This window comes from Bufo gargarizans, chromosome 10 (assembly GCF_014858855.1).
Source record: "Bufo gargarizans isolate SCDJY-AF-19 chromosome 10, ASM1485885v1, whole genome shotgun sequence".
Taxonomy (NCBI): Eukaryota; Metazoa; Chordata; class Amphibia; order Anura; family Bufonidae; genus Bufo; species Bufo gargarizans.
In genome coordinates this window covers 27,248,082-27,320,170 of record NC_058089.1, presented here as the reverse complement: position 1 = coordinate 27,320,170, position 72,089 = coordinate 27,248,082, and the positions used below count along the sequence as shown (strand labels likewise).

The 72,089-nt window shown below is 42.4% G+C and overlaps 1 protein-coding gene across 1 annotated transcript; it reads left to right on the top strand.

The window, feature by feature from the left end:
* Positions 1–15,718: 15,718 nt before the first annotated feature.
* On the top strand, positions 15,719–54,690 carry LOC122920018 (mucin-5AC-like). The gene is made up of 47 exons (XM_044269228.1): positions 15,719–15,794; positions 18,212–18,473; positions 18,559–18,673; positions 19,729–19,816; positions 20,758–20,864; positions 21,436–21,649; positions 21,752–21,877; positions 22,052–22,169; positions 22,330–22,468; positions 23,875–23,985; positions 24,724–24,793; positions 25,041–25,178; positions 26,412–26,576; positions 26,701–26,795; positions 27,174–27,300; positions 28,786–29,041; positions 29,279–29,331; positions 29,525–29,625; positions 31,175–31,326; positions 32,418–32,556; positions 32,736–32,846; positions 33,561–33,740; positions 34,059–34,298; positions 34,381–34,537; positions 34,667–34,795; positions 36,863–37,013; positions 37,096–37,139; positions 38,066–38,278; positions 39,130–44,622; positions 44,946–45,262; positions 47,629–47,803; positions 47,916–48,163; positions 48,268–48,451; positions 48,561–48,909; positions 49,076–49,254; positions 50,562–50,631; positions 50,719–50,831; positions 50,934–50,965; positions 51,047–51,224; positions 51,874–51,978; positions 52,072–52,112; positions 52,238–52,363; positions 52,470–52,568; positions 52,655–52,783; positions 53,052–53,091; positions 53,458–53,581; positions 54,135–54,690. Exons 1-47 carry the CDS (start codon positions 15,719–15,721, stop codon positions 54,688–54,690), a joined length of 12,435 nt encoding a protein of 4,144 aa, XP_044125163.1.
* The last annotated feature ends 17,399 nt before the right edge of the window (positions 54,691–72,089 follow it).

Sequence of the window (72,089 nt, the reverse complement as noted above, 5' to 3'; positions counted from 1 at the left end):
GTTAAAATGTGGGCAACTCTGCTGTCGTTGCGCAGGCACTGCAGCATGTAGTCGCTCATGTGTGCCAGGCTGCCCAGGGGTAAGGACAAGCTGTCCTCTGTGGGAGGCGTATCGTCATCGTCCTGCCTTTCCCCCCAGCCACGCACCAGTGATGGACCCGAGCTGCGTTGGGTGCCACCCCGCTGTGACCATGCTTCATCCTCATCCTCCTCCACCTCCTCCTCATCCTCGTCCTCCTCGTCCTCCAGTAGTGGGCCCTGTCTGGCCACATTTATACCTGGCCTCTGCTGTTGCCAAAAACCTCCCTCTGAGTCACTTTGAAGAGACTGGCCTGAAAGTGCTAAAAATGACCCCTCTTCCTCCTCCTCCTCCTCCTCCTCCTCCTCCTGGGCCACCTCCTCTTGCATCATCGCCCTAAGTGTTTTCTCAAGGAGACATAGAAGTGGTATTGTAACGCTGATAACGGCGTCATCGCCACTGGCCATGTTGGTGGAGTACTCGAAACAGCGCAACAGGGCACACAGGTCTCGCATGGAGGCCCAGTCATTGGTGGTGAAGTGGTGCTGTTCTGTAGTGCGACTGACCCGTGCGTGCTGCAGCTGAAACTCCACTATGGCCTGCTGCTGCTCGCACAGTCTGTTCAGCATGTGCAAGGTGGAGTTCCACCTGGTGGGCACGTCGCATATGAGGCGGTGAGCGGGAAGGCCGAAGTTACGCTGTAGCGCAGACAGGCGAGCAGCAGCAGGATGTGAACGCCGGAAGCGCGAACAGACGGCCCACACTTTATGCAGCAGCTCTGACATGTCGGGGTAGTTGTGTATGAACTTCTGCACCACCAAATTCAGCACATGCGCCAAGCAAGGGATGTGCGTCAAATTGGCTAGTCCCAGAGCTGCAACGAGATTTCGCCCATTATCACACACCACCAGGCCGGGCTTGAGGCTCACCGGCAGCAACCACTCGTCGGTCTGTTGTTCTATACCCCGCCACAACTCCTGTGCGGTGTGGGGCCTGTCCCCCAAACATATGAGTTTCAGAATGGCCTGCTGACGTTTACCCCGGGCTGTGCTGAAGTTGGTGGTGAAGGTGTGTGGCTGACTGGATGAGCAGGTGGAAGAAGAGGAGGAGGAAGCCGAGAAGGAGGAGGTGGCAACAGGAGGCAAAGAATGTTGCCCTGCGATCCTTGGCGGCGGAAGGACGTGCGCCAAACAGCTCTCCGCCTGGGGCCCAGCTGCCACTACATTTACCCAGTGTGCAGTTAGGGAGATATAGCGTCCCTGGCCGTGCTTACTGGTCCACGTATCTGTGGTTAGGTGGACCTTGCTACAGATGGCGTTGCGCAGTGCACACTTGATTTTATCGGATACTTGGTTGTGCAGGGAAGGCACGGCTCTCTTGGAGAAGTAGTGTCGGCTGGGAACAACATACTGTGGGACAGCAAGCGACATGAGCTGTTTGAAGCTGTCTGTGTCCACCAGCCTAAATGACAGCATTTCATAGGCCAGTAGTTTAGAAATGCTGGCATTCAGGGCCAGGGATCGAGGGTGGCTAGGTGGGAATTTACGCTTTCTCTCAAATGTTTGTGAGATGGAGAGCTGAACGCTGCCGTGTGACATGGTTGAGACGCTTGGTGACGGAGGTGGTGGTGGTGGTGTTGGTGGTACATCCCCTGTTTGCTGGGCGGCAGGTGCCAACGTTCCTCCAGAGGCGGAGGAAGAGGCCGAGGCGGCAGCAGCAGAAGAGGTAGCAGGGGGAGCCTGAGTGACTTCCTTGGTTTTAAGGTGTTTACTCCACTGCAGTTCATGCTTTGCATGCAGGTGCCTGGTCATGCAGGTTGTGCTCAGGTTCAGAACGTTAATGCCTCGCTTCAGGCTCTGATGGCACAGCGTGCAAACCACTCGGGTCTTGTCGTCAGCACATTGTTTGAAGAAGTGCCATGCCAGGGAACTCCTTGAAGCTGCCTTTGGGGTGCTCGGTCCCAGATGGCGGCGGTCAGTAGCAGGCGGAGTCTCTTGGCGGCGGGTGTTCTGCTTTTGCCCACTGCTCCCTCTTTTGCTACGCTGTTGGCTCGGTCTCACCACTGCCTCTTCCTCCGAACTGTGAAAGTCAGTGGCACGACCTTCATTCCATGTGGGGTCTAGGACCTCATCGTCCCCTGCATCGTCTTCCACCCAGTCTTGATCCCTGACCTCCTGTTCAGTCTGCACACTGCAGAAAGACGCAGCAGTTGGCACCTGTGTTTCGTCATCATCAGAGACATGCTGAGGTGGTATTCCCATGTCCTCATCATCAGGAAACATAAGTGGTTGTGCGTCAGTGCATTCTATGTCTTTCACCGCTGGGGAAGGGCTAGGTGGATGCCCTTGGGAAACCCTGCCAGCGGAGTCTTCAAACAGCATAAGAGACTGCTGCATAACTTGAGGCTGAGACAGTTTCCCTGGTATGCATGGGGGTGATGTGACAGACTGATGGGGTTGGTTTTCAGGCGCCATCTGTGCGCTTTCTGCAGAAGACTGGGTGGGAGATAATGTGAACGTGCTGGATCCACTGTCGGCCACCCAATTGACTAATGCCTGTACCTGCTCAGGCCTTACCATCCTTAGAACGGCATTGGGCCCCACCATATATCGCTGTAAATTCTGGCGGCTACTGGGACCTGAGGTAGTTGGTACACTAGGACGTGTGGATGTGGCAGAACGGCCACGTCCTCTCCCAGCACCAGAGGGTCCACTAACACCACCACGACCATGTCCATGTCCGCGTCCCTTACTAGATGTTTTCCTCATTGTTATGGTTCACCACAACAACAAAAATATTATTTGGCCCAATGTATTGTATTCAAATTCAGCGGGATATAAATTTGAGGCCTAGTATTTAGGCGCTGGGTGACCGGTATGGATTTACTGACAGAATTAGACTTGGAAATGCACAGTAGCGTGTGTGTGAAGTTATTCTGAATGACCCTATGTGCACCTTGAATATTATATACCCTTTTAGGGATAGATTTCAAATAGCTGTGATATAGCAGAAACCACTAAATTATGAAATTGCTAAATAGGGAATTGTATTTCAACCCAGAACAAAAAATGTGCTTTGACAGACACTAAATAACTTTCCCAGCCACAACAGGACAGCGGTAACGAGAGATTTAGCGGGATATAAATTTGAGGCCTAGTATTTAGGCGCTGGGTGACAGGTATGGATTTACTAACAGAATTGGACTTGGAAATGCACAGTAGCGTGTGTGTGAAGTTATTCTGAATGACCCTATGTGCACCTTGAATATTATATACCCTTTTAGGGATAGATTTCAAATAGCTCTGATATAGCAGAAACCACTAAATTATGAAATTGCTAAATTGGGAATTGTATTTCAACCCAGAACAAAAAATGTGCTTTGACGGACACTAAATAACTTTCCCAGCCACAACAGGACAGCGGTAACGAGAGATTTAGCGGGATATAAATTTGAGGCCTAGTATTTAGGCGCTGGGTGACAGGTATGGGTTTAGTGACAGAATTAGACTTGGAAATGCACAGTAGCGGGTGTGTGAAGTTATTCTGAATGACCCTATGTGCACCTTCAATATGATCTACCCTTTTAGGGATAGATTTCAAATAGCTCTGATACAGCAGAAACCACTAAATTTTTAAATTGCTAAATTGGGAATTGTATTTCAACCCAGAACAAAAAATGTGCTTTGACGGACACTAAATAACTTTCCCAGCCACAACAGGACAGCGGTAACGAGAGATTTAGCGGGATATAAATTTGAGGCCTAGTATTTAGGCGCTGGGTGACATGTATGGGTTTAGTGACAGAATTAGACTTGGAAATGCACAGTAGCGGGTGTGTGAAGTTATTCTGAATGACCCTATGTGCACCTTTATTATGATCTACCCTTTTAGGGATAGATTTCAAATAGCTCTGATACAGCAGAAACCACTAAATTTTTAAATTGCTAAATTGGGAATTGTATTTCAACCCAGAACAAAAAATGTGCTTTGACGGACACTAAATAACTTTCCCAGCCACAACAGGACAGCGGTAACGAGAGATTTAGCGGGATATAAATTTGAGGCCTAGTATTTAGGCGCTGGGTGACAGGTATGGGTTTAGTGACAGAATTAGACTTGGAAATGCACAGTAGCGGTGTGTGTGAAGTTATTCTGAATGACCCTATGTGCACCTTCAATATGATCTACCCTTTTAGGGATAGATTTCAAATAGCTCTGATATAGCAGAAACCACTAAATTATGAAATTGCTAATTTGGGAATTGTATTTCAACCCAGAACAAAAAATGTGCTTTGACGAACACTAAATAACTTTCCCAGCCACAACAGGACAGCGGTAACGAGAGATTTAGCGGGATATAAATGTGAGGCCTAGTATTTAGGCGCTGGGTGACAGGTATGGGTTTAGTGACAGAATTAGACTTGGAAATGCACAGTAGCGGGTGTGTGAAGTTATTCTGAATGACCCTATGTGCACCTTCAATATGATCTACCCTTTTAGGGATAGATTTCAAATAGCTCTGATACAGCAGAAACCACTAAATTTTTTAATTGCTAAATTGGGAATTGTATTTCAACCCAGAACAAAAAATGTGCTTTGACGGACACTAAATAACTTTCCCAGCCACAACAGGACAGCGGTAACGAGAGATTTAGCGGGATATAAATTTGAGGCCTAGTATTTAGGCGCTGGGTGACCGGTATGGATTTAGTGACAGAATTAGACTGGCATATGGCCAAAAAATAACCACACTATTGCTGGTTAAATGCACTTGGTGACGGGCGCAGCTTGCCCCTGATGTAGTATATGGCCAAAAAATGAACAGACTATTGCTGGTTAAATGCACTTGGTGTCACAGCTTGACCAACCACACTACTGAGGGTTAAATGCACTTGGTGACGGGCGCAGCTTGCCCCTGATGTAGTATATGGCCAAAAAATGAACAGACTATTGCTGGTTAAATGCACTTGGTGTCACAGCTTGACCAACCACACTACTGAGGGTTAAATGCACTTGGTGACGGGCGCAGCTTGCCCCTGATGTAGTATATGGCCAAAAAATGAACAGACTATTGCTGGTTAAATGCACTTGGTGACGGGCGCAGCTTGCCCCTGATGTAGTATATGGCCAAAAAATGAACAGACTATTGCTGGTTAAATGCACTTGGTGTCACAGCTTGACCAACCACACTACTGAGGGTTAAATGCACTTGGTGACGGGCGCAGCTTGCCCCTGATTTAGTATATGGCCAAAAAATGAACAGACTATTGCTGGTTAAATGCACTTGGTGTGATAGCTTGACCAACCACACTACTGAGGGTTAAATGCACTTGGTGACGGGCGCAGCTTGCCCCTGATGTAGTATATGGCCAAAAAATAAACAGACTATTGCTGGTTAAATGCACTTGGTGTGACAGCTTCACCCTGATGTAGGCTTTAGCCAAAAAACAAACGCACCATTGAGGGTTAAATGCACTTGGTGACAGGCGCAGCTTGCCCCTGATGTAGTATATGGCCAAAAAATAAACAGACTATTGCTGGTTAAATGCACTTGGTGTGACAGCTTCACCCTGATGTAGGCTTTAGCCAAAAAACAACCACACCATTGAGGGTTAAATGCACTTGGTCGCAGCTTGTGCTGGCGCACCACAAGACACAAAATGGCCGCCGATCACCCCAGAAAAATGTGACTGACAAACGGTCTGGGCAGCCTAAAAACAGTGAGCAATTGAGGATCAGCAGCTCAATGATCCACAGCTGCAGATCGATCAGTTAATTAAGTCCTTTGGAGGAGTTAATCTGCCTAATCTCGCCCTACTGTCGCAGCCGCAACCTCTCCCTACGCTAATCAGAGCAGAGTGACAGGCGGCGCTATGTGACTCCAGCTTAAATAGAGGCTGGGTCACATGGTGCTCTGGCCAATCACAGCCATGCCAATAGTAGGCATGGCTGTGATGGCCTCTTGGGGCAAGTAGTATGACGCTTGTTGATTGGCTGCTTTGCAGCCTTTCAAAAAGCGCCAAGAAAGCGTCACAAAAGCGCCAAGAAAGCGACGAACACCGAACCCGAACCCGGACTTTTACGAAAATGTCCGGGTCCGTGTCACGGACACCCCAAAATTCGGTACGAACCCGAACTATACAGTTCGAGTTCGCTCATCCCTAGTAACGAGTGACTATACCGTATCTCGCTGGGTCTACGTCCGGCGGCAGCGAGGTGCGGTATTTGTCACACCCTCTCACATTAGTAATGCAGTTTGTGCTCTTTAACAATAGTAATGACCACATTCTGCCCCCTCTCACAGTAGCAATACCTACATTGTGCTCCCCTCACAGTAGTTATGCCCACATTGTGGCCCGTCACAATAGTAATACCCTTATTGTGCCCCCTCACAGTTCTTACAATATGTCCACATTGTGCCCTGTCACAGTAGTTATACCCTCATTGTGCCCCTCACAGTAGTAATGTCAACATTGTGCCTCCTTCACAGTATTTTTGCCCACATTGTGCCCTCTCACAATATTTATGCCTACATTGTGCCCTCTCCCTGTAGTAATGTCCACATTGTGCCCCCTCACAGTAGTTGTGCACACGCTGTGTCCCCTCACAGTAGTCATGCCCACATTGTGTCCCACACGCAGTAGTTATACCCACATTGTGCCCCCTTCACAGTAGTAATGCCTACATTGTCCCCCCTCACAGTATTTGTGCTCACATTTTTCCCCCTTACAGAAGTAATATCCATATTGTGCCCCCTCACAGTATTTTTGTCCACATTGTGCCCTTTCACAGTAGTTATGCATTGCCCACATTATGCCCCAGTTGTAATGCCCACATTGTGCCCTGTCACAGTAGTAATACCCTCATTGTGCTCCCTCACAGTAGTAATGCCTAAATTGTGCCTCCTTTAAAGTAGTTTTGCCCACATTGTGCCTCCTTTACAGCAGTTCTGCCCACACTATGCCCCCTCACAGTAGTTATGCTCACATTGTTCCCCTCTTACAGTAGTTATGCCCACACTGTGCACTCTCACAGTAGTTATGCCCACACTGTGTCTCCCTCACAGTAGTTATGACCACATTGTGCTTCCTTCACAATAGTTCTGCCCACGTTGTGCCCCATCACAGTATTAATCCCCACATTGTGCCCCCTAACAGTATTAATGCCCACATTATGCCCCCTCAGAGTAGTAATATCCATATTGTGACCCCTACACAGTCGCCACCACTACTACCATACACATTTACTACTACACACATCTACTATCCCTTACCTGCTGTGCTGCTACTGCTGCCACTACTATTGCTGCCACATGCCATGATTACCCTACCCTTTCCACATCCACACTGTACTACTGCTGCTCCCAATTAAAGGGGACAATTTTTCCAGGCTCATTCAGGACATGTCACTGTTTCTTTTGACAATTAACACTTCTGTGCTTTTGCAAATAAATACAGGGTGGCATTCTGCCCCGTTACTGCATAATCCTTGGACACTTGTGCAGAGTAAGCCACTCTTTCTTCTTGGACACTTGTGCAGAGTAAGCCACTCTTTCTTCTGACAAAGTGTGTGTCTAAATATGGGTAGGCATTATGCCCCCGTTACTGCATAATATTTGGACACTTGGTCCCAACAAGCCTCTGATATTTTCCCATAAGTTTCCTAATATGAAAAAGCATAACATACAGTGCCTTGCAAAAGTATTCACCCCCTTGACTTTTTTTTGTATTTTGGTGCCTTACAACCTGGAATTAACATGGATTGTTTGAGGATTTGCATACTTAAATTTACAGAACATGCCCACAGCTTTGAAGATGTTTTTTATTTATTTTTTATTGTGAAGTAAACAACAAATAGGACAAAACAACAGAAAAAGTCAATGTGCATAACTATTCACACCCCTAAAGTCAATATTTTGTAGAGCCACCTTTTGCGGCAATCACAGCTCCAAGTCGCTTTGGATAAGTCTCTATGAGCTTGCCACATCTTACCACTGAGATTTTTGCCCATTCCTCCTTGCAAAACTGCTTCAGTTAATCGACTTGGCAAGATTTGCCCACTTTTCTTTGGAAAAACACTCCAAATCTGTCAGATTGTGAGGGTATCTCCTGTGCACAGCCCTCTTCAGATCACCCCACCGATTTTCAATGAGATTTAGGTCTGGGCTCTGGCTGGGCCATTCCAAAACTTTAATCTTCTTCTGGTGAAGCCATTCCTGTGTTGATTTGGATGTATGCTTTGGGTCGTTGTCATGCTAAAAGATGAAGTTCCTCTTGAAGGTTTTGTGCCAATATTGACTGGTATTTGGAACTGTTCATAATTCCCTCTAGCTTAACTAAAGCCCCAGTTCCAGCTGACGAAAAACAGCCCCAAAGCATGATGCTGCCACCACCATGCTTCACTGTGGGTATGTTTTTATTCATAAGAAAAGGCTTTCGTCTTGCCACTCTACCCCATAGCCCAGACATATGAAGAATACGGGAGATTGTTGTCACATGTACCACACAGCCAGTACTTGCCAGATATTCCTGCAGCTCCTTTAATGTTGCTGTAGGCCTCTTGCAGCCTCCCAGATCAGTTGTCTTCTCATCTTTTCATCCATTTTGGAGGGACATCCAGTTCTTGCTAATGTCACTGTTGTGCCATATTTTCGCCACTTGATGATGACTGTCTTCACTGTGTTCCATGGTATATCTAATGCCTTGGAAATTCTTTTTTTACCCTTCTCCTGACTAATACCTTTTAACAATGAGATCCCTCTGATGCTTTGGAAGCTCTCTGTGGACCATGGCTTTTGCTGTGGGATGGGACTAAGAAAATTTGAGGAAAGACCAACTAGAGCAGCTGAACTTTATTTATTTGGGGTTAATCAGAGGCGCTTTAAATGATAGCAGGTGTATGCTGACTCCTATTTAACAGGATTTTGAATGTTATTGTTTAATTCTGAACACAGCTACATCCCCAGTTATAAGAGGGTGCGCACATATTATTTAATTTTTTTTTTGTTTTCTTCTCTCCACCTAAAAGATTTTAGTTTGTTTTTCAATTGAGTGGTACAGTTTATAGGTCACATTAAAGGTGAAAAAAGTTCTGAAATGATTTATCTTTGTCTCACTATAAATGTAGGAAACAAATCTCAAGATATACATGAGGAATAGCATGTCCTCTGGAAACCAGTTGTTAGTTATGAAGAAAGCTGTCCGACTAGGTTTTCTGGATTGATTGTCATCCTCAGTTGCAGTAATGGAATGAGGATTTAAAACAATATTGAGCACTGACAACGTCACTAATTTGGGAAAAGGTTTCTTCATAATCTACTCTCTGAGTCTTGCACTAATACCACTCAATTAAGATGTTGTCTCAGACATAGATTATAGACTAGTAAATACACCTGTATCACTTAACTGTACAGTACGTGCTCTACCTAGGTTATGTACGTGTCAACACACTATGCTACTGTATTTACAGGATATATATATTTAATTATTGCTTAACAGTGTTATCATAATGTATGTAAGAACGTCACCACTGCATTCAGTGATTGCCTGCATCATTGACCTGACGTGTTGTCACCAAGAACATAAGAACATTACATTAGTAACAACAAATAATAAGCAATAACCCTGTGGGTTATAAATAAACTTAAAAAGTTGTTAAAGGAGTTGGCCATTTTCTGGTTACTTTTGAACAATGTGTAGGTAAGATCACTATATGGCTGTAACTAATACAGGCTTTGCTGATCAATGAAATAGAATTAAAATGCCCTAAAAATGAGAGCTTGGAGAAACTCCCAGTAAGATCATACAGTGGATAAGATATATATTAATGAGTTGTTATGTTCTCCCCATGTTCGGTTGGGTTTCCTCTGGGTTCTCCGGTTTCCTCCCACACTCCAAAGACATACTGATATGAACCTTAGATTGTGAGCCCCATTGGGGACAGTTGGATGCTAATGTCTGTAAAGCGCTGCGGAATATAGTAGCGCTATATAAGTGCATAAAATAAATAAATATTAATGCCAATTGGCATACATAGCAGTGGTGGAGTTTGTACGTGCCCTCAAAATTCAGTAACAATCTCGCTGAATCATGGGGAACCAGTAAAGAGTATCCTTATGTGGCCCAAGTACAAATAAATCTGATAAATATAATACCAATATAGATAAAAAAATTCTAAATATACCCATGGTGAAATATGTCCAGTCCAATTGGTACAGACACCGAGAACCTCGTTGCGCGTTTCGCCGCCGAGCTGGATTCGTCGGGAGGTAGTAACAGAGTAAAAAGTGGGGTATTAAATAGGCCAAACACACCTGAGACACATGAAGATGCAAACCCAATGTGATGAGGCACACGTCATCGCCACTGCGATACATTATCAACATGCCCACCTCAGCACGGATGCCACATGTTACCATGCGACCCGGCAACATTGAGTGCATAACGATGCAGGACCACAGAGCACATATAGGATGCGCCCTACCCAGAGTATGGCAAAGGAAAGGGGAGCTTCTTAATATATATATATATATATATATATATATATATATATAGCTGGAGCAAAATGAATTAAAAAAACATGGCCAAAAAAGACCACAAGACTAATAATAAGTATTACAGTGTCTTTACCAATTATAAATAACCACCGATACATGTGAAGTGCCAAGTGCAGACACACAACAAAAACAAAAAATTTTAATATACAATCATGATGTGAATATTAATTAAATCATGTAATCATAAAGGTAAAATGTATAACCATAAATACAATTAATGTAACTGCGGGATCAATACTTAACCACTTCCCGACCGACCATAGGATATAAATGTCCTATGGGTGGATGTTTATATCTGAATAGACGTTCTGGAGCGTCCATTCAGGGATGGCAGCTGCACGCTAATCTGTCAGTCATAGCAGGGCACCCCAGGGAGAAGGCAGGGACAGTTCCCAGGTGTCCCTGCCTTCTAGATTGCTATATACACAGCACTTAATGAGCGCTGTGTATACAGATTAGGAAGCGCTATGCGCTTCCTGTCCCAGACCAGTGGTCATGTGACCGCCGGTGCCGAGAGAGTGCAGGAGCTGTCAACCTCGATCAGCCCTGCACTGAGGCTGTGCAGCACTGTATTATGCTGTACAGCCTCTCTGGGGGGTGCATTTCCCCTGTAACTAGGGCTACTATGTCAGCCCCAGTTACATGAGAAATCAATAATGAAAAAAAAAAGTGCAGTTAAATGTCCCCCAGAGGTCTTGTATAACCTTATGGGGGACGCAAAGTGTAAAATAAAAAATAAAGTGTTTAAAATAAATAAATCAAATAGACAAACGGTATTTGGTATTGCCGCATCCATAACGATCGACTCTATAAATATATCACATGATCCACCCATTTTTGTCACCTTACATCACAAAAAGTGCAATTCCAAGTGATCAAAAAGCCGTATGTCCCACAAAATGGTACCAATAAAACCTCTACCTCATCCCGCGAAAAATGGGCCCCTACATAATAAAGTCACATTTTTTTTTTTTTTAAAGTATAGCTCTCAGAACATGGAGACATTAAAACATAATTTTTTTTGTTAAAAAAATCCTATTATTGTGTTAAAGTGAAATAAATGAATAAATAAAAAGTATACATATTAGGTATATTGCCGCGTCTGTAACAACCAGCTCAAACCGTCACCTCATCCCGCAAAAAATGAGGTCGTACCTAAGACAATCGGTCAAATAATAAAAAACTATGACTCTCAGACTATGGAGACAATAAAAATTATATTTTTTTTGCTTAGGTATCGCCGCATCTGTAACAACCAGCTCTATAAAAATATCACATGACCTAACCCCTCAGGTGAACACCGTCCCAAAAAAAAAAAAACCTGTGACAAGAAAGCCATTTTTTGTCACCTAACATCACATAAAGTGCAACACCAAGCAATCAAAAAGGCGTATGCCCCCCAAAATAGTACTAACCAAACCATCACTTGCAAAAAATGAGACCTAAGACAATCAGTCAAAAAATAAAAAAGCTATGGCTCTCAGACTATGGAGACACTAAAACATCATTTTTTTTGTTTAAAAAATGCTATTATTGTGAAAAATTAGCAGTGGGGCGGTGCTGGGCTCCAGGAGAAGGGACGCGTCTGGGCTCCAACGGCCGGAGGGACAGCCCCTTGGGCTCCTTCCTCAGATAATTGCCATATTAATAAAAGCAATTTTCTAAACAAATAACAACACTTAGGGTAGTAATGCTAGTATATTTTAATACAAAACAAGCAGACTGATGTGATGATGTTAAAAGCTGTCACTCAAATCCCTTTAAGTAATAAATATTTTATGAGGTATCACTTTTTAAAAGCAGAGAAATAGAAATTTTGAAAATTGCGAATTTTTCAAAATTTTTGCTGCATTTTGGATTATTTTATAAATAAAGGTGAAATATATCGACTCAAATTTACCACTGTCATGAAGTACAATGTCTCACGAGGAAACAATCTCAGAATGGCCTGGATAAGTAAAAGCATTCCAAAGTTATTGCCACATAAAGTGGCACATGTCAGATTTGCAAAATTAGCCTCTGTCAGGAAGGGGGTAAATGGCCTGGATGTGAAGTGGTTAACTTATAAAAATTGTGAATAGAGCAGAAGACACATTTCTTCTTATTGTATAAAAACTGTGATAAACATAACTCATGTGCATAATTCATAACATAGTGCAAAATACAAATAAAACAATTCATATTACATGATTACATGACAAATATAAAGCGAAAAAAAAAAAAATCTCCATGACCAGCTTCTGCAAAGCCTTCCCAAAAATCTTGATGTTCAAGACAATACATCATAGTAGAAATAAACCACATCAGTGGGTGTATAACATCAAGTGTGCTAGGAGCCCAACTGAAAAGAAAAATATAATTAAAACCAGAATAAAAATATAAATATCCCACTCAATTAAAAGAACGCAAGATATAATTTCAAAAAGGACTTGTCCCAGTATTGATTATTATTTATATAGTCATATGTCCAGTTTATTTTTTGTATCCTAAGCTAATATATAAAGCTGAGTGTATGTGTGTATGTATGTATGTCCACTAAAGGAATCCGCACCGGCGCATTTACAATCACGAAATTTGGCACACAGGTACATCAGGTGTCCGGGAAGGTTTTAGACCAGGTCTCAGCTCTCTACCACGTACCGTTCCTGAGATATCCCTAAAAAGGCATTAGCCAATAGAAGCCTGGTCACATGACCCTTATTAGCCAAAAGAAGCTTGCAGGCCCTTAGTCTCCACATACACACAGTTTTACACAAGGTTTCCATAACAACCCAGCCATTTTTATTCACTGCTGTAGGTCAGATTTAAAGGGGCAGGGTGCTGTGGATGACACTGTTAAGGGAGCGGAGTGCTGTGGAGATCACAATTAAGGGGGCAGGTAGGGTGGCCATTTAGGCCACCCTCAAAAGACAGACTTAAAAAACCCGCCCCAGGTCCCCCTAAGCCATGCCACGATCCAGTTAGATTAGGCCCCCTCCCACTCCGCAGCCGGCAGGGATTGCAAAATGAAGGTAAAAACCAACTTCTGTCAGCTGCAGGGATGGGAGGGAGGGTGACTTTCTCCCTGCAGCTCACGTAAGGACAGCACAGTGCTGCTGTCTGAGAGTAAGCTGATCAAAAGGACATCCTTGTGTCCGTCCAGGTCCTGCGTCGGATGGAGGACAGGGAGTCTGAAAGCCGGACTGTCCGGCCTAGAACCGAACCTCTGGCCACCCTAGGGGCAGGCTACTGTGGAGATCACAGTTAAGGGGACAGTCCGCTATGGAGGTCAGTGTTAAGGGGCAGATTGCCGTAGAGGCCACTGTTACTGGGGTGGGGTGTTGTTAAAATCACTGTTAAGGAGATGGGGTACTCTGGAGGTCACTAATAAAAGAGCAGCCGCTGTAGAGGCCACTGTTAAAGGAGTGAGCTACTGTGGAGGCCACTGTTAAGGTGGTGGGATACTGTGAAGGTCACTGTTAAAGAGGTGGGCGCTGTGGAGGTCTCTGTTAAGGGGGCAGGGAAGGGTGTAAGCCACAGTTAAGGGGATGGTCCGCTATGGTGGTCAGTGATAAGGGGCAGGGTTCTGTAGAGGTCACTGTTGAGGGGGTGGGGTGTTGTGGAAGTCACATTTTAAGGGAATGGAGCTCTGTGGAGGTCACTGTTAAAGGGGTGAGTTATTGTGGAAATCACTGTTAATGAGACGGGGTACTGTGGAGGTCACTAATAAAGGGGCGTCCACTGTGGAGGTCACTGTTATAGTGGATACTGTCGATATCTTTTAACAACACTCACACAACTATTAAATGAAATATATGAAATATACCCGTGCAAAGCCGGGTCCTTCTGCTAGTGTTTAATAAAATATTGATCTTTTATACTATTCTTGTATTTTTCATTGGGGACCATTGGTGGTTGTTGTAGGTTTATTATTTGTTGATCGTCTGTCCCACTTTCTATATTTCATGAGATATACCCCCTTGTGGGCCAAGTATTATGCTGTCCACACTGAGGTCCAGTCCATAAGATGTCTGCTGATGGAGGGTCATATGACCAGACAAATTCTCAGTATCCTCCAATCAAATACTCTCCACCTGCCATCTGCACTTACACTGTTGGGGGTTTAGTTCAGGTACAGTGCATGTCAATGGATGAGACTGAGTGACGTGTTTGGTCACATGACCCTCTATCAGCAGCCATCTTATGGACAGGACATCTGTGGGAAAAGCCCAGAAGATTTGCCCAACAAGAGGACATGACTTATGAAATATAGCAGATGGCACAGAATATCACCAAAGACTGTGTTAATAAGTGCCATATAGTCATCTTACCTACACATTGGTCACAAGTAGCTAGACAGAGGCCAACCCCTTTAATATAATGATATACATTTTTTTACTTTTGAAAATGTTTTGGGAAACTCAGTGACCCTTAATGAAGATAATTCCTAAAATAATGAACTAATCCACACCTAAAGATGTGCAAAATTTATCAAAGTGGCTCCTGCTGAATGATAAAGTTGGTGCATCTGTAGACACTTTTTTCAAACTTTACGAGTACAACACCCATTGCATATATTATCCCAATATGCTCAATACTTTGATAAGATGTTCAATTCCTACAGGTTATTCCTACAGGGGGATCATCTAAGAGTCTATCCTACACTATTGATGCCCCTCACATAATAGGAAGGCAGCAAAACAAAAACAACACTCCATGGTCAATGCATTTGTCCCCCAAAAATGCATTCATGGTGGGATTGTATGTATAGTATAGAAATGTTTAGCTCTTGCCTAAGATGCAGTTTTTTCAAACCATGGTTCTACAGGAATATACCCCGATAAATAGAATCATTTTCCTGTATACAGTTTTCTCTGCTTTAATAGATAAGTACAATTTCGAAATCCTATAATGGATGTAAAACAGGAGAAGCAGAAGATACAAGGGATCAGTGTAATCCCAACTAATAACTGAACTAACTGATCTATCAAGAAAGTCAGGGTTTGACATTTTTCTAATGGTGTAATTATGAGGATAAGTAGTAAGACCCCTACTGACCACTCCTCCTAAGGAGGTGAAAGTTACTGCCCTATATATAGTGCTAAGCCAGGCACCAAAGGCCAGAACCATCTGCTCAGTAAACTGTACCTACAGTCACTGAGCACCATGGGCACTGTGGGTCCAGTTCTCTGGATCCTTTCTACTTTGACACTTAATCATGCCTTAGAACTGTCATCTCGAGGTGAGTAATAACTTAAACTTTTGAAGAAATTTGCACGGAAGGATAAATCTGTAGGTATTGGATATTCAGTCATAGATGCCTTTCATCAACTAAAAACCACATACTTTGACCAGATTTAGATCTTTTCATACAATGTCTTCTTTTTTGTTAGTTTTTTATGTTAAATTTAACTACTTTAACTTGTAGGTGGTTTTTTGGTTTCATAAATGTTAAGTTCATATTATGTACCTTATATGTGCAGTAAATGTTTGACCTGAAACCAAATTATACAGAAGTAATGTGTGTACAAGAACAAGGAATGGAGTGCTTGCCTGGGGTTGAGCTCTATCAAACTCAACAAAATCCAATATGAAACAAGTTCAAGGTTAAAGTGAAGTGGTTTAGAATTTTATTTCAGAACACAGAAGTATAAAACATTACCTGTGCTCTGAATTAAAGCGTGTTGGTGGTGCCTTGGACTTCTTGCATATTGATACAAAACCAAAGGCATATAAGTATGAAAGGCATGGCTATTGAGCCTGTGAACATGAAAGTTTAGCCTTCTTTTCATCATAAATGATGTACTGTACATTGCCCTCCATAGGTAGCACAATGTTAGCAAACAAGAGAGGGAGACATGGCCAAAGGGTCACACCACTTTTCACTTCTAGGAAGAATAAGCAAAAAATAGTTTGATGTTCTTTTGTCCCCCGGTGGACTTCTCTGCCAGAATACTCAAGACACTTGTCTCTAGGGAAAACATAGAATCAGGCAGACAATTAGACACTTATTGGATTTACTTTCCATTTTGCAAAACAGAAGATACCCAACTATGTATGATAATACTCATAGACTCAAAGTATTTTTTTTACAGAGGGCCATAGAAATTTAGGGGTATATTTATGAAGACCGGCGATTTAGACACCGGTCTTCGTCCCTCCTACACTGGCGGTTCAACCTCCCAAGAAATGGCAGCCTCTACATAACTTAGGCGGACTCTACACTTCTCTAAATCTATGTCAGATGTAAAAAATGATAAATGAGAAGGGCCTACCGGCCCACCTCCTCCCCACTCATGTCATGCCCCCTTTTTTGACCTGGCGTGAGTTGCAAAAAGTGGTGTATATCTGTTCGTAAATGACCCACTTAATCTTTTTTTATTTTATTCACTTCCATAGTATAAGTGAGTATATTAGATCTACATATGTCTCACAACTTTCCCTCGATGGTTAATAAGGATCAAACCCCTTCCTTTTGTTCTCAGGCAAAGCCACGCTTGCATATGTTTGAGAGATTCTGGAGAGATGTCTGCTGGCTGAATGATTGTTCGGTTGATACTTATCTCTATTATGCCCACATTAATACTGGATGAGGATTTATATTTATGAATATTAACATGGAAGCAAGTGCTTGCTTATCATTGTTTGCATCTTTTAGCACAGGGATGCCCAACCTGCGGCCCTCCAGCTGTTGCAAAACTACAACTCCCAGCATGCCTGGACAGCCTACAGCTATTAGGGAGGGGTGAAACAGATTGATATATAGATTCAATAAAACGTATAAGTTTATATATTTACATCTCTGCTCTTTCTGAGTTCACTTGTACACAGGGCTGTATTATCAGTGACTAACAACTATCTCTGTATACACATTTACACAGAGCGTGCTACCCAGTACTGATAATAGCAGAATAGGCCCTCTTGAGCTCAGAAAGAGCAGAGATAAATTAAGTTTCATTGACTCTTTTCCCACAAAACTATCTATCAATCTGCTCAGCTCCGCCTGCTCCATAACATGCTGCCTGTAGATTCCACTGCATTTATTGGTAACAGGTTCTTTTTAACCCCTTCATGATAAGCCTGTTTTGGGCCTTACTGACCAAGCGTTTTTCTTCCCTTTTTCATCATTGCCCTCCAAGAGCTAGAACTTATTTTTATTTTTCCGTTTTTGATGGGACAAGTTGTAGTTTTTAATGGTGTCATTTTGGGATACACTTAACTTTCTGATTAACTTTTTTTCTGGGAAGGAGATGGGAAAAACAATACTGCCGCTTAGTTTTTATGTTCTAAATGTCGATATAAATAACACAATATCTTTATTCTCTGGGTCAGTATGATTATAGTGATACCAAATACATATTATCTTTTTTGCGTTTCACTACTTTTGTGCAGGGACCCGTGCAGAGCTTAGACTAGGTCGCTGTGACAAAAGCGGTGGCCCATCCTAAGGCCTCTTAGTGACCGTAGTAAAAAGGCATATAGGTGGTCACTAAGGGGTTAAAGTAAAATATAACCATCAAAATCACTAGTTTACTTGTACCAGAAAAAAACAACTTCTTATGGTCAAAGCATCTTTTTTATTTCATGTATCCAAAACGCGTGTCTCTGATATTTTATTTGTATCTGATAATATTTTACTTGACAAATCTATCATTACAGTGTCAAATCCGGCGCACAATGATCGAGTCTGCAGCACCTGGGGAAATTTCCACTATAAGACATTCGATGGAGACATTTACCAGTTTCCTGGACCCTGCAACTACCTCTTTTCTTCCAACTGCAAAAACACCTTTGAAGATTTTAATATCCAGATAAGGCGCTCTGCTGACTCACAGAAGCCAGTTCTGTCCTATGTGGTTATAAAGATTGAAGGGCTCGTCATTGAGATGAAGAAGGGAGACATCATTGTGGGAGGAGAACAGTAAGTCTGAGCTTACAGAATACCACATATTAGTCATACGGTCCTACAGAGAAAATGCAGAGACTGACATGTCTTCTTGTTTTAGGGTTTCGCTTCCATTCAGCCAGTTTGGAGTTCAGATACAGCAGACCAGTGTCTATGTGAAGGTGTCGGCCAAGCTGGGGTTAACTCTTTTTTGGAATAAGGAAGATTCTCTGATGGTAAGTTCTGAATATTTTTGTCTTTGTTAAATATATGAGTTTTCGTATTGGTCATAATTTGCCATTGCTGATGGGCTTAGACCAGGGATGGCCAACCTGCGGCTCTCCAGCTGTTGTAAAACTACAACTCCCACTATGCCCTGCTGTAGGCTGATAGCTGTAGGCCGTGTGGGCATGCTGGGAGTTTTTGCAACAGCTAGAGAGCCGTAGGTTGGCCATCCCTGGCTTAGACCAGTGTTTCCCAACCAGTGTGCCTCCAGCTGTTGCAAAACTACAACTCCCAGCATGCCCACACAGTCCAAGGCTGTCCAGGCATGCTGGGAGTTGAAGTTTTGCAACAGCTGGAGGCACACTGGTTGGGAAACACTGGCTTAGACGATCATTTCTCACCAATATCAAATTTATAACCCCCGGAATAACTGGAAGACTCGTCTTCAAAACTGTACATGTGAAATTAGATTTAATTTAGTGTTGAGCAAAGTTATAAAAACTTTGATTCAGCTGCTTCACAAAATTTCATAAATAAATTTGCTTCATGGCAAATTACTGTGTCACGAAGCACATTTCTCTGTATGCAGGGGGCACAATGACGGGGAACGCCCCCCCCCCCCCCCCCCCCATCATTGAGCCCCTCAGATTCCGCATTCATCGCTGATCCTGGCATCTGAGATTAACATTGCGGGCTTTCAGGGATTAATCTGGTGAAAAAATTAAGAATACTCACCTTATCCATTTGATCACGTAGAGGCCCCTTGATTGAAGACACTATGTGAAATGCTGTGCAGTGCCGTGATGGCGTCATCACGCTGGCCGGCCTGGTGACGTCATACTTCACTGCGCATGAGATTTCATATGGTATCTTCAATCAAGATGGCTGCGGCAGCCTCTTCACGCACAAAAGGATGAGGTGAGTATGTATTTTTTTTTGCCTACCATCTCAGGCAAAATCGGCTTCACAGCAAATCAATTTTTTCCTGAAATTTGGATCGAAGTCAATTAGTTTAACTTTGATTTTCTCAACACTAGTAACAGTACGTTATTCATTTCATTTTCAGCTTGAATTGTCCTCAAAATACATGAACACCACATGTGGATTGTGTGGAAATATGAACGGGCTCAGTCAGGATGAATTCCAAATTAACAGTAAGTCAGATGACCCTATACCATGTACATCAGTGTCAGATTGTGGTTCCTAGGGTCCAACAGTAAAAATCATTCTGGAGGTCCAACATACAATTACATAAAAATACTGCCTGCCCATATAGTGGCTGGAAGCAGCAAGGCGCTCAAGATGATTGAGTTTCGAGGTCCGTGCGGCGACTTTGAAAAGGCAGGACCCTGGGGAAAGAGTATACTGACTGTTGTGCCTCTGTGCCTAGAAGTCATCTTAGCCACCCGATGTATCTATAATAATATACCGAATAGTCTCTTCAATGATCTACCTAGTTTTGTATATGAAATTCTGTAAGCTGCATATTTGTATGTTGTACCACTTCCGCCACTTGGTGGTGGACTGGAGGCCCACCATTCCTCAGGGGCTTCACAGTTCCCCTGTGGGCCAGTCTGAGCCTGATGTTCATACATTGACATAAAACATCATTTCAGAATCATCTAATAAAAATAAGCCATTGGCTAAGAAAACAAATACTTGGAACCGATCTCAACTGCATCCAGAGGGTACAACCATACGCCACAGTCGTGTTGGGTACAGGACGTTTAAAGTGATGAGGACCGCTTTGTTTGCTCGGTCTAATGGACATGTAGTATTGCGGGTACCACATGGGCATTAAAAGTACAGACAACAGTTGGCATGTTCCCAAGAGTGAACATTAGATTTTTCAAGAAAATAAAGTAACTACTGCGGTTGACATTTGGCATGTAGTATGGTAATAAAATACATAAGTGAAATAACATAACATAAAAATGTGTTTAGTGAGGGATCATAGAGCAATATGTGCTTCTGAATCTGATAACAGTAACTATAGATTGATAGAATGATTTGAAACTGGAGGTGTGTTTTTATGGTTTTACTGTGATTTCATGGGAAGAATGAAATAAACCACTTAACTTGTCGTTCTGCACAGATGTACTACTGTCTCCTGTACAGTTTGGAAACTTGCAAAAGTTTGACGGGCCCACGGAACATTGTGAAGATGTTATTTCATCTGTTCAAAAAAACTGCAGTGACTTGGTAAATCTAAACACAAGCTGTATATTTTCTATTTTTTCTGCTTTGATAGCGAGTTCAGGTTCCTCTATCAATCATGCAGGAGAGTAGATATAATGGACATTTGTCTCTCTGAGGAGAACCTGACACATCTGTGCATTAAATTGATATCTCATTGATGTCTATGAGCACCATGTAATGCATAATTCCTCCTGCAGTGGCCGTACGCTTAACGCCTTGTTCTCCTACAGATAGCTGTAAGGGGCAACCTGTGACTGAATCATTTTGGAGGTTCAAGCTAAACCAATACAACTTCTATAGCTGTTGGTCAAAGGCTTGTTTAGCTGACACTTATCTCTCCCAAGTTCCTGGTGCACATACTCTCTCAGTTTAACCGAGCATGCATGGGTTTTCAATGAGCAAAGAGGGAGCACAAAAGGATCAGGCATTGAATATGTCAGGGGAAAGTTGGGAGCTCCTCAAATACTTTAGATTGACGGCTGGCCCAACTAAAAGCAGTCAGTTTGGCCAACAATGTTCTAATGTGTATGGAGACCATAATACCAAGTGACTTTTTCTAATTTTGCCCCCACAGAAGGACACCTGTGACAGCATGCTCTCCAGCCCAGCATTTGATGACTGTAACATACATCTCCCCAAGAAGTCCTACATAGAAGCTTGTATGTCAGATCTTTGCAGCTGTCAGTCTTCAAATGATACGTCGTGTTTCTGTAACACTTTAGCCGAGTACTCCCGACAGTGTGCCCATGCTGGTGGACGACCAAGTAACTGGAGAAATAATATTTGTGGTAAATATAAACAGAGTTTTATTTTTTTTAAAGAAATTAGATTTTTTTTTTTTTTTAAAGAAGTTGCTATCCTGAATTAATTGGGTACATTTTGATTTCCAGCAATCACCTGCCCAATGAATCTGCAGTATGATGAGTGTGGTTCTCCTTGTGCTGACACCTGTTCCAATTTTGAGCAAACCCAAGTTTGTGAAGAACATTGTATAGATGGCTGCTTCTGTCCACCAGGTAAGCTATCTTCTAGGATGTTGCTTATTTTAATTACATTATGCCCTATATGTCTCTTGCTGATTCTTATAATTCCCCTACCAATTAAATAGATTGTCCTTGGACCATGGATGTTGCAATGATTGAACCTAAGCATGAGGTTTTACTCCATGTACATGATTGCCTTTCTTCCAGGAACTGTATTTGATGATGTTCACCAGAAAGGCTGTATCCCACTCAGCGAGTGCTCCTGTACTTACAACAATACGATATATGCACCTGGAGAATCCTACAGCACGAACTGCCGTAACTGGTACAAAATACAGATCTTTTCAACTTACAGCAGTGCCTCAGTGTCAACCCTAATGTTACCTTCATGTCTTTCTATTTTACTATTAGTAGATCTAAAGCTACAGTATAGCTACAGTATGTTAGTATCAATCGTTGTTGTTACTACCTCTTCCCCATTTTAGCATCTGTCAAGGAGGTAAATGGAGCTGCCAGGACCTTCCATGTCCCGGATACTGTTCTTTGGAGGGAGGATCTCATATCTACACCTATGATGGTAGTCACTATAACTTACATGGACAATGTGATTACATCTTTACAAAGGTATCTATTTCTCATACCCTTACAATGTATAGGTTTGTTTGGTACAGTAAGGGGTACATGATATTTCCATATGTGATCACCCACATATTTTTAGCAAGAATATTTTTTTATTTTAGTTATACATCAAGGGGTCTACCAATATGCCCAGTATACCCACATCTTGTATAGAAGACTGTTAGAAATAGTTAGAGCACCCTTGTACATGAGTTTTATTTCATAGTGGTCTTCTAGAATGACCATCTCTTAAACTATAACATAAACTATTATATAACTATTAATAGGGACGTGTCACATTGAATTTGATGTCTGATGTGCAGACATGCTTAAGAGCCGGAAAAGCTAATATTTCGACAGCGAACAAAAAAAACTCCCTTCAGACCTGTTCCCCACCTCTTCTGTGGTGTAGGTCAGAGGCCTCTTCTGCCATCCCAGCACAGGCAGCAAGTCGTAACAATGTCATTGTGCTGTGTCTGGGCATAGGAGGGCACAATGCCATTATTGCAATGCATGGGACCCGATAGAGGCAGTCGCAATGGTGCCATCATGAGGCCTATGAGGATGAATGGCAGGGCAAGGAATCATCAGCTCCAGTGCCCCATCACAGTATTCAATTGCTTTCCTGTCCTGAGGATGACCATACAGTGGAGCCAAGGAGGGCAGCCGCCGGGCAGATGCAAAAGTACCTGGTGCTCCCAGCGCTACTTAATGCTTTGAGCACCAGATCATTATGAACCCAGCCAACAGCCATGTGGAGGGGTTCAGGAATCATCCTGGTAGGATCTATAGACAGTAGGCCCCAAACAGATGGATACAGTATATAATGTTATGGGAAAATATTCAGTATATCTTGAATTTTCTTATTTTGACTCTCTACTCTTTCTAGGCAGAGTTTAGGAAACAGCTGTCAATCATAGGACTGCACACTGTACTCCTGGACATGCTGAGTTCACACTTCAGTTATTTGGTCAGTTATTTCCATCAGTGATTGTGAGCCAAAACCAGCAGTGAAGCCCACTCTGAGGTACGGTATAATGGACAGGCTTCATCCTATTCTGTGTTTTTGGTTTGGGCTTACAATAACTGATGGAAATAACTGACCACATAACTGAAGTGTGAACTCAACCTTATACTGAATCTTTTCCTACAAAACTATACATCATTCTGCCCAGCATCTCCCTCTCTATTATATGCTTCCCAGTAGAGAGGACTGTACAGTATGTTCAACATGACAGGCTTTCTTGAAAAATAGCAGCTCTTGTAACTTCTATGGGAACCTGAATAATATACTGCTGTGACAGTCACCGGCCAATATTGCTAGTAAGAATGGAGGCCATAAAGCTCTCACAGCATTCCTATAGGATTAATATCGTTCTTATCGGTGACTAAATGGAAATTTGCCTTCTCAGGACTGTGTACAGAACATGTTTACTGTACTTGTTGAGCTGACGCAGTGCGGTGTCACCAAAACAGAGAGCTGCCTAAAAAGTGTTACCCTATCCTTGGAGAAAGGATTAACTGTGAGTATTGGCCTTTGTTTCATTCATTTACTTTTTGCTTGTAAGTAAAAGTTCCTAGTCTCCAATACAAATTATACCATTTATAACACTGGTGTCTTCTTATGTGGCAGAGAGACCATTAGGCCCCATTGAGCACCAGAACCTCTGCACACACACTATTGCTACGCCCCTGCTTTTACCATTTTAGTTCATTTAATCAACTTTTCCAACACAGAAATTACCACAAGCTTTACTTGTCATGCTTACTTTTACTATTTCCTTCACTTTTAGTTTACATGTTCAGACATCATGATGCTTTCTTTAAATTGCTTTCTTTTATTTATCATTCCACCCACCCCACTTTTCTGGCGTTAAAAAGTCACAAAACCCTGCTATTGCAATTTTTCTTTAGTCTCATTTGGCATTTTACGCTGCCCTTGCCAGGGGACATATCAATGGTGGGGTCTAAGTGGGGTAATTATTTACACCACAAAATTAAATAACGACTAAAATCTATGGGAACTCCGAGCTGCGGTAGATTTCAGTCTGGCACAAGGAGGAGGCACCTAATGATGAGTCCTCCACCTCATCATAAATGAAATACTTCCTCTGGCAGAGCAGGCCTTCCTCTCCTTTCTTTTTATCCACTCCTGCCTTCAACTTCCAAAACTGCCTCAAGAAACCTGAACTTGTAAACCCAGCCTTAATATTTCACTCCAGCTTTAATCACTGTATACACTGACATGACTCTTTTTACAGGTCGTATCAGTCAAATCTTCTGGCACTGTCCTCTTGAATGGAATCTACTCCAGTTTACCTCTCTTTACAGGTACAGTACACCTTCTGTAATCTGCAGGTTAATCTTAGTCTTCTTTCCTAAACTAATTAGTGTGGATTAGTCTCTCCAGAAAATTGGATGATGAAGACAAACAGGTTCTTGACTTGTGTTACAATTCTTCCAGGCCTAATGAAATTGATAAGAACTTCCTGACTACAACATCCCAATAGTCTCCTTTTATTGTATATTATTTATCCACGTTCCCCACTTATTGTACATTATATATTTTCTTTTCCAGACAATCTCGCTGTGCTCCAGCCTTCCTCCTTTTACTTGATCATTAAGAGTTTCATTGGGATCCAGATCCAAATCCAGCTTAACCCTGTTATGCAGATCTCTGTGAGCTTGGACGCCGAATATAAAGGAGATGCATGCGGTAAGTTACTGATTGATATTTGTGCAGAGTTGCTACTCCTTTTAACCACTTTGGTAGTGCATATGCCACTACAACATTTGAAAGACTTCTACTAGGCTTTCCTTCAACAGCATGCAGTGTCAATTAGCTGCTCTGAAGAACAACAGAATACTTTTTTGCATTAAAAGGGACATGGACTCACAGGACAGGAATGTGATATTTCAACTTCACAAAGAATTAGTTTGGCTTTATCTAATATATGCAGTTCAGTTCCGGACACCAGTTCACAGAAAGGATGTCCTGGTGCTGGAAAATTACAAAGAAGAGTGACTAAACTGATACAGAGTATAAAGAGTCTTAGTTATGAGGAAAGAATGAATTTTTTTTATTCTTGAGAAGAGACTCCTAATGGGTGACATGATTTATATTGATAAATAGTCCATCCAAAAAATATGGCGAAAGCCGTTCCATGTAAAATCTCCTCAAAAGACAAAGGGCACAAACTTTATCTGGAGAAAAAAAAGTTAAAAAGGGTTTTCCAAAATTTTTACACTGATGAACTATCCTTTGGATAGCTCATCAGTATCTAATTGTTGGAGGTCCAACAGGTCGTCACTGGCCTAGGAAAAGCAAAGAGAAGGCCATGGCACTCAAACCGCTGATTGGCGTGGGTCCTAGATGTGGAACCCAGACAGATTAGATACTGATGACTAAGATGCTAAGGATAGGTCATCAGTAAAAAAAAAAGCTTATTTACCATAAGATCTGTGTAATAGTCACAGAGGGAACAGTTGATGGCTTTAAAGAAAGTTTAGATTAATTTCTAGAACTAAATCTTCTGGATTACCAACTTCATTAGGACCTTCGATCAACGATTTCATCACATTTGATGGAAACAACACGCAATACTAATTTTCCAGTAAAATGAGAGATTCCATTATAAGTCAACCGGGTTCATCATGTGCGTTGTTGTACATTGTGAGACAGATCTTCCGTTATAAATGAAAGCCACAATGCAGATATGAAGAGAGCCTGCCATACACTGACCATGTATCTAAATATTCTAACCACGGCAGTGTATTTGGAGCCATCGATACATCATTTGAACGAAAAGCATTCTGCTTCCTGCTGGGAGATTTCTCTCAAGGTGGCAGATGTCCTAGATATAGCTGGTTGCAGATTCATTTTCAGCATTTGTTGCTTGTGCAAATTCCTAGAAGTAGCTTCCTGACAATCCTATTCTCTGATCAACAGGACTGTGTGGGGATTTCAACAATATCCAAACAGATGATTTCCGAGCTGGCAGTGGACTTGTGGAAGGAACAGCTTCTGGTTTTGCCAACACTTGGAAGGCCCAGGCAGACTGTCCAAATGTGAAGGAGAGTTATGATAATCCATGTTCTCTCAGTGTGGAGAATGGTATGTTGACCGGGAAACTAGGAGGGAATCTACATAGTAACATGCTAAAAATTATAGTTCTTATACATGTTTGTAACTTTGAAATCCATATGAAATGCATAAAATGTCATTTTGGTTACTACAGAGAGATATGCCCAGTACTGGTGTTCTCAGCTATCGGACAGCAATGGAATTTTTGCACCTTGTCATGCCGCTGTGCATCCAGAAATATATCAAAAGGTAATTGATATATATATTTATTTATTTTTTATTTTAGATCCTTCATGCCATAGAATTTTGCATTGTGCTTTCCGTATATGGTCTTATACTTCAAATTGGGTGTCCATAGACAAAAAAAAAAATAAAAATAGTTAAAGCCTTGTCAATTATATGCAAAATAGTCACACACATAGTCCAAACACGCAATGTTAAACTGGACCAGCAGAGTACCAGAGCCCTATCTCTAAAGCCATAGTAGGCCCCAAAAGTCCAGGAATAAATCCCATTGGGAGATACATTTGGAACAAATCACTTGCCACTAGGGTCTATTAAATACTTATTAAATTGTGATGATACAGAGTTTGGGCCCCGAAAATAATTTCCTCTTACTTCCTACAGAATTGTATGTATGACAGCTGTAACTATGAAAACAGTGAGAACAGTGTATGTGCAGCATTATCAGCCTACGTACGGGCCTGTGCCGCTGAGGGAGTGATCCTGACGGGGTGGAGAGGTGTCGTCTGTGGTAAGTATAGGATCTTACTATCTCTACACATATGCAGTTATCAGCTTTACATAAAGAATGCAAACCACTATAATGGGAGGGTTATATACATCCAGTCTTAAGGTGTAATGCGCTATGTCTGTCTACCCTGGCCTTTAAGAAAACAGCCAGAGAATGGAAATCTTATCTTATCATATTTGTAAGATAAATGCAGTGATCACCTGAAGAGCCAGTGCAGAGGATGGGAGTGGTAGTGGCCCTGATGAAGTGTAGTGTCAAGGTGTATTCCCTTAAGGCTGTTGCTTCCTGGATATTGGTGCAGTGGAAAGGTGATCTGAAGAATCAGGTCAGAAGTAAAAGTATAAAAGTCTCTCTTTACTTTCTCTTTAACTTGTGGTACATCCAGCAGTAGTAGGTACAAAGTAGCGATGAGCGAATCGGGTTTGTCATCTGAATTTCCTTAAAATCACTATCTCCATACATGCTGATAAGGCTGTATAAAGATGGCCGTTGTTATCACAAGACTTTCTCAGATGCTACTGTGAGTAACGGCGAGTGCATAAATGTATTTCATAATGAATTTGAACCCTGTTTCGTTAATAATTCTAGCGTGTGGCATGAATCCAGAATCCAGAAATACATTTATGCATGCGTCACTATTCACAATAACAGTGTATACATGAGACTGGAAAAGTAATAACGGCGGCCATCTTTATACAGCCTCATCTGAGCCAATGAGTTTTACAGCACGTATGGAGATAGGAATTTTAATAAAATTAAGTGATAGAGAAAAACGTATTCGCTCAGCACTAGTACAAAGTGCAGATTCGGTCACCAGGTGATGAGTTATGATGGATGGTTAGGTGGCAATTAAATAGCACTTGCAGGCATTTGTGTATATAGGTGTCCATGGTCCTATTCAGGCCTGTTGTTTGACTGGCCTGGAATATTTGTAGGTGATGGGTGTCTGAGTCGTAGTCCCTCACTTGCAGCAGGGTCTGTAAAGTGGTAATTTTGCTGTTAACTCACTTTGGAAACAGTATTCTTGGTTCTGACAATCTCCCTGGAATTTAAGTCTCACAAGAGCACCAATTAAAGTGTCCTGAAGAAGGAGCTTCCTTCCTCATTGTTATCTGTCTGGAACTCCCCCCTCCCGGCAGGAAGCAGGACCAGCCCACTCCTGCTAACCTTTAGCCCTGTTCCTGATGACCATTGACAAGCCTGCCTCATTGCAGAAATAAAGCATAACTTATTGAATAAAAATAATGCATAATAAGCAATTGCACATACCCCCAGGTCCGGGGTACTGCATAAAGTAGTGATCATGAAGGAAAGGGGGTAGACATTTTTCCTAGCCTTCAACAAAACGCCTGATTAGACTGCTATCCCTATCATGTTTCAAGACCCATGTTTCATTACGAGTTGATTGCATTTAATTACCTGTGGATCAATATAACACGTAGGTATTGCAATTATTAACAATGCCATCTGTATTTTACATTCAAGATAAATATACAAAGAACTGCCCAAAGAACAGCACCTATCAGTATGCCATTAGCACTTGCCAGAAAACCTGCCGTTCTCTGAGCGATCCCGACCCCAGCTGCAGCTTCGAGCTCCCTACTGTTGATGGCTGTGCTTGCCCAAATGGGACCTACCTTCATGACAGCGGAGCCTGTGTTCTTGACAAACAGTGTCCCTGTTACTACAAGGGATCGATAATGCCACCAGGAGAGGTCGTTTATGACAAGGGGGCTATGTGGTAAGTAAAAGCATCAAGTCAGATGATTACTATAAGGTGTTACTGTGTGGTCTTATGGCATTTTGAAAAGATAGTTGTTACTTTGAAGTTTTATTGTTTCCAGGGCATCCTTGCTTTTCACCCCTCCCTAGTATGTTTGTACATTTTTGTAAATGTCCTATTGCTTTCATTGGTATGTTCTATTTTTACAAATAAAATAACAAAAAAAATCCTAAAAAATTATATTCTTCATTTTAGCACGTGCCAGAGTGGCAGACTACACTGCGTTGGCAATACACCAAGCATTGCAGGTAACCCAATATCACATTTTGTCAGTTTCTTGTGGGTCACTTCTGAAAAGCATGGGGCAAAAGTTGGCTGTATTGGAAATTAGGATCATTGTGTGAACCACAAAGGCCACAAATGATGCCGTGACGTCTTCCAGTACCTAAAACACCAATGTTTTTACAGGACTGTAGTCTCACATCTCCCTTATTTTTTCAGTGTGCCCTGACAATATGGTTTATTTTGACTGCGCCAATGCTTCAAACGGAGGAAAAGGAGCTGAGTGTCAGAAAACGTGCCAAACCCTGGACATGGAATGTGTAAGTAACTGACATAGACAGGGGAGCAGCCATGTAGCCTTACAGCAAAATTGAGAACTGAGTTCCAAACCGTAAGTAAAAAGGAGAAATCCTGCTCCGACTCTTCGAACCCAATTCAGACAATCTTGGATGTAAAAAGGTTTCTTTATTCCATAAAAAATGCACTCATGTAAAAATAAGGCGTTTCGGTGAGTTCAGATCCCCTTCATCAGGTTCACCTGATGAAGGGGAACTGAACTCCCCAAAACACTTTATTTTTTCTTGAGTGCATTTTTTATGGACTAAAGAAACCTTTTTACATCCAAGATTGTCTGAATTGGGTTCGAAGAGTCGGAGCAGGATTTCTCCTTTTTACCTAAAGCACCTTTCCGGAGAGACTGGACATCCCTTCTGAAGGAACCACGACCTGCGGCAGCACACCCAAGGACCAACTCTTGTGTGACAAGCCCTCATTAGGGTTGTGCCTATACTAGGCCAACCCCATAAAATGAGCCTTTAGTGTACACCTTTGTTGCCATTTAATCGAACGTACTACCCTATTGTGCGCTTCCTTGAGCCTTAGGCACGTCCACCTCTCTAAAGATATATTGCTCTAACACTTTGCTAATTTTGGACTTAGCAGCCCAGTGGGTGGTCTCACTCAATGATTGACAAAATGCCTTGCATAAGTGTGCATAAAGAGATAACTGCCAATCACTTTTTTGGACCCCCCTCTAGACTCCTATGCATAGAATGAGTCAACTTTGAAATGAATAAAATGCAAGTTATACCAGTACTTTATATATGAATCCCCTCAACTCCTCCTGCTGTATAACATGCTGCTTGTGGATGGAATTACATGTACAACATATCAGGTTCCCCTTAAAGCAGTTGTCCGATTGATTAATACTGATGACCTATGCTCAGGACAGGTCATCAGTATGTGATTGGCGGGAGGCTGACTCCCACCGATCAGCTGTTTGAAGAGGCCGGGGCACTCCTGTGAGCAATGTTGTCTGCTTGCAGCTTATCAAGTACGGCGATGTCTATGGGATTGTGGCTGTACTTGGTTTTGCAGCCCGTTCCCTTAAATACCATGTGACCGATGAACGTGACATCACAGGCTCCGGTGCGCACCGCAGCCTCTTCCAACAGCTGATCACCTCCAGGCATGTTTCCTACATAGTCTCCTTTGCAGCTGTGCCACATAGTAGCTTCCATCCCTGGTATCTGGCTACCCTGTACCCAGGATTATAGTATGTCATAATTTAAGTAAATAATCTGTGCGTTCCTCCGATATCACGATACTACAGTTGAGGTGTTTATACAAATGAAAAATGCTGATAAAAATGGCAATTTACATGCAGAGGATTGCATATGTTAGATACATCCCCCCAATGTCTAAATGGCTTTAGCTTATATTGACTGAGAGACAAACAATCTTTGTCCAAAACAGGCAAGAATCAGATTTATTTGCAAACCGCAAAAAAATTTTTTTTATGAGAAGTGCGGTGCCACCTTAACAACTAAGCTACTGTACACTCTATAAACTGTCTTTTTGTGCCCACAGTTCAGCATTCAGTGTGCTGCGGGTTGCGTCTGTCCGGACGGCCTTGTGCTTAGCAATAATGGCAGCTGTATTCTTGAGGAAGAGTGTCCATGTGTCCACAATGGAGAAATTCACCAAAGTGGAGAAACCATCCAGCAAGACTGTAATACATGGTAAGAAACATGCAACTTAAAGGACTACAGCCATCAGGAACATGGTTATTAAACTGGCTGACTTCACAGACATGCTAATGTCCGCCGAAGCCAACAGTCTTTGTCTCTTCTTTCTATGTGCCTCTGTTTTTGTGAAAAATGAAGGAGCCTCTAGGAGCAATCGAGGTGTTGTCCCTACTCCTAGAAGATCTGTCCTCCTTTCTCTGGCCACTCCTTCATCATGTTGATTGACAGGACCAGGCAGGATGATTTAAACACTCAACCGGCATGTTGAGGGCACGTTCAGAGGAAAGAGAATGGAAATTTTTTACAAAAAACAGAGGCAAATAGAATAAAGAGACTGTGGGCCAGATTTATCATGACTCTGACAGCTCACCCCACTTTCACATATGGCTAAAGCCAGTTTTAGCCCAGTCAGATTTATGATCGGCCCTTTAAGACGGTAATAAATGTGGTTTGACGGTAGCAGTTTATCCGTCAGTAAGCAGCTTTACAAAAGTCGCACGTCTTTACGACCAAGTCGCACGTCTTTACAAAAAAGTTGCATGTTCTATTAAAAAGTCTCATAAAATAAGCATGGTCCTCACTGGAGTGAAATTGCGCTTTTTTTGCGACCTTTTTGCGACTTTTTAAATAGTCGCAATAGTAAATCTGTCTAGAGATTAATTTACATAAGAAAACACGCCCACTTTCAGAAAACTGGCGAGCATAGTGCAGAGCAGAAAAAAGTTGCAAATTTTTTGCGCAGTTTAAGCGATTGCGCAATTTTTTTTTTACTTTTTCACTACATTATTCTGACTTGAGCTAATGATAAATCTGGCCCAAAGACTGTTAGCTTCAGCTGACATTAGCACATGTCTAAGGCAAGCCACTTTAACATTTCCAAATTCCACATAATTGTATATAATAGGGCAATTCAATACACAAAGCAACCACAGGGAGGCAGTAGAGACTTATTTATTAGCATACAACAGATTTTTTTCCCCCCAGAATCCTTGCAATATTAAAAAAAATAAACTTTAAAGCATTGTCTTTGTGTATGAAAGACTTTACAATTTGGTCATGTTAAATATTGTCCTTATTTCTTTTAGCACCTGCAAAGACAGAAAGTGGCAGTGCACACAGAATGAGTGTCATAGGACGTGTGTTGTATATGGAGAAGGACACTACGTCACCTTTGATGGCAAGCGTTTCGATTTTAGCGGTGACTGTGAATACACGCTGACTCAGGTACTGGTGAAGCATATTGTACGATCTAATGAGTCTCAATGTACTTGCTAAAGAGAGTCTGTATAACAGAATATATGATTGCAAAAAATCTGTATCAAAGTTGGATATAGTATAGTAGTAGTAGTAATGTAGTTTTGTACCCGTCTCTTATATTAACACTACTCTGTGCTCTCCTATAGGATTATTGCCTATCTAACACTGGAAATGGTACTTTCCGAGTCATCACGGAGAACATCCCATGTGGGACAACGGGAGCCACCTGTTCTAAAGCTATAAAGGTTTTCCTTGGGGTAAGTTTTAGAAATTTAGCTTTTTGATTTGTATCTCACTTCACAGATCCATAGTTAGTATGGTAGAATACAGATATATATATATATATATATATATATATATATACCCATCAAGTTTAACCAAGGAATGCGAGAATATGTGGATGAGGTGAAGGGTGTGGGTAAACTTAAAAAATGTATTTCCCCTTATTATTATATACATACAGATGTGCCCACCATTACCTTAGCTCCAATTGGGCCAAGGACTCTAATTATTCTTTACGGTAAGAGCAGTGAGACTATAAAAGAGTTCAAGAGGGGCCTAGATGTATTGCAGTGGTATTTTGCTTACTATTGGATTTGGGACTACACTCACTCCACTTTGCACCTCATAAACTGACATAGAGTACAGCCCAACGACACTATTGGACTATTTATCTGCAAAAATAGAAACAGAGCTATTAACATCTCCATCCTTCATGAATAAATTGAATAATAGCGGACCCCGCACCGAGCCTTGGTGTACATCACTTGCTATCTGGGACCTTTCAGAGCTGTTATCAGTTCTGTGTTCCAATTTTCTGTTTCTACATCCTAGTGGCAAGACCCCCCAGCATCTTACAGAAGACCACTGTACTTAGCATATGAGAATTTAAACATTAACAACTTGTTTTGTATTGTTTTTAACTTCATTGTTTTAGAAGTGTTCTAAATGTAATACTTTAACGTCTCCAGAACTTTGAACTGAAACTGAGTGAAGGATCATATGAAGTTTTGGAACGAGACATTGGCAGTGAAGTCCCCTACCAGGTTAGGCAGATGGGTATTTACCTTGTGATCGAGGCCACAAATGGATTAATTCTCATGTGGGACAAGAAGACCAGTATCTTAATCAAGCTAAGCCCTGAGTTTAAGGTGAGTAGGCTCTCATAGTGCTTAGACATCTAATGTATTATTGTTTTGTAAAATGTAAAGAAGATTTAAAGAATGTATGGTCAAGAATGTCCATACTCTACCATGTGGTTGCTTTGGAGATCTTGGAAAGAAACGGTCCAGTTTGATCTTTGCTATTAGGTGAAGAGAGTCTGTGCAAAACTCCCCTCTCCAGAAATGGGGTCATGGAAAAGGAGTCAGGCAGACAGACAATTCCATGAAATGCATGTTTTACAGTAAATAGTCAATGTTTGTACGTATTACATAGGCATTAAAAGGAAATCGTTTTATTCCCATCAGGGACGGGTTTGCGGTCTTTGTGGTAACTATGATGGCAGTGTATCCAATGATTTTATTACAAGAAGTCAATCAGTGGTGGTCAATATTCAAGAATTTGGGAACAGTTGGAAAGCTGCCCCCACATGTCCTGATGCTCTGCCCCTAAAGGACCCTTGTGTTACCAACCCATACCGTCAGACTTGGTCCCAGAAGCACTGCAGCTTTATCATGGGCTCAACCTTCTCCAAGTGTCATTCCAAGGTAAGACATATTTCAGTTATTATGTGACATTTCTCCATGCAGTATCAAAGAACTACAATCTTCTAATTATATTTAATTTTAGGTTGATCCTACTCCTTATCATGACACTTGTGTCCAAGACACATGTGCTTGTGATTCTGGTGGGGACTGTGAATGCTATTGTACCGCTGTTGCTGCTTATGCTGCTGCCTGTAGTCAAGCAGGAATTTGTGTCTCATGGAGAACCCCTGAGATTTGCCGTAAGTATTTTCAACAAATATACTAGAAATCAAAGTTTTCTAGTAAAAAAATACATGTTTAGCATATACTGTAATGATGCTTTCTAGTTTTTAATGACTTTCTAATTGATGCAATGTTGTTATTTCCAGCTCTATTTTGTGATTACTATAACCCTGAAGGAGAATGTGAGTGGCATTATAAGCCTTGTGGCGCTCCCTGCATGAAGACCTGTAGGAACCCCAGTGGCCACTGCATGAACACACTACCTGGATTAGAAGGTAAGTTTATCTGAAAAATACCCTATCTTGTATTGGACTAGTTTCTTTCATTATTCCACTTTCTATGTGCAGTAACCCCGAGTGGAGGATGAGAGAAGTAGTAGCTATAATATTGATTGCTAAAATAACAGTTAAAAGTGGTGGTCTCCACCTTGGTGTTCTCTAGGCCATGCAGTAAATGAGGTAGAAGAGTCAATAACCAGGCCCATTAGTTGCAATAAATAAAGTCCTTCTGTACTGAATTTAAAATTAGAGTACAGTAACAGCAGCAAAAGGCACAATTCTGAGTTATATCATCGAAGGGTAGGCTCCGAATGGCTGTTATGGGTCACAGCAAATATGGTGGTGGTAGTACTCTCTATCTCTCTCTCCCTCTCTCTTTCTCTCTCTTTTTCACTTTCTAAGAACACTTTTCCGTATCTCGAAGTTGACAACAGGCTTGTTATACTGTTCTAGTTAACCCTCTCTGCAATTCAGATTTAAGGTTATGCTGTGCAGAATTTGGGTGCAATTTTGTATGATTGCATTTCAATTGTTTTTTATTAACAATATTCAGCATTATTAAATTACTCAGTGGATAAGCTAAAATTTTTATTACATGCAATTACAAACGTATTCAGATCCAGGTGCAGGTTTGAAACCTGTTGAATATTCTTTGTGGGACAACCCCCTAAGTCACAGTCTTATTGGTACGAATTGAGCTAAAATTAGTGTTTATGCACTGGCTGGGTTTGCAGTGGCTCCCTATATACAATTTCTAGCTAGACTGGAATTTTCTAGTGGGAGGGGTGGAGTGGAGAAACTCAGCACAAACACTTACAAAGTTACCACTCCCGTCTGGCATAGATTTACATTACAGCTTCAATGATACTCAATGGCAATGACACAGCAGTTTTTCCAGACAAAAACAAATTTACAGACATAACAACATAGCTAAAACCAGACATTGAAAAGGTCAGTCTGTCTGGGTTTGGTAGTAAACAAGTCTGTCTGTTTCCCTCCAAAACATTCTCTTCTTTAAACCCTATGGCAGCTGTGGAAAATTATCAGTTTATTATGTAAAGTCCCAAAAGTCTCTCAGTACTCAAATACAGAGCAAATGACCAGGAGATATATAACAACATACATATAAAATGCAGTAACGCAGCAATAAACAGTATAAATTAACCCTTTCAAGAGAAATAAAGTAAGACATTTTAACTTTGCGAAGGGGAAACAGGGGAAAATGGCCACAAATGTCCAGACATCACAGTACCCCTGCTCCAGATCACTACATTTATAAAGTCAAAGATCAGAAATAAGGAAGCATGAGCATGCTTCTTGAGAATCTCAAGGCTGTACTGAGAAAGGGACTCAAAATGTTTAATAAAGACCAATTGAAAAAATATTTTTAGCTCAAAATGAGTATGGTGTAAAGAAAAAATTGCCCCCAAATGTGTCCATAACTTTTAAAATCTGGATGGCCTTTACATCTCAAAGTGTAGCAAGTGTTGGAACAATATTCCCTTTCCACAGCAGTGAAGTCTATTTTGCAATAAACGAGAGCTACCTTACTACCATTACCTTGCATGGCCCGGATTTTTTCTAGACCTTCTGAGATGGATGGTCTCTTTCTCTCAGAGGTGTTCTGGTTACAAAGTGGCATCTTTGGTAGCTATAGTCTGAGAGAGAATGGATCTCGGGACTTGGGCCTAGTGTGCAGAAGCTGACACACGCACACACGCACCTCTTCTCAACTCAAACTATTGTAACTAGGGCGTGGGAAGGTCCATCACCCCTAAACAAGTCTGCTAATTATCCATATATTACCCACATATTAAGATTAGATGTCCAGGGTGCATATAGACCTAAGTGCTTTAATATGAAATTGCAACATTTAACTTAGTAATAATAGATTGACCCTTTTCAGTTAGCTTTCACAGTTAGTTGCTATCTCTGAGGGAAGCTGTGGATTGCCACACAATGTCGTATTACATATTGTCCATTCAAACTACTCAAATATGCTTTAATTTTAATGTAATCTCAGTATATGTGGTTCTAAATAATTCTTATTATATTCTATGATAGGATGTTATCCAAAATGCCCAAAGGAACGACCTTTCTTTGATGAAGACATTATGAAGTGTGTGGCTCAAGCAAATTGTGGGTGTTATGATGACGATGGAAAACGTTACAGTGTTGGAGATATGGTCCCCTCTTACAAAAACTGTGAATCATGGTACTTACTGGCTATATTTGTGAGTACATCATTTTTTCTTGTTGAGTGGTTACCATCTTAAAAATATTTATTTATTTTTCAGTATTTGCACAAAGAAAGGACGCCGCTGTCAGATAGATGAGAGGGGTAAGTGCTCCATTGTCAACATTCTTAACATTACTATATCGTTATCATAAACAAGGAAGCCGCCTTTCCATTAGTATAGCCAGGGATACAGCTATAAGGGGTACAGAGTTAGCAGCCATGCAAAAACAGGAGCCCTGGAGCTTAAAGGGAATGTGTCATCAGAAAATTATCTATTGTTTATTGTAAGAGTGTTTTCATAGAATTTTTGGTAATATTATTTTTCATTTTCCATGACAATATCTATATTTAAACAAACACCATAAAATCCTGCAGTTTTCGCATTGGGCACTAAGGCTACTTTCACACTAGCGTTAAAGTTTTCCGGTATTGAGTTCCATCACAGGGGCTCAATACCGGGAAAAAAAACCACTTCATTTTTATCCTAATGCATTCTGAATGAAAATCATTCCGTTCAGGATGCATCAGGATGTCTTCAGTTCAGTCACTCTTACGGTATTTGGCCAGAGAAAATACTTCACCTTTTTTTCGGTCTGTGCACGCTCAGACCGGAAGGACAGATACGGCATTCCGGTATTTTGAATGCACTAATACATTCCTATGGAAAAAAATAACGGATCCGGCATTCAGGCAAGTCTTCAGTTTTTTGGGCCGGAGATAAAACCATAGCATGCTGCGGTTTTATCTTTTGCCTAATCAGTCAAAATGACTGAACTGAAGACATCCTGATGCATCCTGAACGGAACGCTCTCCATTCAGAATGCATGGGGATATACCTGATCAGTTCTTTTCCGACATTGAGCCCTTTTGACGGAACTTAGGGCTCAATGCTAGTGTGAAAGTACCCTTACTGATAAGGTACATGTTTATGTATGATGAAAAGTCTATATTGTAAGGGCTGCCATGTTAAATAACAAATGTACCTAATCTATGTCTTAAGAATTTAAATTTTCTTTTTAAATTCACAGCATGTTTCTGTTACTATGGAAATATGAAGTACAACTATGGAGATGTCATTTACAACACTACTGATGGAATTGGAGGATGCATTACAGCCACATGCTCATTCAATGGAACCATCGCAAGAAATGTCTACCCTTGTGTGCCCACCACCAAGGCGCCCACCACAACTTTCCATTTTGATACAACCAGTAAAATTCCATTGAATATCTCTACACCAGGTATTACTGGACAAAGGTTGTTTTCTATATTTCCGATGTCTGTTATTATTATATCACCGAATAGTGCTGTAATCTGAAAGTGTTGGCTTGTAACGATGCAGGTATACAGTATAGTGTTAAAGAATAGCTTTTTTCAAAACAGAGGCCTAGATTTACTAATTTGTCTGCTCCAGAAATCTGTCTAAAAAGTGGCACTATCATGACACATCTAGGGTTTCTGCACTCTTTTTTCCGACATTCTCAAAAAGGGGTGGACTTAGTTTAAGGGGTAAGTGCTTTGTGGGGAAGGGAAGGGCCTGTGACACCCATTTTTTGGCCCAAACTGCACCACAGTTCTGGCAAAAAAATTGTCACAAAGTAAGTCAACCAGTAGGCAGAATAGACTATCTTTCCGTGCACTAGATTTATCATCCAGCCTGAGTCACTGTGATAAATCTGGTGCAGATCTAGACAGCCTGGCTAAGTTTAGGCTACCTTTAGGATTAGTCAATCTGAGCCACAGTTTTTACTATTGAACACTATTGATTGAGACCCTAAATTTCAACTGTACAGAATATGTACAAAGTTATTAAAGGATAATTCACCCCATCCCTTTCTCTTAATTTTCTTTTTATTTGGGTAGACCCACAATTGCTTTTTACCCATGTCAGGGAAGTATATATTGGTGAGTAATCCTTGACTCAGGTTTCACTGCGCCTCTAACAGGGTAGATACAGGCTTAGGGCAGTGAACTGAACCTTTGCCCTAAGTAAATAAAAAACCTAGCTATCGATTTGACATGTAATTTATTGGCTATAAAATGTTTGTATATTATACTGTTAATTTACCTAATTATACTTTTTCATGTGCAGAGCAAATGTCATCGACTTCTGTTTCCTGCCTCGAAGAAGTGTGCAAGTGGTCACCATGGTATGATGTCACCTATCCCAAATATGGAATAAAAGAAGGAGATTTTGAAACCTTCGATAATATCAGAAATAATGGATATTCTGTATGTAAAGTCCCTTCTCAAGTGGAATGTCGAGCAAAAAGATTTCCCAAAATCTCAGTTACAGACTTGGGCCAGAAAATACAATGCAATACATCAGTGGGACTTGTATGTTACAATCAAGACCAATTCTCTCAACTATGTTATAATTACGAGATCAGTATTCTTTGCTGCACCTTTGTTCCATGTGGCGAATCTTCTGCCTCCCCAACACCATTTGTGACTTCTTCTCCAGACACCACATTGACAACAAAATCCCTGAAGACTACAGTCACAACATCTATACCACCAACAGGGACATTAAATCCAATATCATCTGAAAAAACTACACCTAGAACATCTACTATAAAGTCAGTCACAGAAACTGTAAAGCCTTCTACAACCAAACCTCAAGCAACAACTCTCAACACTCCATGTCAGAAAGAAATGTGCACTTGGACAGAGTGGATTGATGTACATTTTCCTAGCATTATAAATTCTGATGGAGACTTTGAAACAATAGAAAACATTAGAGCTGCTGGAAACAATGTATGCTCAAAACCAGAGGACATTGAGTGCAGAGCTGAAAAATTTCCAGAAAAAAGTATTGAAGAAGTTGGCCAAATAGTTACATGTAATGTCACTCATGGTCTAATTTGCAATAACAAAGATCAGAAAAACATTTTTCCTCTTTGTTTCAACTACCAAATAAGAATTCGTTGTTGCTCTATGGAGGATTGTGAAGCATCTACCACCCTTGCTGCTTCAACGGCAAAAATTCACTCAACCGAACATCCTACAACTCCAGAATTCACAAGAACAACTCAACAATTCACAAAAACCACTGTTTTGCCGACAACTAAAATACCTTTAACAGTTCAGCAATCAACAAAATATAGCACACATATAACTGGTTTACCAACAACTTCAAGTAAGGTAAATTGTGTGCCAGTCTGTGAGTGGTCTCAGTGGTTTGACGTAAGCTTTCCTAATTCTGATACAAATGGAGATTTTGAAACTTATGAAGACATTAGAAATTCTGGATTTAAAGTCTGCCAAGAGCCTTCCAATATTCAATGTAGATCTACTGTTAATTTAGATGTACCCCTTGAAGAACTTCAACAAAACGTGCAGTGCAACATTAGTAATGGATTGGTTTGCCGGAATGAGGAACAAACTGGCCCATTTCCTTATTGTTACAATTATGAAATCCGTGTGTACTGCTGTTCAGGATGTGCATCAACAGAGGGCATACCTACTTCTACGAAACACTCACTGAGCACTACATATTTAACAACAACATTAAAAGCTGCTACTAGTGTTCCTCAGACAACAAAGAACAGGGTCACACTGCTACCTACCTCACCATATGAGTCAACTACAGATTTTGGAAAGTTAACAACTGATGAAGACATCTATATAAACACACCAAAGAAAACACAAGCAACTCTTCCATTTACTGAACCAGTTATAAAAATTACTGAAATTACAACAGCTGTTAATACACAAAGACCAATTTCAACTACAGTTGAAAAAGTATCTACTACTTCAAACAAACATGATTCAATAAAAACCACTAAAATGTCTGATTCAGGAGAAGAGACATCTGCATATAAAACTACACCTGGAAAACCAATAACATCTGAAACAGTCCATCCAAAAGAAACTACTGCATTCAGAAAGTCAACCACAAAAGCCGAGCATGAAGTAGAAACAACTTCACAAAAGCTTGTCTCCATGAAAACAACAAAAATGTCTACTGATTCTGGAGAAGTAACATCTGCCTTCAAAACGACACCTGAAAAACCAATAACATCTGAAACATTGTCTCCAAAAGAGACTACTTTATATAGGAAGTCTACCACAGGAGGCGAGTATGAAAAATCCACTTCACAGAAGCTTGTCTCCATGATAACCACAAAAATGTCTACTGAGTCTGGAGAAGTAACATCTGCCTTTAAAACCACTAGTAAGATAACATCTGCCAAGGCGAACACTGATTTGCATAAATCAACTACTGAGTCATCACATGAAGATATGACATCTAGAAAACCTGTCACAACTGCAAAAGTGTCTACAGAATCTCATGAAGTCACTTCTGCGCACAAAACAACACCTGAAAAACCAATAACATCTGAGACAATGTATCCAAAAGAAACTACTGCATCTACCACCCTTGCTGCTTCAACGGCAAAAATTCACTCAACCGAACATCCTACAACTCCAGAATTCACAAGAACAACTCAACAATTCACAAAAACTACTGTTTTGCCGACAACTAAAATACCTTTAACAGTTCAGCAATCAACAAAATATAGCACACATATAACTGGTTTACCAACAACTTCAAGTAAAGTAAATTGTGTGCCAGTCTGTGAGTGGTCTCAGTGGTTTGATGTAAGCTTTCCTAATTCTGATACAAATGGAGATTTTGAAACTTATGAAGACATTAGAAATTCTGGATTTAAAGTCTGCCAAGAGCCTTCCAATATTCAATGTAGATCTACTGTTAATTTAGATGTACCCCTTGAAGAACTTCAACAAAACGTGCAGTGCAACATTAGTAATGGATTGGTTTGCCGGAATGAGGAACAAACTGGCCCATTTCCTTATTGTTACAATTATGAAATCCGTGTGTACTGCTGTTCAGGATGTGCATCAACAGAGGGCATACCTACTTCTACGAAACACTCACTGAGCACTACATATTTAACAACAACATTAAAAGCTGCTACTAGTGTTCCTCAGACAACAACACCTGGAAAACCAATAACATCTGAGACAATGTATCCAAAAGAAACTACTGCATACAGGAGGTCAACCACAGTAGCTGAGCATGAAAAAACCACTTCCCAGAAGCTTTTCTCTGTGAAAACCACTCAAATGTCTACCGAATCTGGAGAATTAACATCTGCCTTCAAAACTACTGGCAAAATTACTTCTTCCAAGGCAAATACTGATTTGCATGAGTCAACCACTGAGTCTAAGCATGAAGATATGACATCTAGAAAACCTGTCACAACTGCAAAAGTGTCTACAGAATCTCATGAAGTCACTTCTGCCTACAAAACAACACCTGGAATACCAATGACATCTGAAACATTATCTCCAAAAGAAACTACTGAATATATGAGGTCAACCACAGGAGGTGAGCATGAAGAAACCACTTCCCAGAAGCTTGTCTCCATGAAAACCACAAAAATGTCTACCGAGTCTCGAGAAGTAACATCTGCCTTCAAAACTTCTGGCAAAATGACTTCTGCCAAGGCAAGCACTTCTTTCAGTAAGCCAACCACTGAGTCTGAACATGTGACATCTGGAAACCCTATTCAAACTACTAAAGTGTCTACAGAATCTCATGAAGTAACATCTGCCTACAAAACAACACCTGGAAAACCAATAACATCTGAGACAATGTATCCAAAAGAAACTACTGCATACAGGAGGTCAACCACAGTAGCTGAGCATGCAGAAACCACTTCCCAGAAGCTTTTCTCTGTGAAAACCACTCAAATGTCTACCGAATCTGGAGAATTAACATCTGCCTTCAAAACTACTGGCAAAATTACTTCTTCCAAGGCAAATACTGATTTGCATAAGTCAACCACTGAGTCATCACATGAAGATATGACATCTAGAAAACCTGTCACAACTGCAAAAGTGTCTACAGAATCTTATGAAGTCACTTCTGCCTACAAAACAACACCTGGAAAACCAATGACATCTGAAACATTATCTCCAAAAGAAACTACTGTATATATGAGGTCAACCACAGGAGGTGAGCATGAAGAAGCCACTTCACAGAAGCTTGCCTCCATGAAAACCACAGAAATGTCTACCAAATCTGGAGAAGTAACATCTGCCTTCAAAACTACTGGCAAAATGACTTCTGCCAAGGCAAGCACTTCTTTCAGTAAGCCAAACACTGAGTCTGAACATGTGACATCTGGAAAACCCATTCAAAGTACAAAAGTGTCTACAGAATCTCATGAAGTCACTTCTGCACACAAAACAACACCTGGAAAACCAATGACATCTGAAACAATGTATCCAAAAGAAACTACTACATACAGGAGTTTAACCACAGAAGCTGAGCATGAAGAAACCACTACCGAATCTGGAGAAGTAACTACTGGTAAAATAACTTCTGCCAAGGCAAGCACTTCTTTCAGTAAGCCAACCACTGAGTCTGAACATGTGACATCTGGAAAACCTATTCAAACTACTAAAGTGTCTACAGAATCTCATGAAGTCACTTCTGCGCACAAAACAACACCTGGAAAACCAATGACATCTGAAACAATGTATCCAAAAGAAACTACTGCATACAGGAGGTCAACCACAGTAGCTGAGCATGAAAAAACCACTTCCCAGAAGCTTTTCTCTGTGAAAACCACTCAAATGTCTACCGAATCTGGAGAATTAACATCTGCCTTCAAAACTACTGGCAAAATTACTTCTTCCAAGGCAAATACTGATTTGCATAAGTCAACCACTGAGTCTAAGCATGAAGATATGACATCTAGAAAACCTGTCACAACTGAAAAAGTGTCTACAGAATCTCATGAAGTCACTTCTGCCTACAAAACAACACCTGGAAAACCAATGACATCTGAAACATTATCTCCAAAAGAAACTACTGTATATATGAGGTCAACCACAGGAGGTGAGCATGAAGAAGCCACTTCACAGAAGCTTGCCTCCATGAAAACCACAAAAATGTTTACCGAGTCTCGAGAAGTAACATCTGCCTTCAAAACTTCTGGCAAAATGACTTCTGCCAAGGCAAGCACTTCTTTCAGTAAGCCAACCACTGAGTCTGAACATGTGACATCTGGAAAACCCATTCAAAGTACAAAAGTGTCTACAGAATCTCATGAAGTCACTTCTGCGCACAAAACAACACCTGGAAAACCAATGACATCTGAAACAATGTATCCAAAAGAAACTACTACATACAGGAGGTCAACCACAGAAGCTGAGCATGAAGAAACCACTACCGAATCTGGAGAAGTAACTACTGGTAAAATAACTTCTGCCAAGGCAAGCACTTCTTTCAGTAAGCCAACCACTGAGTCTGAACACGTGACATCTGGAAAACCTATTCAAACTACTAAAGTGTCTACAGAATCTCATGAAGTAACTGCAACATCTCATAGCATTTTCAGTACAAAGAGTACACCTGAGGGAACATTCTCCACTAAGTTCAATTCTCAGCAACCTTCAAAATCAACGCATCAGTCAATGTACCCAACTTCTGGAAAAGTGAGCACTGAGAGCCCTGTTACATCAACCTCTCGACTATCAACAGCAACCACTGAATCGTTTTCTACAGTCCGATGCATGTGCAATATCAACAGAGTTTTAGTTCCTCCAGGTATGTATTTCTGTTGCATTCCAAAATGTCAAGCTTTTATAGTATAATATGATATGAAGCTGCATATAAAGTGATATATTAGATTATCATTAGGTAGATATGGCATTTTTATTTGAGAGACGACTATGTTATACGATATTTGAAGTCATGTTAGTGTCACATGTAAACAGTGTACTCACTCCAGTTATTACAAACTAACGTTATTCTAGGGAAAGCTTTATGATCTTTCTATACGCTCCTATGGAATATGTGTGAAAAGATACTTTGATATCATGTGCAACCTAGATCAGTACTGTAACTCTACATACGTTTCTGTTCTCCAGGACAAGTGATATACAACACCACCGACAATGCAGGCTGGTGTTTCTATGCAAAATGCAATCAAAACTGCGAGGTGGAAAGATACAGTGAACAATGTTATAGTTCTACTGTGCCAACTGTTACCAGTAGTACTAAGACCGCAAATACTGTAACTGCAAGTACAGGTACCATGACTACAAAGAAGACAGAAAGTACTACTAAGAAAGCAGAAACAAGCACCAAGACATCTCAGACATCTCAAACCAAGACTTCAACATCAAGTACTAGTTCAACCAGCACCATCAACCCTGGATGCAGTGCTCTCATGCCTCCACGAGCGGTATGTTTCTGCTGCACTCTAAGGCTACTTTCACACCTGCATTCAGTGCGGATCCGTCTTGTATCTGCACAGATGGATCCGCACAGATAATGCAAACGCTTGTATCCGTTCAGAACGGATCCGTTTGCAATATTCTTTTTAAAAAAAGTCTAAGTCAAAACGGATCTGTCCTGACTTACATTGAAAGTCCATAGGGGAAGGATCCGTTTTCAATTGCACCCTATTGTGTCAGTGAAAACGGATCCGTCCCCATTGACTTACATTGTAATTCAGGACAGATCAGTTTGGCTCCATATGGCTCTGCAAGCAGAGTTTTGGTGTACGCCTCCAGAGCGGAATGGAGGCGGAATGGAGCCAAACTGATGCATTCTGAACGGATCCTTATCCATTCAGAATGCATTGGGGCTGAACTGATCCGCTTTGGGACGCTTGTGAGAGCCCTGAAACGGATCTCACAAGCGGACCCAGAAACGCCAGTGTGAAAGTAGCCTAATTCACAGAGTTAGGCCAGTTCATCATTTGTTTTACTCTTCTAATTTCTTAATATATTGTTAAACACATATACACAGTTCCTGTTTTTCCTGTTTTGTTGCATTACAACCTGGTATGTACCATCTGATTTTCACAACCTGCCTACCACTTTGAAGGTACAAATTAGTTCATTTGTTTGCTCTGATAACATTAGTTTGCATAAGTATTCACCTCCTGAAGTCAATACTTTGTGGAGCCAACTTTCGCTGTAGTCATAGACTCTTGGGGTATGTCTCTGTTGGCTTAATCTAGACACTGGGATTTTTGCCCATTCTTAAAGACAAACTGTACCAACTCCTCCAATGTAGATGGCTTGCATTAGTGTACAGGAGTCTTCATGACACCATCATGCCACAGATTCTCAATTAGATTGAGGCGTTGGCTTTAACTAAGCCATTCCAAACATTTTTTCCTATTAAATCACTCCTCTTTGCAGTGGTTTTACGGTCATAACCCTGCTGTTAGGTTAACTACCATCCCATTTTCAAGTCTCTGGAACCCTAAAACAGTTTTTCAAGAACGATGCCCTGTATCCATTTTTCCTTTAATCCTGACCTGTTTTAAGTCCCTGCCGCTGAAAAGCATCTTCACTGCATGTTGCCACCACTACCATGCTTCAGCGTGGGAATGATGTTCTTGAGGTAATGGGAAGTGTTGGATTTGTGCCACACACAGCATTTCCCATGAAGGCCAAAACGTTCAATTTTAGTCTCATCTCTCCAGAGAACCATCTTCCATGTCTTTGGGAAGTCTGCCAAATGCTCTTTGGTGAATTTCAGTCTTATTGGCTTTTTCTGGCCTTTCCATCACTCTGTGGTGTATACAGCTTGTAGTGGTCCTATGGGCAGGTACTTCCACTTCTGCTGTGGATCTTTGGAGCTCTTTTAGTGTTATCGTCTGTTGAATCTCTGATTTATGCTTTCTTTGCTCCTTGCCAGTGGTTTTTAGTAGGTGGGCCTCTCTTGTCAGGTTTGCAGTTGCATCATATGCTTTCCCTTTTGTTATAGTGCATTTAATAGTAGTCTATGAGAGATTCAAAGTTTGGAATATTTTTTTTATAGGCCTATGCACTCAGAATGTTCCAGTTCTTATTTATTTTTTAAACCAGGCATTTTTCCTCCTTACACTAGAACAATTTCAACTGTTTTGTCAGGTCCATTACATAAAATCTAAATTAAAATCAATTTTCATTCCAAAATAGGTAAAACAACAAAGGGGTGGATACTTTCACAAAGCACCATGGGAGAGCTTTATCATCTCCATCCCATGAATTTGGTATTAAATGTTGCAAAACACAGTTTTTCAGTTTTTAATGCCATAATGATTACATTTAGTCACAACTGGCATTTTTATGCTGCCTTTGCCAGTTTCTTAATAGGGAACATGGCGAAGGTTAGGGTGTGGGCAGGGCCACCTGCTCTGCCACATTCATCATAATGTACACCAGAAACTGGAGTAAATGATGACTGAAATCTATGCCAGCTACAAGATGGAGAGTAGAATCCAGTCTGGTGCATGGACTGCTGGAGAAGGCATTTAACTAATGACAAGGCTTGTGCTTTGTCATAAATTAAGTACCTGCTCTGGCAATGCATGGCCCATCAAGACTGGTCTAACTCATGCTGGTCTTGACAATTTGGGGCCTTAAAGATTTAGTGATGAATGTCTTATGACTGGGGATTCTTACATGGAATAGATTTTAGATGAATGAGAATGAGTTGCATAATGTGTATGACCATCCTTAATTCAGAAATATCTTTCCTATTTCTTCTCTTGTTTATGTGCCATACATATGACAGTAACCAAAAAGACGTAACCATCCTTTGATTCCATAGGTGAACGAAAGTTGGATGATAGACAATTGTACCCAGGCAAGATGTATTGGAGGAAACAACATAGCCATAAATAAGAAGCAGTGTGCACCAATAAAGGAGGTGGTCTGTGCCAATCGCTTACAGCCCCAGAAGACATTTGATGACAGTGGCTGCTGCTATGAGCCGGAATGTGAATGTAAGTCTTAGCAACATCTTACCTTATGCTGGCTTCTTACTAGTATGTATGTGTTTATTTGAAAGTAATTTAGAAAATGTAACAATTTCTGACATGATTCTTTTTCTTTTAGGTGTTTGCGGTGGTTGGGGAACGTCTAACTATATCACTTTTGATGGTACTTACTACTCTTTTAATGGTCAATGCACCTATGTCCTGGTGCAGCAGATAACTCCAGTATTTGATCACTTCCGAGTTTATATTGACAACTTCTCTTGCAACCCTAATGACCCAAATTGTGTGAAGACTCTACGCATTATGTACAAAAATGACACTATTGTGCTGAAATCCCAGTCTTTTATTCAAAGAATATTCAACCAGGTAACCAGCAGCTTATCTACATATATCTGAGACAGAAATGAAAGACTGCTATAGACCTTTTTGTTGTACACAACTGGTTTTAACATTTTTCTTTCTTCTTTAAGATTTACATTAATGAACAGAGAGTATATCCAGCAATCTACAGAAATGGTATATTGATCAAAACCTCCGGTATATTTGTTGTTGTGGAGATCCCAGAGCTTGGTGCATACCTCTCATTCAATGCTCTTAGCTTCACGGTGAAACTTCCAATCAGCAAGTTTTCTGGTAATACTCAAGGACACTGTGGTAAGCATCTCAAATAAATAGGTAGAGTGTGTAAATAGTGTATATATATATATATATATATATATATAATACAGTACATACACTTATATGGTCTCTATTATATTTATAGGTAAATGTTCAAATAATCGGATTGATGACTGTATACTTCCAAATGGACAACTGGCTCCATCATGTACTCAAATGGCAGGGCAATGGAATACACCAAGTCAAGACTCAACATGCAGCTCCATCCCTACAACTACCCCAACTGGTATTCCAAGCCAGTCTACACTCCCATTCTCTTCATTGCCACCCACATATTTCTCCACTGTTATGTCCAGTGTTCCCCATATTTTTTCAACAAGGGTTCCATCAACTGCGCTGTCTTATCTTCCTTCTACCTCTTTGACAACAAAGCAAGTAATTTCGTCAGAAGAACCCTGCAATGCCCCTGAGGTCTGCACACTTATCTTAAGCAGGTAAGCATCATCAATACATGGTAATAATAGGTACTGGGAATGTGAAATAGAGTTGGAAAGTTTAGGATGGAATAAAGTAATACTTGAAGGTTAGAAAATCCACTATAGGAATTTTCTAAAAGTGTGCCATGGCAGTAATATTTTCTATTTGTCAATTTGTTTTCAGTGTCTTTGAGAAATGCCGCGGTGTTGTGCCCCCCGAACCTTACTACCAGGCCTGTGTCACTGATGGCTGTACTAAGTCACAAGATGACATTCTGTGCTCCAGTCTACAGAGCTATGCAAGGATCTGCGGAATACAAGGTGTCTGTTTAGACTGGAGAAACAGTACCAATGGTTTATGCTGTAAGTACCAATTTGCTTAAAGGGAGTATTTCAGCAGTTTTGACCTTACTAAATTGTTCACAGCACTAGGTAGGGGCTGGAGAGAACAACCTAATGTAGTATGAACATAAAGTTTTATTGTGAAAACTCTGCTCTCTCAAGTGTCCAGGGCTGGGCGGCGATGTGGAGTGCTCTCTGTACTGTGCTGCTTTACAGCCCATCCCCTCTGCTTTTAGTGACAGCTGTAGTGTTCGCCTGGTTGGATACTAGAGCTGTCACCCAGTGGAGAGGACCTGTGAAGCAGCTCAATATGGAAAGACGAAAGGGAAGAAAAAACAGGACTAGTGTGATGGAGCTCTTCACAGACAAGGAGCTCGGAACCAGGTAAGTATATGGGGGATTCGCCCTTAAAATTTGTAGCAACAATAAATATACCTACTACATATATTTACCTGGTCCCAAGGTCCTTGTCTGGAGAGAGTGCCACCACACTGGTCCTGTTTTTCTTCACTTGTTTTTTCACCGAAAACACGGCTAGTGATTTAGCCGTATATGTGACAAGAGGACTGAGGCTGCCACCTATGGACACTGATTGATGTGCGTTATAGAAACATATATATATATTTGTTGTGTCAAACACAACAGAAAAAAGGTAAGTGCATTACGTAGCTTTTATTATCAGTAAACATCAGGCGATCCTGTACATGAGGCGCTGCCTCTGTCCCATTTTTTTTGTTCACAGTTTTGCTCAATACTAGAAAGCAGAGAACACTTCACAGTGAAGTCCCACTCTGAGCAGTAGAGAGAAGAATTTGGCGGAATAAAACTTTATATTCTTACTGCTCCACAAATAATGGGGGTCATTTTCTAATCAGAAATGCGCCTATATTAAGCGTATTTCTGGTGCAGATTGTCGCGCAAAGGTCCTTCTGCCACGTTTCCCCGCCCACGCCAGGTCTACAATAGTGGGCGTGTGGTTGGGCGGTAAGGGGATGGGTCGGCAGGCTCGCTTCATTTACCATTTTCTGTGACTGTTTTAGAAAATGGTCTAAATGTAAGTCAGCTAGGAAGCGGTAAAGGATAAACAGACACCTCTACATAACTGAGGCAGATCCACCGCCAGCTTAGGGTTTTATTAACGCCAGCGTCAGAAACGCCGGTCTGAATAAATGTGCCCCGATATGTTTGTACCACTCTCCCTAGATCCAACTTAGTGCTGTCAGCAGTTTAGCATGGTCAAAACTGCTTACAGACTCTATTTAAACATTTGCTGTGCCTAATGATGAATTTTGGCTTATAATTGTTATTGTTATCTACTTCTTGATTAGCTATGAACTGTTCCTCAAATCTTGTGTACAATCCATGTGGCCCTGCAGTAGAACGCACCTGTGATTCCAGGTAAGCGAGTGGTGCTCTGCTGCTTTATAACAATTTGTAGTATTGTATAACTTTTACTTCCTGCATTCATATGTGCCTGTCTTGTAGATATAATGACGCATTTTTGAATGTGGGTACAAAAGATTTCATGGAAGGATGCTACTGCCCTGAAAACATGACAAAATACAACGCTGTGTCAGACAAATGTGTTTCCACTTGTGGTATGTAGTCACTTTTATTGTGCCTTTTACAGTTATCACTATCAGGTAATACTCAGAGTTGACATCTGTCGATGGTCCTAATGGTTGTCTCTCTTTGTGTAGGATGTACTGGACCAGATGGAATGCCCCGAGAGGTAATGTATACATTCAGACTATCTTATGTCACAATCATAGTATATTAGACCTATATGCTGATGTTGTTTGGATATTTCTAGCCTGGTGATACGTGGGACAGCAACTGTAAGACCTGTCGCTGTGATAACATATCATTGAGTGTGCAGTGCGTTGAAAAATCCTGCGCTTTACCTGTCTCGGAAAACTGCACTAAGGAAGGATATATGCCTGTTTCTGTACCAGACCTATCCAATCCATGCTGCCTAGTCACTGAATGCCGTGAGTATCTAAATATCCATATTAAACTCAAAATGCAAAGGATAGTAGCTCACCATAAAAAGGACGTCTTTAGTCCTCCAGCAAAGGCAGCTGCCATTACTTTGATGTAGTTACCACCCTGGAGATTCCATTGCTGTTCTTTTCTTCTACCCTGAGCAATCAGTGTCTTCGGTTTTAACTCTATATTCTCGATTGAAAGTGAGCTAGAGCCTTAATACTGTCCATAATGACCAGACTGCTTTAGAGTACTCATTCACTTTTCCCCGAGAATCACACCCCCTTAATAGCATATTGGGAACCAAAACTAATGGCACTAAGGGAACAAGGTTTAGAAGAGAAAAAAACGGCAGTTTAATCTGCAGAGCATCAGCTACAGCCAGATAAAGGCAGCTTGTTGGATGATATTCGCAGGGACATTCGCCTCAACTACATCATCAGATACAGTCTTATGCTCAACGTATCCTACTAGTCCTAGCTGCTGCAATTTGAGCAAAAGTTCCTATCAGCCTCCAGATGGAAGTTCATAAATGCAGATACAGCGCTAGACTGTCTAAATAATGTAAAATGTGCTATAGACACTATTCCATTACATAAAATGTAACTAGAAGGCCATATGTTGATCCATTATATGGTGTTTTTCACTTGCCAGGTTGTAATGTCAGTCTTTGCTCCAACACTAAAAAGGACTGTGGGCCTGGATATGAGGCTGTGCTATATATGAGCCCAGAAGAGTGCTGCCCAATCTACAAATGTGGTACGTACTTATTCCATTCTACCTATTCATTTATTGATTACTCAGTCTAAATGGTTGCCGCCATCTAAAAATTTTGGATGCATCTTTTTGTAGAACCCAAAGACGTGTGTTTACATAATGGAACAGAATATCAGGTACAAAAAAAGCTGCATTCTTATCAATTAGAATTTTCTCCATTCATATCATTCATAATTCATATAATGTGTTACCCCCATGACCCGCTGATGGTCATCTTAAATTGTTCTATATTTTCTTCTAGCCTGGTACCCCGGTTCTTCCTTCAAACCCCTGTGAAAAATGTATGTGTGATGAAAATATGAATGAGACAACAGGAATATATCATGTTTCTTGTACTCCGGTGATATGTGACAAGAAGTGTGCTCAGGTATAGTCCTAGACGTTAACAGAAATCAGTCAAAAAGCATCAACATCCATACAGCATCTTAAGTAAGGACATATGACCTAGATTTCCCAATATTATTTTACTTTAGGGCTTTAAATATACAAACGTCCCAGGACAATGCTGTGGAATATGTGAACAGACAGAGTGTATCATGGACTTGCCTGATAACTCTACACATCTTCTCAAGGTAAGCACTGTGATGAGCCTCAACATCCTTTAAATCTCCATATAATTCTATGAGTAAGATACCCATGCACATTTACTTGCTTACAGCCTGGAGATACATGGTCGCCTCCTGGAGATAACTGCACTGAATATGAGTGTATCCGTAAGAAAGACAACTTATTAACTGTGGCATCTAAAATATCATGCCCAAGAATCAACCTCGATGAATGTGTACCTGTAAGTATTTTGTATTAATTTGGGAAGCATGCAACCAATCACTAGTCATGTTCCTACATATTCAAGAAATATTAAATTATCATAACTGTGAGGTTATTAGTCTTAGCTGAAAACATTACTTATCCTAGAGGAAATAAAATGAAATAATGAACATACTGTTTTTTAAGGCGCATCCTGTTAAGCCCTGCAATAAGTGTCCACTAATTTTGTAAATCTGTTAACAAATAAAGTCATGAAAGGGGACTAATATAAATTTTTATTTTTATAGGACACCATTCAAAAAGATCCAAGCGGATGTTGTCTAACATGTAAGTATTCCATTTGGAAGATATCATCCTCAAAAAAGAAAGTTGACTTCAAACATATAGTTACACGGTTACTATGAAGTTCCACATAACAGTTTGTGGTTTACATATTGACTTTCCCTATGCCCTAGTGTTACCCATTATTTTTAATGTGTATGTATTGTCCCTGTCTTAGTGGGTCCCACAAACTAAGGTGAGGTTATATACAAACTCCATGCTTATGTTGGCCTGTCTTATTTAAACCTGTAGACCCAATACTGTAATGGCAAATATGACAGAATAAAATTTCAGTAATCAGTTAAGAATGTTTGTTACTCATAAGAATATACAACACATTGTCCTTACACTTTTTCATTGCCTTACTTAAAGGTATGATCAAAGAAAAGAAATGCCAGAGTGTAAAGACGGAAAACATTATTCTTCAAAATGGCTGCAAGTCTATCAAGCCTGTTACGATGTCATACTGTAAAGGAAACTGTGACAGCTATTCCAAGTAAGTTACTTACTAACGTACCGTAACTTTGAATTTGTAAGGACTGGATGAGAAGAGTACTAAATAATGATATTCTATTATTTATTGTTCACATAGATTACAAAAATCTTATTGTAAAAATTCAGTATGGAGGTATTAGATCTCGTAGGACCACCATACTAATTAGATCGTCGTCTGATTAACCGCATCTCTATACTGATGGGGTAAAGAAGGTTCAGGCAAATTGAATCTCAACTAAAAATCCTTTTGGTACGGCAGAAGATAGTCAATTTGCATGGTCAACCCAACATACAAATGTAGGAATCAAGAGGAATAGCCAACGGCCAAATAAGCATTAAGCCAGCAGTCACTGAACGTTTATAGGCATGTTAAAAAAAGGCTAATATTCAAATTCTCCTTGAACCAGATAATATGATGTTTTATTGTTAATCATAATGTTCCTGCAGGATAATATGGTAATGTTGTTGTATGGCCTTATCTGCTGTTTTTTAACTGAGTGACCCATGTTTTTTTGCTTAATTGTTTTATAAAAATCTATCCTATTACTTTTCAGATACTCTGTAGAATCTCAGTCTATGGAGCAAAAATGTGTTTGTTGCCAAGAGACAGCAACAGAAAAGATTTCCATTATCCTTACTTGTCCCAACGGCAAGAACATGAAATACTCTTTTATTAATGTGAAGAAATGTAGCTGTGTTGACACCACCTGCAAAACAGAATACAAACAGAATAATGAAGAAGATTACTCTGGAGATGGTAACCAATCAGATTCAAAAGAGAAAGAGGTAGATGGTAAGGACAAAATAGCTCCAGTAACCAAGCAGGGCCCTACAATCTCAAACAAACCAATGAAGACCACTAGACAGCTTCAGGAGAAAGAAGACAACGATGACATAAATAGAGAGAACAGTAAGGAAAATGAAAGCTCTGAAAAAAATAACAAGTCAGATTCGAAGGAGAAAGTAGATAAGGAAAAGGTATCTCCAGTAACCAAAAAGGTTCCTGGGCTCACAAACAAACCAATGAAGACCACTAGGCAGCTTCAGGAGAAAAAAGACAATGATGACATAAATAGAGAGAATAGTAAGGAAAATGAAAGCTCTAAATAAAATAACAAGTCAGATAAGAAGGAGGAAGAAGATAAGGAAAAGGTATCTCCAGTAACCAAGTAGGTTCCTCAAACTACAGATGATCAAAAGATGACTTGTAAGTAGCCTGACAAAAAAATAAAAACTCTGATGACAAAAACAAATGAGATTCCAAAGCTAGATTTAGTCGCACAGATAATCATTTAAGTGATTAACAATATGATGGCATTTAGTGATTTAAAGCCAACAACAGACCAGCATTTTCATACAAAGTTTATCATGTACAAATTTGTTCACATGACACCGTTTACTCGTTTATCTAGGATAGTTCGCTGTATTTAGATTTACAGTACATAAAACATGGCTAATTTTACATCTTTCACATTGCTGAAAGATCACACACTGATCCTCGACATGACCACAATTCAATAATAACGAGCATTTTCAGTACAATCGCTCAATCGGTACATTCATTTACATTACATGATTATTGCTCGACTTGAGTTGTTAGCTTTCAAATTGTAACGATTATCTGCTCGTCTACGTCTGATGAAAATGGAAATTGAAACACAATAATTCAGAAGTGATACCAGTGACTAAGCCATTTGCCAAGACGACAGAAAACAGTCTTTCAGAAGAGATGAAAGGAGTTATTGTAGATAAAGTTATGACATTGGTAAATCAGTACAAACACAACTTGGTGAAAACAACAAAAACAGATTTGAAAACATGGAGAGTGACAAGTCATAAAAGTAATGAAAAATACAAAACAGCCCACTGACATAATAAATAAAGATTCTGAAATCACAGCCAAAACCTAATGAAGATGAGAAATCAGACGATAAGGCTACTTTCCCACTCGTGTTTGGTGCGGATCCATCATGGATCTGCAAAAATGTATCCTTTCAGATAATACAACCGCATTATTATCCGTTTGTATTATCTTCAACATAGCCATTGAAAGTCAATAGGGGATGGATCCGTTTTCTATTGTGCCATATTGTGTCAGTGAAAACTGATCTGTCCGCATTGACTTTCATTGTGTGCCAGGACGCATCCGTTTGGCTCAGTTTCGTCAGACGGACACCAAAACGGTGCAAGCAGCATTTTGGTGTCCGCCTCGAAAGTGGAATGGAGACGGAATGGAGCCAAACTAGTGCATTCTGAGCGGATCCTTATCTGTTCAGAATGCATTCAGAAGGGCAAAAGTGATCTGTTTTGGACCGCTTGTGAGATCCCTGAACGGATCTCATAAACGGAAACCAAAACACCAGTGTGAAGGAGGACAAATTAGTCATCAAGACAATAGAAAAAAGTAGTCAACACAATTAACAACCCAACAGAGGTTAAATTATTTTTTTTTTATCAAGTTACCATTGTTTAGAAAATATATAAGCCTGGCCAGTCCAAATTTTACTCAAAAGAACTCAGCAGCCACGTGCCATGCCACTGGCTCTGTTTTTTCTCAAGGAGTTGGAAAACCCCTTTAATTCTAAATACGATACAAACATGGTATCTGTTTTCTAATATGTTATTTGTCTCCTTATTCTGTTGAGATGTAATTGTCTGCAATGTAATAATTTACACATATTGTATAGTAACTGAAATCATGGTATGCTGGATAGGCTCTCTTTGCAAATGTCCCTGTTTACTGTGGGTCCAAATGTTTCATGAATGATGGTTTATTTATAAATCTAATAAAATGATATTTAGCAAGTGAATACTGTTTCTTGTCATTCATTCCTTATTAATATGTATTAAATAAACACTTCAGAAAAACTTCCAAGAAAGGGGACAGAAGAAGGTCAGATGATCCTCCAGTAGACCCCGGGTCTGAAATGAAAATGTGACACTAATAGCTCACTTTCTGGAGGTTTATTATACAGATAACCTATTAGCTCTTACTTCTTACTTGATATATGGGCAGTTCTAACAGAATACTATACAAGTCAAGAAATTGCACAATTATTCTGTAAACCTGGATTGGGGCCCTGAATCAGTCCTAGTGTCCTCAAACAACTTTGCGTCAACCTTTTTCAAGCTCCCTATCAGGCTCTACAAGAAGTCTCTGAGTCTGTCACCAAGAAAGACACCTTGAACTTCAAAAAAACTTTAGTATGTAAGGTGACCTGGATACAGTATTTTGGCTTCACCCCATTCCATTATTACTGCTTTGTGGAGAGCAGTGGACCTCTTTGGCACTAGCACATGGGACACAAGCATAACCAGTAGGGTAGTGGTGCCGTAATTACAGAGCTTAATCATTGATGGGGCCTAACTCGACTGTAAAAGAAACTTCAGTTGAATTGTGCAGTAAGCGAACACTGCAGGTGGTAAAAAGGAGAGAGAAATTGGGCAAAAACAGAGGATAAAGTAATGTGACAAAAGAAATAAGGGCGATCTCGCAGATTCTAGAGCATGCTACCATCTCGTAAAGGTTGCCAGCAGCCACCAGTAGAAGGAGCATGCTGACCATGTACTTACTATATTGTATTGCTTCAAAGCCGTGTGAAGGCAATGATCAACTCTTAGTTGTAAGTATTCAGAATTGTATTGTGTAACTCAATGACTGTCAAAGGAAGTATATAGGAGATTTCTAGCCCTGTTACAGAAAAACTGAGCTCTGACCCCTATCCGGATAAATTCTCAAATTAAACAGCACAGCGTTTTGGACCTATTTATGGTAAATACTATGCACTATTCCAGCACTGTGTAAGAGGAGGATCTCTGCTGTCACTTTAAATGTGGTGCACTGATCTGATATTGATGACCTATTCTAAGGATAGGTTATTGATATTAACCCCTTCCCGACCTTACAAATATACAGCTGCTAGCAGAGTGTCAGTTTGCAGAGCTGCCTTATGTTTATGGTCCTTGTTAATCCAGGGATAGCAGGTTCCCTGTATTAAAAGCTATTCAGGTGTGGCTATAATGAACAGCCTTTGCTCCAGGTGCAGACATCAGCGCCTGTTTAGTTCATGTCTTGATAACGGCACCTAAGGGCTCCATTCAGATGTCCGCAAATAGGTCCGCATCCGTTCTGCAATATCAGGAACGGGTATGGACCCATTCATTCTCTATAGGGCCAGAAGAGATGCGGAGAACTTTCGGGCCACGGAAAATGTCCTATTTTTGTGCCTTCCTCTTCCAGTCATGTATCTGTGACATGAAAGAAAGCTGTAATTCAGGGAAAGCTTGTTGCAGCAACAGCTTTCCCACTGCTGAACATTATATATGTAAGAAACAGTCATGTAATGTCTCTAAGTTTCATTATCCTGGTAAACTTTGTTCAAATTTAATGTAAAATGCCTGCAGTATTCGTTTGGTCAGTAGATGGCAGCATAGGACCAATTTGCATTGGAGTTTACCATAGAGAAAGTGTATTACTGTGAAAGCTGTGGAAGTCCCCACCCTTTTGTAGACCTCTATATTAAAAGGACAGTGAAGCAAGAAATGGTCCATACTTTCCAGCACAGCACCGCACTCCTCCCGGGGACAACCCCTTTCCTCAGAGTATCTACACTTCACAATATCCCTTACATATAGCTTACCATGGAAGCAGCGCCAAGCCACATCCCAAACTTTCAAGAGGGATCCTCACCGAATTTAATAAAGTCAACCCGCCCTCTAGATCCTGACTTGGGCAATCCCTCAAGGCCAACGGAGGCTGGAAGAAGGTAGACAGGACCTTAAAATCAAGGTTGAACCTCGACTTGGTCTCTATCTCTCCCCTCCCGAGTCCCCATCGCTTTATAATTCTCAGGACCAGGCGACATAAGCCGGGAGATATCTCTGCCTTGACGAGCGTAGGTCTTTCACACGCCCTCCTGTCTCCCATTCCTGGAAGAAGGGCCGAAACCATTCCCTACAGGAATTCACCCACCAAGGAGCCCGCTCCATCCAGAGGATTGCAATGTTAGCTTTTAAGAAGGTATTCGTTAGGAATACCACTGGGTTGACCATATCCAATCCACCTAGTCTCCTTGGTCAGTAAGTGAGATCTCCTTTGACTAGGTTCAGCCTGTTTCCCCATAACATCTGAAAAAAAAGGCTGTAGACTGTTGCCCATAGAGATCCTGGCAGGACACAGACAGTGCCCAAGTACAATAGTACCGGGATCAGATAAGCCTTGCACAGGTGAACCCATTCCCTGAGGGTCAAAGACCAACCCTTCCAGTGGTCCACCTTTTGACCGACATCTTTCAGTCTGCCTTCCCAATTATTCTGATGATAGTCCCCATCCTGGCCAAAATTGATGCTGAGAACTTTGTCAGTTTTCTGAGGCTCTGGGAGAGTGCCCTTGAGATCAAAAGCAGTATCTCCTTCTCCCAACCGAAGAGTTTCGCATTTATCACAGTTGATCCGAGACCTAGAAACTTCTGAATAGCGGTCCACTTCAGACATCACCCACCCAACCTCCTCACCAGATGAGGCGAAAATTGTGACATCATCCGCATACGCTACCACCCTCAAAGACGGCCTCCTTGTCCCCGCCAGTTCCATCCCCACCCCTTCTAACGGTCCACGATTTACCCTTCTTGTAAATTCTTTTATTTTTGAAAAAGTTTAAGATTACGAACATGAGAGTAACGTCACTCTCAGTAAATATAAGGAAGCATATATATAAATAATTCAAATCACATAATAATGAAAACGAGGGAATAAGAGAAAATTGTCAATGTATGAACATCAATTAGCATTATATAAAATACAAATTTAACTATTAAGTGTAACTTTATTTTGTAGAACTAGGGTGAGTGATAGGACAGTGGAGGGTTAGGGAAGAGGGAGGTGAGGGAAAGGAGAAAAAAGGGGGGAAGGAAGGGAAGAGGTAGTGAGGAGTAAGTACTAGTCAGGAACCCAATGATTATTTCTCATGGTTCAGAAAAAAGATATTGAAGATGTTGAAAGCGTACGACTTACAATCATAGAATAAAGAAAAGAAAGAAAAAACAACTAACAACTATAGTGGTGAAGTTTCATGGCAAACCTCAATACATTGTATCAATAAACTAGTCAAATGTGACTAAAGTTCAAACAGTTGGAGTGCTTTAGTGGGAGTTAGAAAGTCAGTCCTTTTCATTCCAGAAAAACAATACCAGATACTGAATAAGATACTGATAAGTTACAATCTTGATGACAGTTTGCTTGTAGAAAGTAACTGGGTAACCCACCACCTCCACAGTAGAACCCCACTAGCCCACTTATTATCAGTGTTGATCACGAATATTCGAATTGCGGATTTTAATCGCGAATATCGCTAAATATATTCGTAATTGCGAATATTCGATTTTGGGGGAAATACCAGTTCATGAGAATTTTTATGCGAAAATTTGTATGCAAATTTTATGCGAATTTTCGCAATCAAGAAAATAATGCCTTGAGATCATGAATTCGCGAATTCTCGAATATATAGCGAATATTCGCCCAAATATTCACGAATTCGAATATTGCCCCTGCCGCTCATCACTACTTATTATCTAAGTGGTACAAACGTATAAATAATCCAGTAGACAAACCAATCTATGTGGAAAAAAGGGCTACAGAATTAAAATCACCCATGAGTAGGGATGAGCAAACTCGAACTGTATAGTTCGGGTTCGTACCGAATTTTGGGGTGTCCGTGACACAGACCCGAACCCGGACATTTTCGTAAAAGTCCGGGTTCAGATTCGGTGTTCGTCGCTTTCTTGGCGCTTTTGTGACGCTTTCTTGGCGCTTTTTGAAAGGCTGCAAAGCAGCCAATCAACAAGCGTCATACTACTTGCCCCAAGAGGCCGTCACAGCCATGCCTACTATTGGCATGGCTGTGATTGGCCAGAGCACCATGTGACCCAGCCTCTATTTAAGCTGGAGTCACATAGCGCCGCCCGTCACTCTGCTCTGATTAGCGTAAGGAGAGGTTGCGGCTGCGACAGTAGGGCGAGATTAGGCAGATTAACTCCTCCAAAGGACTTGATTAATCGATCGATCTGCAACTGTGCATCATTGAGCTGCTGAAATTCAATTGCTCACTGTTTTTAGGCTGCCCAGACCGTTTGTCAGTCACTTTTTTCTGGGGTGATCGGCGGACATTTTGTGTCTTGTGCGGTGCTGCGACCAAGTGCATCCAAGCTGCGACCAAGTGCATTTAACTCTCAATGGTGTGGTTGTTTTTTGGCTAAAGCCTACATCAGGATGAAGCTGTCACACCAAGTGCATTTAACCAGCAATAGTCTGTTTATTTTTTGGCCATATACTACATCAGGGGCAAGCTGTGCCTGTCACCAAGTGCATTTAACCCTCAATGGTGTGGTTGTTTTTTGGCTAAAGCCTACATCAGGGTGAAGCTGTCACACCAAGTGCATTTAACCAGCAATAGTCTGTTCATTTTTTGGCCATATACTACATCAGGGGCAAGCTGCGCCCGTCACCAAGTGCATTTAACCCTCAGTAGTGTGGTTGGTCAAGCTGTCACACGAAGTGCATTTAACCAGCAATAGTCTGTTCATTTTTTGGCCATATACTACATCAGGGGCAAGCTGCGCCCGTCACCAAGTGCATTTAACCCTCAATGGTGTGGTTGTTTTTTGGCTAAAGCCTACATCAGGGTGAAGCTGTCACACCAAGTGCATTTAACCAGCAATAGTCTGTTCATTTTTTGGCCATATACTACATCAGGGGCAAGCTGCGCCCGTCACCAAGTGCATTTAACCCTCAGTAGTGTGGTTGGTCAAGCTGTCACACCAAGTGCATTTAACCAGCAATAGTGTGGTTATTTTTTGGCCATATCCCAGTCTAATTCTGTCACTAAATCCATACCGGTCACCCAGCGCCTAAATACTAGGCCTCAAATTTATATCCCGCTAAATCTGTCATTACCGCTGTACTGTTCTGGCTGGGCAAGTTATTTAGTGTCCGTTAAAGCACATTTTTTGTTCAGGGTTGAAATACAATTCCCAATTTAGCAATTTCATAATTTAGTGGTTTCTGCTATATCAGAGCTATTTGAAATCTATCCATAAAAGGGTATATAATATTCAAGGTGCACATAGGGTCATTCAGAATAACTTCACACACACGCTACTGTGCATTTCCAAGTCTAATTCTGTCACTAAATCCATACCGGTCACCCAGCGCCTAAATACTAGGCCTCAAATTTATATCCCGCTAAATCTGTCGTTACCGCTGTCCTGTTGTGGATGGGCAAGTTATTTAGTGTCCGTCAAAGCACATTTTTTGTTCTGGGTTGAAATACAATTCCCAATTTAGCAATTTCATAATTTAGTGGTTTCTGCTATATCAGAGCTATTTGAAATCTATCCCTAAAAGGGTATATAATATTCAAGGTGCACATAGGGTCATTCAGAATAACTTCACACACACGCTACTGTGCATTTCCAAGTCTAATTCTGTCACTAAATCCATACCGGTCACCCAGCGCCTAAATACTAGGCCTCAAATTTATATCCCGCTGAATTTGAATACAATACATTGGGCCAAATAATATTTTTGTTGTTGTGGTGAACCATAACAATGAGGAAAACATCTAGTAAGGGACGCGGACGTGGACATGGTCGTGGTGGTGTTAGTGGACCCTCTGGTGCTGGGAGAGGACGTGGCCGTTCTGCCACATCCACACGTCCTAGTGTACCAACTACCTCAGGTCCCAGTAGCCGCCAGAATTTACAGCGATATATGGTGGGGCCCAATGCCGTTCTAAGGATGGTAAGGCCTGAGCAGATACAGGCATTAGTCAATTGGGTGGCCGACAGTGGATCCAGCACGTTCACATTATCTCCCACCCAGTCTTCTGCAGAAAGTGCACAGATGGCACCTGAAAACCAACCCCATCAGTCTGTCACATCACCCCCATGCATATCAGGGAAACTGTCTGAGTATCAAGTTATGCAGCAGTCTCTTATGCTGTTTGAAGACTCTGCTGGCAGGGTTTCCCAAGGGCATCCACCTAGCCCTTCCCCAGCGGTGGAAGACATAGACTGCACTGACACACAACCACTTATGTTTCCTGATGATGAGGACATGGGAATACCACCTCAGCATGTCTCTGATGATGACGAAACACAGGTGCCAACTGCTGCGTCTTTCTGCAGTGTGCAGACTGAACAGGAGGTCAGGGATCAAGACTGGGTGGAAGACGATGCAGGGGACGATGAGGTCCTAGACCCCACATGGAATGAAGGTCGTGCCACTGACTTTCACAGTTCGGAGGAAGAGGCAGTGGTGAGACCGAGCCAACAGCGTAGCAAAAGAGGGAGCAGTGGGCAAAAGCAGAACACCCGCCGCCAAGAGACTCCGCCTGCTACTGACCGCCGCCATCTGGGACCGAGCACCCCAAAGGCAGCTTCAAGGAGTTCCCTGGCATGGCACTTCTTCAAACAATGTGCTGACGACAAGACCCGAGTGGTTTGCACGCTGTGCCATCAGAGCCTGAAGCGAGGCATTAACGTTCTGAACCTGAGCACAACCTGCATGACCAGGCACCTGCATGCAAAGCATGAACTGCAGTGGAGTAAACACCTTAAAACCAAGGAAGTCACTCAGGCTCCCCCTGCTACCTCTTCTGCTGCTGCCGCCTCGGCCTCTTCTGCTGCTGCCGCCTCGGCCTCTTCCTCCGCCTCTGGAGGAACGTTGGCACCTGCCGCCCAGCAAACAGGGGATGTACCACCAACACCACCACCACCTCCGTCACCAAGCGTCTCAACCATGTCACACTGCAGCGTTCAGCTCTCCATCTCACAAACATTTGAGAGAAAGCGTAAATTCCCACCTAGCCACCCTCGATCCCTGGCCCTGAATGCCAGCATTTCTAAACTACTGGCCTATGAAATGCTGTCATTTAGGCTGGTGGACACAGACAGCTTCAAACAGCTCATGTCGCTTGCTGTCCCACAGTATGTTGTTCCCAGCCGCCACTACTTCTCCAAGAGAGCCGTGCCTTCCCTGCACAACCAAGTATCCGATAAAATCAAGTGTGCACTGCGCAACGCCATCTGTAGCAAGGTCCACCTAACCACAGATACGTGGACCAGTAAGCACGGCCAGGGACGCTATATCTCCCTAACTGCACACTGGGTAAATGTAGTGGCAGCTGGGCCCCAGGCGGAGAGCTGTTTTGCGCACGTCCTTCCGCCGCCAAGGATCGCAGGGCAACATTCTTTGCCTCCTGTTGCCACCTCCTCCTTCTCGGCTTCCTCCTCCTCTTCTTCCACCTGCTCATCCAGTCAGCCACACACCTTCACCACCAACTTCAGCACAGCCCGGGGTAAACGTCAGCAGGCCATTCTGAAACTCATATGTTTGGGGGACAGGCCCCACACCGCACAGGAGTTGTGGCGGGGTATAGAACAACAGACCGACGAGTGGTTGCTGCCGGTGAGCCTCAAGCCCGGCCTGGTGGTGTGTGATAATGGGCGAAATCTCGTTGCAGCTCTGGGACTAGCCAATTTGACGCACATCCCTTGCTTGGCGCATGTGCTGAATTTGGTGGTGCAGAAGTTCATTCACAACTACCCCGACATGTCAGAGCTGCTGCATAAAGTGCGGGCCGTCTGTTCGCGCTTCCGGCGTTCACATCCTGCTGCTGCTCGCCTGTCTGCGCTACAGCGTAACTTCGGCCTTCCCGCTCACCGCCTCATATGCGACGTGCCCACCAGGTGGAACTCCACCTTGCACATGCTGGACAGACTGTGCGAGCAGCAGCAGGCCATAGTGGAGTTTCAGCTGCAGCACGCACGGGTCAGTCGCACTACAGAACAGCACCACTTCACCACCAATGACTGGGCCTCCATGCGAGACCTGTGTGCCCTGTTGCGCTGTTTCAAGTACTCCACCAACATGGCCAGTGGCAGTGGCGTAGCTACAGGGGTCGCAGCGGTCGCAATTGCGACCGGGCCCCTGAGCCAGGGGGGCCCACGGCCCCCCCACCGCCTCCTATTCAAAATCCAGGCTAGGGCCCGCCCTAGGGGCAGTGGACACGGCGCAGCGCAGGCCGCATGTCTGTCATGTCAGAGGGGGCGGGCGGGCGGCCGCAACATTGAGTGAGGTCTGACTGAGTGAGGAGGAGCCGGAGGCGTGGTTTCCGCGCATCTCCGGCTCCCAGTCAGATCAGACACTCAGAAGCAGGCGGCAGTGGCAGTGCGGACATGCGGTGGCTGCGGCGGCGAGGTGAGTTTTGAGACTAATAAAATCTAATTACTGGTGACAGACAGTGGCAGGAGGCGGCAGCGCAGAGCCCAGGGCCCAGCTTGATGGGATTGGGTCTTGGGATCATGGAGTGAGTGGTGGGAGTCTGGGACTGGGACTCTGAATTCTGTGGGAGTGGGAATCTGTCTCTGTGGCTGAAGTGGTTACTGGGCACACTACTTACTGTGTGTGTGCCAGGCCCAAGGGTCAGACTCAGGCCGCAGGCAGGCAGTGTGTGGGCCTGCACCAGGCAGGGGCACTGGCCCCTGGCCTGGGCAGGCCAGGCAGTGACTGCTGTTACTGTGAGCCAGGAGAAGCACTGCAAGCAAGTGTGCGTGCATGCCACTGTGCCAGCCTGCCAGGGGCAGGCTGCAGGCAGCGGCCCGGGCCCCCAGCGTGATGCCCACTGTCTGTTGCTGACTGGCGCTGGGCACTTAAATTAATGACAGTGTGTGTGTGCCAGGGGGCAGGCCACAGGCAAGCAGTGTGTGCGCCTGCTCCAGGCACGGGCACTGCCCCTGAGGTAGGCAGTGAGGGAGTCTGATGGGACTGACTTGTAAAAGTTAGATGAGAGAAAAAAGTCTGAGTGCACTCAGACTTTTCTCTCTCATCTAACTGAAGACGCATGGTAAGGCCCCATTCACACATCCGTAAGTGTTTTGCAAATCCACGGGCCCGTGGATACGCAAAACACTGACATCGGTAATGTGCGATCCATAATTTGCGGACCGCACATTGCTGACATTGCATAGAATATGCCTACTTTTGTTTGCAGATGCGGACAAGAGTAGGGCATGTTCTATTTTTTTTCGGGAACGGAATTGCGGACCCGGAAGTGCGGGTCCGCAACTCCGTGTCCAGGCTGCACATCATGCAGCCCCATAGAAATCAATGGGTCCGCAATTCCGTTCCGCAAAATGCAGAACAGAATTGCGGACGTGTGAATGGGGCCTTATTGGTAGGTGCCAGACCAGATGTGACAACTCCAGACCCTCAGACTTTTCTATGCTCATGGCGGTGGGAGATCTAGGATGGGTGTTTGGGTGGGAGCTCTGGAAGGGGTGGTGGGAGGCCCGATAGATATGTGGGGGCTGGGGGGCCCATAAAATGTTTTTGCTATGGGGCCCATGCATTTCTAGCTACGCCCCTGGCCAGTGGCGATGACGCCGTTATCAGCGTTACAATACCACTTCTATGTCTCCTTGAGAAAACACTTAGGGCGATGATGGAAGAGTAGGTGGCCCAGGAGGAGGAGGAAGAGGAGGAGGAAGAGGGGTAATTTTTAGCACTTTCAGACCAGTCTCTTCGAAGTGACTCAGAGGGAGGTTTTTGGCAACAGCAGAGGCCAGGTACAAATGTGGCCAGCCAGGGCCCACTACTGGAGGACGAGGAGGACGAGGATGAGGAGGAGGTGGAGGATGAGGATGAAGCATGGTCACAGCGGGGTGGCACCCAACGCAGCTCGGGTCCATCACTGGTGCGTGGCTGGGGGGAAAGGCAGGACGATGACGATACGCCTCCCACAGAGGACAGCTTGTCCTTACCCCTGGGCAGCCTGGCACACATGAGCGACTACATGCTGCAGTGCCTGCGCAACGACAGCAGAGTTGCCCACATTTTAACCTGTGTGGACTACTGGGTTGCCACCCTGCTGGATCCACGCTACAAAGACAATGTGCCCACCTTACTTCCTGCACTGGAGCGTGATAGGAAGATGCGCGAGTACAAGCGCACGTTGGTAGACGCGCTACTGAGAGCATTCCCAAATGTCACAGGGGAACAAGTGGAAGCCCAAGGCCAAGGCAGAGGAGGAGCAAGAGGTCGCCAAGGCAGCTGTGTCACGGCCAGCTCCTCTGAGGGCAGGGTTAGCATGGCAGAGATGTGGAAAAGTTTTGTCAACACGCCACAGCTAACTGCACCCCCACCTGATACGCAACGTGTTAGCAGGAGGCAACATTTCACTAACATGGTGGAACAGTACATGTGCACACCCCTCCACGTACTGACTGATGGTTCGGCCCCATTCAACTTCTGGGTCTCTAAATTGTCCACGTGGCCAGAGCTAGCCTTTTATGCCTTGGAGGTGCTGGCCTGCCCGGCGGCCAGCGTTTTGTCTGAACGTGTATTCAGCACGGCAGGGGGCGTCATTACAGACAAACGCAGCCGCCTGTCTACAGCCAATGTGGACAAGCTGACGTTCATAAAAATGAACCAGGCATGGATCCCACAGGCCCTGTCCGTCCCTTGTCCAGATTAGACATTAACTACCTCCCCTTAACCATATATTATTGGACTCCAGGGCACTTCCTCATTCAATCCTATTTTTATTTTCATTTTACCATTATATTGGGAGGCTACCAAAGTTGAATGAACCTCTCCTCTGTCTGGGTGCCAGGGCCTAAATATATGCCAATGGACTGTTCCAATGTTGGGTGACGTGAAGCCTGATTCTCTGCTATGACATGCAGACTAATTCTCTGCTGACATAAAGCCAGATCCTCTGTTACGGGACCTCTCTCCTCTGCCTGGGTGCTGGGCCTAAATATCTGACAATGGACTGTTGCAGTGGTGGCTGACGTGAAGCCTGATTTTCTGCTATGACATGCAGACTGATTCTCTGCTGACATGAAGCCAGATCCTCTGTTACGGGACCTCTCTCCTCTGCCTGGGTGCTGGGCCTAAATATATGCCAATGGACTGTTGCACTGGTGGCTGACGTGAAGCCTCATTCTCTGCTATGACATGCAGACTAATTCTCTGCTGACATGAAGCCAGATTGTCTGTTACGGGACCTCTCTCCTCTGCCTGGGTGCTGGGTCTAAATTTATGAAAATGGACTCTTACAGTGGTGGGTGACGTGAAGCCTGATTCTCTGCTATGACATGAAGACTGATTCTCTGCTGACATGAAGCCAGATTGTCTGTTACGGGACCTCTCTCCTCTGCCTGGGTGCTGGGCCTAAATTTATGAAAATGGACTGTTGCAGTGGTGGGTGACGTGAAGCCTGATTCTCTGCTATGATATGAAGACTGATTCTCTGCTGACATGAAGCCAGATCCTCTGTTACGGGACCTCTCTCCTCTGCCTGGGTGCTGGGCCTAAATATCTGACAATGGACTGTTGCATTGGTGGCTGACGTGAAGCCTGATTCTCTGCTATGACATGCAGACTAATTCTCTGCTGACATGAAGCCAGATTGTCTGTTACGGGACCTCTCTCCTCTGCCTGGGTGCTGGGCCTAAATTTATGAAAATGGACTGTTGCAGTGGTGGGTGACGTGAAGCCTGATTCTCTGCTATGACATGAAGACTGATTCTCTGCTGACATGAAGCCAGATTGTCTGTTACGGGACCTCTCTCCTCTGCCTGGGTGCTGGGCCTAAATCTATGAAAATGGACTCTTACAGTGGTGGGTGACGTGAAGCCTGATTCTCTGCTATGACATGAAGACTGATTCTCTGCTGACATGAAGCCAGATTGTCTGTTACGGGACCTCTCTCCTCTGCCTGGGTGCTGGGTCTAAATTTATGAAAATGGACTCTTACAGTGGTGGGTGACGTGAAGCCTGATTCTCTGCTATGACATGAAGACTGATTCTCTGCTGACATGAAGCCAGATTGTCTGTTACGGGACCTCTCTCCTCTGCCTGGGTGCTGGGCCTAAATTTATGAAAATGGACTGTTGCAGTGGTGGGTGACGTGAAGCCTGATTCTCTGCTATGATATGAAGACTGATTCTCTGCTGACATGAAGCCAGATCCTCTGTTACGGGACCTCTCTCCTCTGCCTGGGTGCTGGGCCTAAATATCTGACAATGGACTGTTGCATTGGTGGCTGACGTGAAGCCTGATTCTCTGCTATGACATGCAGACTAATTCTCTGCTGACATGAAGCCAGATTGTCTGTTACGGGACCTCTCTCCTCTGCCTGGGTGCTGGGCCTAAATTTATGAAAATGGACTGTTGCAGTGGTGGGTGACGTGAAGCCTGATTCTCTGCTATGACATGAAGACTGATTCTCTGCTGACATGAAGCCAGATTGTCTGTTACGGGACCTCTCTCCTCTGCCTGGGTGCTGGGCCTAAATCTATGAAAATGGACTCTTACAGTGGTGGGTGACGTGAAGCCTGATTCTCTGCTATGACATGAAGACTGATTCTCTGCTGACATGAAGCCAGATTGTCTGTTACGGGACCTCTCTCCTCTGCCTGGGTGCTGGGCCTAAATTTATGAAAATGGACTCTTACAGTGGTGGGTGACGTGAAGCCTGATTCTCTGCTATGACATGAAGACTGATTCTCTGCTGACATGAAGCCAGATTGTCTGTTACGGGACCTCTCTCCTCTGCCTGGGTGCTGGGCCTAAATTTATGACAATGGACTGTTGCAGTGGTGGGTGACGTGAAGCCTGATTCTCTGCTATGATATGAAGACTGATTCTCTGCTGACATGAAGCCAGATCCTCTGTTACGGGACCTCTCTCCTCTGCCTGCGTGCTGGGCCTAAATTTATGAAAATGGACTGTTGCAGTGGTGGGTGACGTGAAGCCTGATTCTCTGCTATGACATGAAGACTGATTCTCTGCTGACATGAAGCCAGATTGTCTGTTACGGGACCTCTCTCCTCTGCCTGGGTGCTGGGCCTAAATTTATGAAAATGGACTCTTACAGTGGTGGGTGACGTGAAGCCTGATTCTCTGCTATGACATGAAGACTGATTCTCTGCTGACATGAAGCCAGATTGTCTGTTACGGGACCTCTCTCCTCTGCCTGGGTGCTGGGCCTAAATATATGAAAATGGACTGTTGCAGTGGTGGGTGACGTGAAGCCTGATTCTCTGCTATGACATGAAGACTGATTCTCTGCTGACATGAAGCCAGATTGTCTGTTACGGGACCTCTCTCCTCTGCCTGGGTGCTGGGCCTAAATCTATGAAAATGGACTCTTACAGTGGTGGGTGACGTGAAGCCTGATTCTCTGCTATGACATGAAGACTGATTCTCTGCTGACATGAAGCCAGATTGTCTGTTACGGGACCTCTCTCCTCTGCCTGGGTGCTGGGCCTAAATTTATGAAAATGGACTGTTGCAGTGGTGGGTGACGTGAAGCCTGATTTTCTGCTATGATATGAAGACTGATTCTCTGCTGACATGAAGCCAGATCCTCTGTTACGGGACCTCTCTCCTCTGCCTGGGTGCTGGGCCTAAATATCTGACAATGGACTGTTGCATTGGTGGCTGACGTGAAGCCTGATTCTCTGCTATGACATGCAGACTAATTCTCTGCTGACATGAAGCCAGATTGTCTGTAACGGGACCTCTCTCCTCTGCCTGGGTGCTGGGCCTAAATTTATGAAAATGGACTGTTGCAGTGGTGGGTGACGTGAAGCCTGATTCTCTGCTATGACATGAAGACTGATTCTCTGCTGACATGAAGCCAGATTGTCTGTTACGGGACCTCTCTCCTCTGCCTGGGTGCCGGGGCCTAAATATCTGAGAATGGACTGTTCCAGTGGTGGGTGACGGGAAGCCAGATTCTCTGCTATGGGACCTCTCTCCAATTGATTTTGGTTAATTTTTATTTATTTAATTTTTATTTTAATTCATTTCCCTATCCACATTTGTTTGCAGGGGATTTAGCTACATGTTGCTGCCTTTTGCAGCCCTCTAGCCCTTTCCTGGGCTGTTTTACAGCTGTTTTAGTGCCGAAAAGTTCTGGTCCCCATTGACTTCAATGGGGTTCGGGTTCGGGACGAAGTTCTGATCGGGTTCGGATCCCGAACCCGAACATTTTCGGGAAGTTCGGCCGAACTTCTCGAACCCGAACATCCAGGTGTTCGCTCAACTCTACCCATGAGTGAATCACAAACTCAAGGATTGAGTAATAATGTCTTTTCAAACCTGAAGTCCTATGCATATCAGGAGATGCAGTTTAAACTATGTTCTAGATGGTATAAGACTCCAGTCCTTTTGAATAGAATAGATCAGAAAATTTCTAATCTCTGTTGGCGCTGTGGAGATGGGGTTGGGGACTATGCACACATATGGTTTAACTGCCCCTGAATCTCATCCTTCTGGAAAGAGCTCAATAACATCACCAATTAGGTATTCAGGTCGAAAATTAAGCTCTCTATTAATCTGGTGTTATTTAATTTATATGATGTATATCAATCAACTGTGAGATCAGAGCTATGCACGTACTTCCTTAGTGTCGCTAAGATATTAATTCCCAGGAAATGGTTACAAACTGATCCACCCACGATACGGGAATGGCTCACAGAATTACAGAAAGTACAAGGATTTGAAAGGAGAAGATGGCGAGTTCTACTGAAACCTACGAAATTTGAGAGTATTTGGAGCAAATGGACTGACTTTCTAATTCCCACGATCTACCCTTCTAATGAAGGGATCGATCGCAAACACATACAGCAAGAGGCTTAAGGGACATCCTTGACAGACACCGGAAGTCACCTCAAAGGGCTGTCCTCACCAACTATTGACCAACGGGAAACTCTCAGCCCCTTTGTACAAAGCCTTTAGCCAATTCACAAACCTCCTGGCAGACCGTACCACAAAAGGACATTACCACAGGTACTCGTGGTTCACCCGGTCAAAAGCTTTAGCCTGATCTAAAGTCAAAAGAAACCCTTTCCAAAGGCCCGCCCTGCCTCGCTCCACGGCTTCTCGGACACTGAGAACGGTACTAAAAGTGCTCCGACCGGAAACTGTGCAGTGCTGAGCCCCTGAAAGAAGTCTCGGTGCAAACTTCACCAATCTATTAAAAAGTATTTTTGCCAGGATCTTTCTATCCATATTGAGAAGCGATATGGGTCTCCAATTCTCAATACGGGATGGATCTTTGCCCTTTGACAGAATAATCAGGGCTGATTTACCCATTTACTTTGGTAAAGTGCCCGAGGAAAGACACTCATTAAAGACCTCAGTCAATGGAGGAACTAACTGTTCCTTGAAAGTCCTGTACCACTCAGATGTTAAGCCATCTGGACCTGGCAATTTCAATGACCAGTCTCACTTCCTCTTCCCTGATTGGTTCAGACAAAACGTCAAGAGAGGGGTCCATTCCTGCCTTGGGAACAGCTTCAGCCAAGAAAGCTGAAAACTTGTCCCTATCTAGTTCTTTCCTAACCAAGAGGTGAGAGTAGAAAGATGCGTACCTATCGTACTGACACCTCTTAAGTAAGGACTTCAGATGACAGATATCTTCACGGCTACCTCCCGTC

Excerpts from the sequence above, each read along its gene's own strand:
- LOC122920018 (XM_044269228.1), top strand. The coding sequence starts at position 15,719 with ATGGGCACTGTGGGTCCAGTTCTCTGGATCCTTTCTACTTTGACACTT. Across the intron at positions 22,469-23,874 it reads GTGATTACATCTTTACAAAG|GACTGTGTACAGAACATGTT; the intron begins GTATCTATTTCT and ends TTGCCTTCTCAG. Across the intron at positions 48,452-48,560 it reads TAATACTCAAGGACACTGTG|GTAAATGTTCAAATAATCGG; the intron begins GTAAGCATCTCA and ends TTATATTTATAG.